At 55.6% G+C, this 54,445-nt stretch overlaps 2 protein-coding genes, 1 long non-coding RNA gene and 2 other non-coding genes across 8 annotated transcripts; 2 read left to right on the top strand and 3 right to left on the bottom strand.

Moving 5' to 3' along the window:
• The first annotated feature begins 4,531 nt into the window (after positions 1–4,531).
• Positions 4,532–4,604, top strand: TRNAK-UUU (transfer RNA lysine (anticodon UUU)). The gene has a single exon. It is a non-coding gene; the product is annotated as a tRNA-Lys (tRNA).
• Positions 4,605–4,782: 178 nt separating this feature from the next.
• Positions 4,783–4,855, bottom strand: TRNAK-UUU (transfer RNA lysine (anticodon UUU)). Its single transcript has one exon. It is a non-coding gene; the product is annotated as a tRNA-Lys (tRNA).
• A 233-nt stretch (positions 4,856–5,088) lies between these two features.
• Positions 5,089–21,144, top strand: MDM4 (MDM4 regulator of p53). Of its 4 annotated transcripts, XM_061362788.1 has the most exons (12): positions 5,089–5,315; positions 6,464–6,528; positions 8,618–8,724; positions 11,179–11,253; positions 12,252–12,385; positions 12,844–12,893; positions 15,563–15,624; positions 16,373–16,469; positions 17,827–17,987; positions 18,469–18,603; positions 19,047–19,127; positions 20,251–21,144. In XM_061362788.1, exons 3-12 carry the CDS (start codon positions 8,650–8,652, stop codon positions 20,803–20,805), a joined length of 1,425 nt encoding a protein of 474 aa, XP_061218772.1. In that variant the 5' UTR covers positions 5,089–5,315; positions 6,464–6,528; positions 8,618–8,649; the 3' UTR covers positions 20,806–21,144. The 4 variants fall into 4 exon arrangements, with proteins under 4 accessions (XP_061218772.1, XP_061218771.1, XP_061218773.1 ...); XM_061362787.1 differs by lacking the exon at positions 6,464–6,528; XM_061362789.1 differs by lacking the exons at positions 5,089–5,315; positions 6,464–6,528 and adding an exon at positions 6,891–7,011.
• LOC133217377 (uncharacterized) lies at positions 8,211–10,895 on the bottom strand. Its single transcript, XR_009726866.1, has 3 exons — positions 10,105–10,895; positions 9,951–10,023; positions 8,211–8,330 (listed from the first exon to the last, which is right to left on the bottom strand). It is a non-coding gene; the product is annotated as an uncharacterized LOC133217377 (long non-coding RNA).
• A 7,679-nt stretch (positions 21,145–28,823) lies between the features above and the next one.
• Positions 28,824–50,887, bottom strand: LRRN2 (leucine rich repeat neuronal 2). Its single transcript, XM_061362791.1, has 2 exons — positions 50,608–50,887; positions 28,824–31,233 (listed from the first exon to the last, which is right to left on the bottom strand). The coding sequence occupies exon 2, from the start codon at positions 30,942–30,944 to the stop codon at positions 28,869–28,871; it is 2,076 nt and encodes a 691-aa protein (XP_061218775.1). The 5' UTR covers positions 30,945–31,233; positions 50,608–50,887; the 3' UTR covers positions 28,824–28,868.
• Between the last annotated feature and the right edge of the window lie 3,558 nt (positions 50,888–54,445).

Below are 54,445 nucleotides of genomic sequence, written 5' to 3' on the forward strand. Positions count from 1 at the left end.
AGGCAGCTGCGCTGGGAGCAGCTCTGAGGTGTCCAAAGCATCTGGGAAGCCATCAACCACCTGAGGGCGAGGAGCAGAGCGAGCCCTGGAGAGGCAGTCCCTGCTGGGGAGCTGGGGATGGAGGTTGTGCCTCTCAGGGACACAGTTCACACCCGTTTATAGTCCCGTGGAGGGAGGAGCAGCCCAGAGGAGGATAAAGCAGCAGCCTTCACCTCGGGGCTGCGGGTCCATCCACCCATCCCACTGCTGCCCTGCAGCAGGGCTGTGCTCCCAGCACAGCAGGCAGCAGCTTCCCTGCCTTGGGGACATTGAGCACTGCATCCCTGAGGCCATCCCCCGAGGGATGCTCCGAGGTCTGCGAGGCAGAACCAGCCCCACACAGGTGGTGACATGGGGGGGACAGGCTCCCAGGGCCCCCCATCAGTGCCGGCACCACAGCCCCAGCTCCTCCAACTCCAGAGGAAACTCTCTGGTCTCAATTTGCTTCCCTTCCAAATGGGATGGAAATGGAGCATTTTCAGAGCTCCCAAGCAGCGCCATGACCAAGGAAACCCCTTTGGGTGAGCCCCGACATTCACCCTGGTTTGGAACTGGAGCTCCCAAAGGGAACCTGCTCTCAGTACTATTGGAAACTGAAACTGAAACTCAGGGAGTTTCATCCCTGGAGCCACCCTTGGCACAACCCAAACCCAACAAAACCCAGCCTCCAGAGGGGTTCAGTGTGAGTGGATCCATTCCCTCCCAGACCTGATCCCAACAGACACTCCCAGGCAGCTCTGCCTATTTCCATCCACAAGCCAAGGAACTTGTGGGAGCTTCCAAAGGGGGTCTGGAGCTGGTTCCCCCGAGCAGGGTGATGGGAAGGACCTGGAGCTCATCCCTGCCCCCCAGGATCCAGCCCCACAGCGGGGTCCCTGCAGGCTGGGTGTGAAGGACACGGCTCCTTCCATGCACCCCACAACCTCCCGCTGCCGGGGCAGGTCTGCAATGAGGACACCCCCGATCCCTGCTGTGCAGCAAAACAACACCAGGGACGCACAACATCCTGCACGCACCAGACCTTGGGAACAGCCGGAGCCGCTCACTTCCAACCTGTTGCCTTATGGCAGGAATTCCTTCCTCTTCCAGCCGGTACGTCTCCTTGTTAACAGCCCAGCCAGGCCCAGCCCGGTCCAAGCTCTCCAGGGCAGGCAGGATGTGAAGCTGAACGATGCCAAAGGCTCTTCCATCATTTTAATACGTATTTCCCCCCTCGGGAGGAAATCCTGCCCTGGGAAGAGGGGTTGGGTTTGGGATGGGAACGTCCCCGGTGTGACTGGGGGCAGCCGAAGGAGGGAGCTCTGCAGAGGCACTGCCTGGAGCTGAGCCCACCATGGGGCTGATGGAGGGGACAATGGGGTGTCCCAGCCTGGTGTAGGGGAAGGAGAGGGGACATCAGAGCCCTCCTGGGCAGCAAGGTGCGACAGCCCCGTGCTCAGCTCCATAGGAGATGCTGCACTTCACCCAGCACCTGCAAACCGATGGGGGCACAGGGAAGAGCAAGGGGGGGACCCTTCCACTGCTGCATCCCCATCACCAAGACACCCGGTGCCTCCTCCTCCCTGGCTCGTGGAGCACAGACACAGCCAGACAGGGAATGAGCCAACCCCGGCTGCTCCCGCACCCAGCATCCGCCCCCAGGGCCATGGCTCTCGGTGCTCAGCCTCCCCAGGGGATGCCAGGGGCAGGTCTGCAGCTCCGGCACTCGGCTCCTATGCAAATCTCTGCTTCCCCCGGCACCGCGGCTGCCTGCACGGCAGTGCGGGTGTGTGTGCACCCACCGGCTGCAGCCCTGCCTGCACAGCCTGCAGCAGCCCGCTGCCCTCCCTGCCTGCATCCCTGCCTGCGCTGCCCTCCCTGCCTGCACAGCCTGCATCAGCACGCTGCCCTCCCTGCCTGCATCCCTGCCTGCACCCCTGCCTGCGCTGCCCTCCCTGCCTGCATCCCTGCCTGCGCTGCCCTCCCTGCCTGCATCCCTGCCTGCGCTGCCCTCCCTGCCTGCGCTGCCCTCCCTGCCTGCATCCCTGCCTGCATCCCAGCACCCCAGGTGAGCTGCAAGGGATGGATCCTGCTGCCTGATTCCAGTCATCCCGGTGCCACACGCTCCACAGGACTCTCCCTGCCCCAGCCGCTCCTACAGCCAAGCCTCAAGATGATGGAGCCGCTGGGGTGCACCCCTCTGCCCGCAGCACGCTGTTGGGGTGCAGGGGGGTGCTGGCTGGCCCCACACCGCACGACCCAGTCTGCAATAGGAACCAAGTCCTTATGCTGCTCAGTGCTGCTGTGCCTGCAGGGTGGGAGAGAGCTGCAGCCCAAGGACACAGCAGACACAGGCCAGACACACACCTGCGCGCACCCAGCGCATGGGGAAACCCCTCACCTGGGATGGGGCCATGCATGCTGCGAGCCCCAGCATCACCGCCCCGTTGTGCCCCACAGCCGGGGTGCTGGCATGCACTGCCTGCACGTGTGTCCTTAGCACGCACCATGCACACACACACAGCACCTACTCATACCTTAGCGTGTGAGGAGGGCTGGTGCCTGGCTGCAGGGCTGCTGGCCTGGAGAAGCAGCTCTTTTTGGCTGCTTTTGGCCCATGGCAGCAGCATGGATGCTCTCCCTGCTCTGGCTTCACTTGATATTGAGGATGGTGCTCTGGAGGTGAGGTGGGGCTGGGGCCTTTGCTGGTGCCGTTAACCCAGGGGCCGGGCACCCCATTTATTTCCATCACCCCCAGCTCCCTGCTGCCCATCCCTGCGCTCTGAGAGCAAAACACTGATTTTCCCTGATCCCAGCAGTGCTGGCTCCCGCGGCCCAGACCCTGCCTGGCCTTACACAACCGAGCAGCTGCGGGCAAGCCGCTCCATCCCCTTGCTCAGGGGTAGCAGCTCCCAGACCTCCGGAGCTCACTCCTGAACACACGCGTGAGCAAGTTCAGGATGCAGAGCACGGCCCCGCAGGGGCAGCCGGAGCATCCCGGGAGCGCCCCCCCTGGCTCCGGTGCCCTGTGCTTGTCCCTGTCCGTGTCCCCGTCCCCATCCCCATCCCGCTGGGGGGTCTCTAACGCGATGGGAGCCGACAGAACGCCCCGGGCCCCCCTCCCCGCTTTGCAGATGAGGAACTTTGATGGCTCCGTTCCATTGTTCTGCGCATAAATCACCCCACTTCCCTCCCCCCCCCCCCCCCCCCGGGCCGGGTCAGGAGCGCGGGGTCCGGCCCCGGGGGTGCCGCTCCCGGTTCCTCCCTATCCCCCCGCCCAGCGCCGCCCCAGTGCTGTGGGGGGCTCCGGAGCGCCGGGACTGTGCTGGAGCCTGGGGTGGCGCTGCCCAGCTGCCCCCGGGGGGGTGGTGTGAAATCACGGCTCTCGGTACCGGCCCGCTCCGGTGTCTCCATCGCGGTTACCATTGTGCAAAGGGGGAGCCGCGGTGGGAGCACGGGGGGGGCCCCTCCGGGCCGCTCCCCCCCCCCCCCCCCCCGCCCCGCCGCTGTGCGTGTGCCCCGGTCCCCGCAGCCCTACCTGCTCCGAGCGGGCGGCGGCGGCGGGGCCGGGCCGGGCTGGGGCCGCGCCGCGGCGGCGGCGCGAGGAGGAGGAGGAGGAGGAGGAGGAAGGAGGAGGAGGGAGCGCGGCGGACAATGGCGGGGCGCAGCGCGGCGCGGGGCCATCTCCCGGCGGGCCGCAGCATTGCACGGAGCGGGGTCCCCCCCGTGCGTGCCCGCGGGGCTCCGGCTCTCCCCACAGCGGAGCTCGCTGTGCCCCGCTGCGCTGCTGGGGCAGCCGGGAGACCCCCGGCTGCTGGGGACGTGCTCCCCCGGCGGCAGCCAGCCCCCGGGGCACGCGGTGGGCAGCGGTGGATGTGGTGTGCTCCTGCGGTTTGGGCTGAGCTGTGGCCGAGTGTAATTCCAGCCTCCCTGCTTCCCTGGAAATCCCTCACCAGGAGGTGGAGAGAGGTTGTGGTGGGATTCACGGTGCCATGCAGGGAGCTGGGACCTGGGGGGTCCCCTCGTGCAGGTGGGCACCTCCAGGCCCTGATGGAAGAACGACCCCAACCAGCACCACAACAGCTTGTGAAACCACGTGGGAACCATGGAGCTGAGCTGGGGGGCTGCAGAAATCACACCCCAGTGTCCACTGTCCAGGGCAGATTATTCCTTGTCCTCCTCAAACCTTGCCTAACCCCCTCCAGAACAGCCATCCCCACTGCACCCCGCTTTGCTCTGGGGGAAAAGGCAGATGGAGCCAGGGGTGTCAGTGAGGACTCCCATCAGCCCACCCCACACCTCCATCAGGGACCAAGAAGGGAAATATCCCTTGCTGGGTTATTGGCACCCCGAGCTGTGCCATCACCGTGGCATCGGTGACTTGGATGGAGAGTGTCCGAAGGAACGTGGGCTCCAGGAGGGTGCAGGCAGGAAAAGGCAGGCAGAAGGGTGAAGGCAGCCATGGAGCGCATGGGCAGCGGGATGTACAGGCAGAGGAGACGTCATCCTCAGAGCCCGGATAGCTCAGTCGGTAGAGCATCAGACTTTTAATCTGAGGGTCCAGGGTTCAAGTCCCTGTTCGGGCGATTGCTTTTCGTTAGGTTTTATTTTTTTCCCTTCCCTTTGCAATAATTTTCCCCTCCTCAAAACCCTTTTTCCCCGCGGCAGAGGCGGCTCCCCCCGCCCGTGGGTCCCGGGCAGCGCCGGAGGGGGGATAAAAATATAAACCCACAATAAAAAAACAGGAGGTGAAGAAAAGCATGCCGCCCGAACAGGGACTTGAACCCTGGACCCTCAGATTAAAAGTCTGATGCTCTACCGACTGAGCTATCCGGGCTCTGACAACGCTCCCTATGGCCCGCTGTTATCACTGCGCGCGGGGGCGGGGCTCGTACCCAGCCGAAGGAGGAGCGCGGGGATGCTCGTACCGGGCCAAGGGGGCTCGTACCGGCCCGGGCGGGGCGGCTCCGGCCGTAGTCCCACGGCTCCGGAGCCGGGTTGGCGGGGGGACGCGCACCGCTCGGTCCTCCACGGCGGGGATGGCGGGCGCGCTCCCGGCCCGGGCTCTCCGTCCTCTCTAGGGGTGACTTCCGTTGCGCTCTATGGCGCGGCGGCGCGGGCCCGGTGCCCCGCGGAAGCGCCGTCGCAGCCATGTTGGCTGTGAGGGGAAGCGGCGCCAGAGGCCGCGCTAAGATGGTGGAGAGGAGCCCCCGGGGGGTGTAGGGGCCCCGTCCCCCCCCCCGCCTCCCACCGGCCCCGGGCTGCGGCCGGCCTGGTGCCCATGGAGCAGCTGTAGGGTGAGGCCGCCTCGGGGGAACGGCGCTGGGGCGCGGGGAGGGCGCTGCGAGGTGAGAGGATGCGGGGCCGGAGCGCAGCGGGGCCCCCGCTGCTGGCGCCCGAGGGGCGGACGGGAGCTCCCGGGCCGGGATGCGCATTTCTGCGTCCAAACTGGCTTCATGGGCAGAAACCACCCCGAGAGATACCGGTGCTAACGGCAAGAGCCGGACCCGCCCTTGCACTGGAGAAACCGCATCTCGGCAGCAGCAGCCGGCGGCCCGGTTGTGCTGGGGGCTCGCTGTGATCGCGCGGCCACTGCCCATCAGAAACGGGCTCCTGAGCTTCGAGCGCTGCCCAGTTCTGCTCCTGCTGAACGCTTTGTGTTATCTGTTGAGCTTACGTTAAGGCTTACTGTTGTCTGACAGCTCTTGGCTTGCAGTTAGTTGGTGCTTACACAGTTGTTCCACTAAGAAAAGGAGACAAGTGGCTTTGCATTACTGCAAGGCCCCATGGAGCGGAACCGGGACCAGGCAGCACTTGCTGGGGGGGCATCATGCGGCTCTCAGAGGACGTGTATGGACTTGCTGGGAACCCAGGGATGGGAGCAGGTGAAACCTGTGGCCCTGGCAGCACTGTGACATCACTGCTGGAGTAAGGGGGGAGAAATGGGGTTTCTAGCACTGGCCGGGTGAGATGGGTGGGCAGGAGGACTTGTGAGCATGAAGAAGCCCAGGGACTGACACCGAGAGGAACCAACCTCATTAGCTCTGAGCTGCCTCGTGAGCTGGTTGGTTAAAGCCTCCCTCCTGCGTGGTGCAGTACATGGGACAGCAGCCTTGTCCTCAACAGACATTTTGCTTTATTTGAAAGCATGAAAAAGGATGAAGGACAAAACCATCGGACCTTAACCCAGAGTGAGCCACCAGAGGCCACAGATACAAGTAATGTCTAGTTTACACTCCCTGTGTTCACTGTGCATCACAACCTGTGGTCTAGTGGGGTTTTGATCTCTGAAGAGACAGCTCACACACCAGGCAGATGACTTGTCCATGTGGCGAGCATGACCATATAAAGTGCTTGGGTGGGAGAAACGGTTGGTTCATGACTCCTTGGTGATTCACAGCTTCCTCAGAGTCATTGCTCTGCTCCAGCATCCATTTTCTTATAGATGCAGCTCCGTGTGTAGAGGGGAAGAGCAGCAAATTCACCGGAGCTGTGTTCACTTGGCTGCAAGTGAGTTCGGGTGCTTCCAGGCTGAGGGGAGGTAATGACAGGAGGCAAGGCACGAGTTTCCTTTCTCTAATAAACCCAGTACTGAAACAGTTAAAGTGATCTTGAGTTGACTCCCTCAGGCAGGGGTAGCAGTCCCTTTCCCCCAAGGCAGGGCAGGGAAAGCCACTGCTTTCTCCCATTTGCCTGCTTTTCACACCAGCTCAAGCTCTTAGCAGCAGCTGATGAGTTCAGTGACTCCCCAGCAGTTAGAGGCAGGAGCAGTTTGAGCCTGGAGGAGCTGAGCCAGGCAAGGCAGAGCTTCTCCAGCACTGCAGGGGAGCAGCAGGCCCATCCTCGTGCTCCTCCTGCCAGCAGAGTTCAGCGTTGGTGAGTTGGGCTCTGGCTGGTGCAAAGTACAGCTCAGCTGGCACAGCACAGAGGGTCCTGTGGGCAGCTCGTGGTGCTGTGTGCTTGGCGTTATCAACTAGAAACCTTGGTTAAAAGGTAAGGCACTGGTAGCATGGGAGTAATTTTAGCTGCTATGTCACTTATTTTGGGTTATTACCTGGATCAATGTCATTTTTCAAACTTGAACATGCTTTAATTAAGCTTTCCTAAATATTTAGATCTGCTTGATCTTTGGGAGTGATTTTATTCCTGCTACTGCCATACTTCAGAGAAATGTAATGCTGTAAGAACTATCAGCAGCTTCTAACAAACTCATTGCAACTCGGTTTTAATTGCTGGGGCAGGTGAGCCATGAGGTTGGGTGGTTACCAGTGCTCAGTAGCTTGAGTCGGTGCCAGAGCTCAGGACTGTATCATTGCCTACTATGTACACTGCCTGTTCAGCCTGTTTAGTCTACATGGAGATACTTAGTTACATTCCTCAGGCAGAAGTCTGGTTATTTTGCAAGCATTCACTTTTTAATGTAGCTGCTCATCCTGGCTCCCGTTCCTTGTAGTTAATGCAAGAACAGACTCATTTACTGCAGCTGGGAAATTCTGTGAAAGAATTTAGATGCTGCATTGAAAGCTGTTACCTTCAGATTTGAACTCCTGCAGTGGTTGAAAGTCGGTACTGCTTCCCAAAAAAAGCTTTCCCAAAGTTGTATCTGTATAAGCAAATTCAGGAGCCGCTCTTCAGTTTATCACATGCTCCAGCCTTAAGCTCACCAAAGGGTTTCTTGATGTTGTCCTGCAGAAGAGCAACCAGGTTCGCACTGAAATGGAGATTTTCTTGTAACCGAGTTACTTTTTGCAGTGGCTGCTTAACTGACACCGTCCTTTAAGCATAAAGAAGTTTTCAAAGGTGGTGTGTGGGGTGGAGCAAACTGGATCGGGCTGTGAACATGAGTCATTACTGATCATTCTGCATGTGAAGCTGTGCTCCCTGGGTGGTGCTGAAACTGATAGGGCTTGACACATTCAAATAGCTGCAGGACTTCCCCTTTTGTTCCTTCCAGGAAATGATCCTTTCACCTGCTCAAACTGCTGGTTTAGAGCCTGCATCGGGGCATTTGGGATGGAGGCTGCTGCTGCAGCAGCTTTTGGCAGGTTTTCAGCCCTTGGCAAGGACAAGTGGGGAATGTGTTGATTGCTGCAGTCTGCACTGACCACTCCTTTGGGCAATCAGGGGGTTGCTGTCTGGTGATTTGAAATCTGAAGGTTTCCCTTGTGGCTGATTGTGACTCAGCTTCTACTCCCCCACCTCTTGACTGCAGGATTTCACCACATTAGGAGTTTGCCAAGAGCCTGGTGGAGACTGGCAGTTCCCTTCAGCTGGCAGGTCCCCAAGTTCCTCACCATGTTGTGCTGCTGCTCCTTCAGATGGGCAGAGCCAAACCATCGTCAGTGCCACAGGAAATGGGTCACAGTTATTTCCTCATGGCTGTCCAGCACTGGGCAGCTGGATGCAGCTTGGCTAAGGCAAAGCAGATCCAGTTTCAACAGAGCACGTTAGGGGCACAGAAACATTAGCGTTATATAGCAGCCATTTAAGAGATGCATGCTGGGCTAATTTTAAACTCATTTCCTGAAGCTTCTAAGAAGTGGAAGTGGTTGAACTCAAGAGCAGGTTACTGGTACATGAACGTTCCTCTCATTTATAGGTCTCTGCTCTAAATAGCTCATCCCTGCCACGATGACATCTCCAAGCTCTGCCCAGCATCCAGCAGCTGAGAATAACTGCAGAATAGCATTTGGACAAGCTAACCAGGTAATTTCCTCTCCCACTTACTCTCACTGCTTTCTCCTTGCTAAAGCAGCAATTCCTTCCATCACATTCAACCTCTTTGGGTACATTTAAGTTAGAAGAACTTAGCTTAATGGAGTAGGGCTTTTATTCTGAGGAGCTGTGTTACTCTTGCTATCAGACCAATGATTTATGAACATTAAAGGGGAAGGAGCGGAAAACTGCACTTCAAATTGGCCAGAGGAGAAACTGTATAATGCATATTTTTGTGCTGGATCTGTACTTGAAGTATCCTACATGCAGCGTCCCCCTTAATGCTGGGTTCTGTGTGACAGTTGTAGCGGGGCTGTGTAACCTTGCTTGCTGACCTTTTGTCTAGTCAGTAATGCCTGCTTTGTAGTACTCCTCTTATTGACTATTCCTGGAACTTCCCTGGAACAAAAGGTAGTTGTATCCCTGAGCCAAGGTCACCATGATAGGTGTGTCTCAATACCACGTTGACAGCCAGTCAGAAAAGAGAAACATGCAAATAACAGGAAAAATGTCATCTAAAATGCTTCTCCAGGACAGGCATCCAACCTTCCAGAGCCAATTCATTGTACAAACCATCTCCACAACATGAAGGGATGTGGCAGGAGTGGAAATAAGCTGATGGGAAGCAGAGAGCCTCCCATTTGAAGCTTAATTTAGAAGCTTTGAAACATAGCCAAGTCAGATATGCTTATTTAGGCAATTCACTCTGCATACAAAAAGTAAATAGGCTCTGATATTAGTAGCAAAATATTGATTGCCACCACTCAGTGTCCCAGGCAGTGTGGATTAAACACTTCCATTTTGGCTTTACTGTGGTAGCTAAGGGCTCATTTTAAAATGAGCAAGCTAACTAGGTTGCTTCTTTAATCAGAAAGAGATGTACAAGAAGTTACTTCAAATCCATTTGAGAGTGGTCATTAGAGAAATGAATGAGTGCAAACACATAATTTCCTCTTATTAAAATCATGTGCTGAAACAAGCACTTGAGCTGTGCTGAGCTTTTTCCTAGAGAAGAGCTGCTCTTGAGAAAGAGACTTGGGGCTGGACATGAGCTGTTCTGTTTGAGCTTGAAAATGCATTTAGTAAGTACAATAAGGAGAAAACAGGCAAAGCAGACATATTCACATTTCAGAAAACAGAAACATTTTGCAAACACCATCTGAGAGCCAAGCGATAAACTACATTGACACCAAGCAACCAACCCCCACTCTCCTTACCTTGTGCAGGAGCATGGGGCTGCAGCTCAGGCTGTCTCTCAAGGACATGGAGGACCACAAGCAGGCTCTGCTCCTGGGGGAAGGAAGTTGGGCTTACCATTGCGTTTATATAGGCAGAAAAAGAGGAGTGGGTGTGAGACACAAGTGAATCCACCTAACACTGATGGGTGAGGGCTTCACAGCTGGTACAGATGACATGCCTTGAGAGGGTAAACCTGCTCAAAGTGCAGAGGAAACAGCAATGAACATGGTGTGCTGAGGACTGGGCTTTCTGTCCTGAGACAGATTGGTATGTCTTCCTGCACTAGCATCTGATAGACAAGGAGAACAAAAGAGGTTCAGCGTGGGAAGCATCCCTTAGTGTATAACATTGTATGCAGCTGTGTAGTGTTCAAAGAACAGTGGGCACACAGAGCACAGGATCGTGTGGTGGCACTCTCCTAGGAATTGTTAGAATTCTTGTGGAATAAATGAAGTAGCAGGATGGGGGGGAGTGAGAAGCTATTTAAAACTTGGTGCTGTTTTATATAGCATCATTTGCTCCTCGGAGCTGCTTGGGGGTGTGGGTGAAAGCTAAAGGGCTTGTGGAACAGTTGCATCGTTCTCAGGGTGCTTTCTGTTTTATGGAATGAAAGATTCTGCTTTATGACTGAGCTGCACAGAAAATGCAGGTTCTCATTCTTGGTGTTCATTAACCACACCTTCTGCTTGATTCACTCTTATTATTATGTGCCTGTTCATGGAGCCTAATAAATACATAGGTCTGTACCGAGCAGATCTCATTTATTCACTGCATTAATTGAGGAAATTCAGGCACACTGCTCTGGAAGTGGCAGTGTGAATGCACCATCCTTGCTCCTGAGTAGATGACTCACTACATTTGGTTAGTCACTGCTCAGGACTCCATACATACCAAGGATCTGAATTTCCAGTCTTCCCTCCCAGGATGAACGACATCAAAGTTAATGGGACAATGTGAGTGATTAAAGCCTTTAGAGCTGGCTGTCTATGCAGATTCCTTGTGAAAACGAATCCCAGCCTTCAGCAGGTTAGCCTGAGGCAAGCAGTGCTTCCCACGACCTCCACCTCATCCCTGGCTTGTCAGCTCTGTGCTTGCTGTGTCTTGGTCACTTGAGTTTGCTGGCTGTGACACCAGGCACACGTGTCAGGGGGCTTCGTCTCACTGCTTTGGGTCATTCAAACCAAGTTCTGTGGTTTATTCTTTCAGGTGCGGCCCAGACTGCCACTTCTGAAGATTCTGCAGGCTGCAGGCGCCCAGGGAGAAACCTTCACACTGAAGGAGGTGGGCTCAGCTTCGAGGCACTGGCAGTGTGCCCTTCCTTGGTTGTTTGGCGATGGCTCTTTGTGGGGAAGGGGTGGGACTGGCTGCTTTCAGTACTCTGAAGCCCTGTCTGCAAAACCAGGGATCCCTTACCCATAGGGCTGATCATAAATGGCTTTGAGAGCCCCTGGAGGAACTGGAATAGAAGAAAATGATTTATCCTGGAAAAACTGTCTTTAGAGAAAGCAGGGATGGGATAGCCACATCCCTGAGGGAGCGCAGGAGATGCTGTTCAATTGTCTTGCCCTCTGCTCAGTGCATGAAAGCCTCAGGAACTGGATTCCTGTTGACATTTTTCTTCCAACTTTCCTTTGAAATGGCCTGTCAGCTAAACCTCAGAGAATTCATTTCTTTTCAGCTTAAAATGCAATATGTGTACAAGATTAAAACCATGACACTGTGATTTACAAGAGTATCCTGTCTGCAAAGAATTAAATGCACAGGGGTTTCATTATAAATGTGTCAGATATTCCTGCAGAGCCCCATGGCTTAGTTTAAATACTTAAAGGCATTGAAATAACTTACTTAGTTCCTAAAAAACTTTGCAAAACCAAATTGAATGGTTTAAATGGGGAGAGTTGAGTAATAAATGCAGGTTACTTGTATAAATTCATGTTTTAACTTGGTTAAGTCTGATCTATTGTAGCTGGCAGCGTCCCCTGGCTCTCAGAGGATGTTCCCTCTCCATCCTTCTTTGTGATACCAATGCACTGATTGATTTTTCTTTCTTGTCAAGTGTTAATAGTTACAAACCTTACAGCAATACAGTAAAGCATAGCTCCCCCTTGGTTGGGAGACACCAACAACTTGCAGATGTGCGTAAAAAGCAGGTACAGTTTGACTCACACTCTCTATAGGGTAGCAGGATACAAGTATCAGAAACTAAAGCAAATGTACAGGGTCTTTTGTAGTTTGGTTTCAGCTGCAGATAGGGCTAAAAGTACGTTATGTGTCCACAGGTTATGCATTACCTAGGACAGTATATCATGGTGAGGCAGCTATATGACAAAAGGCAGCAACACATGGTCTACTGTGGAGGAGATCAGCTGGGAGAACTGCTGGGACTGGAGAGCTTCTCTGTGAAAGATCCAAGGTAGGAAAAAGTCACCTTTGTAATGTTGTATTACAGAGGTTGTGGTGATAGGAAACTCTTGTCACTGTTGCTGTTCATCATTGGATAAACCTTGTGAGTACCAAGTACCCTGCTCAGTGGCTTATTGATAATGCTCTTGACAAGTTTGAGTTGAGCTCCTTTGTTATCAAGAGCCTGTTCTGAATGGTGCAGGCAGTGAGCTGCTGAAGGTGACATCTTTTCCCCCTTTTATTTCTGCATCCTCTCAGGCCCTTGTTCTCACACATGAGTAAAAATCTGTATCCTTCGGTTAAGTTCTGAGCTAGACTTCTCTGTAGCAAGCTTTTAGGAGTGGCAAAAAAGCCCCTCTGCAGTTTCCAGTGTGTCTGGATAATAAAAGAGAGTTTCAGTCCCTGGTTGAAAAGTGGAATGCTGTTTGGGATTGTGGATGTACTCAACCGTCACCTTCTTTTCCACAGCCCAGTCTATGAGATGCTGAAACGGAACCTGACTTCTGCTGCAGTGGCAGGTAGGTTTGTCACAGTATGGGCGAGTATATTCAATGTAGTGTTGATGTAACTTGGGTAAGTAATGATATTCAGAAAAGAGAAATGTTTCTGAAGTTGAAACAAACTGCTGCTGAAGGCTTTGAGTATACAATCTCGTTGAGTCTGTCTTTTCTGTGTGTGCACCATCAGTAGCTGTGATACGACATCAGTTAACTGTTTGAGTAACGTGGCTGCCTGTGACTTCTTTCTCTCACCTCATTTTATAGTTGAATACTCTTGAGACAATATCAGAGTGCTGGAAACCCAGCCTGATTCTGCAAGCCAAAGAGGGCTGGACTTTAGTCAAACACTTGAGCCTTTAAAGGTGACTTTTATTTTCCCAGCTCATACGAGAACCCAAAACTATCTACATCAAAAACCCTTTAGTCATAAATTAAGGTTTATTCTTAATTTAATCTCAGCTGATGACTTCCTTGCAGCCAGAGCCCTTTGTATGGGTGGTAATCTTCACTGGCTAAAAAAACTTCTGATGAAACTACAAGCGTGCAGATCATGGGGGAGTTGTGGAGTTTTGTGCCTTACTTCCTGAGGTCTCTCAGCAGATAGTATGGGCTTGGTTCTTCATAAGGGCTTAGTCTGTATTTGCATATGTATACAAAAGCTTGTGCAAATTTAGAGACTGAGAAAACACAGCCCTGAAGTGCTCAGTCCTCTGCTTTGAGCCATGCATTGATACCTCTGAGGGCCCTCTCTCTGCTTATGTAGGAGAATCTTCCTAAATGGACTCTGTCTAAACACGTTACCTGCAGGATAACTGTGTGAGTGCTGTTTCCTTCACTGGTGATGCCCTGGCCTCTTTCCTACAGGCAGTGTATGTGGATCCCAGTGAAAACCTCTCCTCTGCTGCCCTGTCCCCTTCTACTTGGTGTGTGCCTGTGGCTGGGTGCGTGTGGCTGCGTGTGCAAGTGTGCTCCAGTCCTGGTGTAACTGCCTTGAAACCCGAAAAAGGAAGCACTGTTCCTTTAGGGGCAATGATCCCTGAGTTATACCACTGTGTCTGCTTGTGTGTGTGTATGTGTATGTGTGTGTGTGTGACTAAAACGAAACACTCTTGGCAGACCTTTGACAAATACATAGGTAAGATGATTCTAGGTGTTGTTTTACCTTTGTTGCAACATAGGAATAACTGGAAGTGCCATAGAGCTTGAAGAGGTCTCCATGTTCCATAATGGCTGCTTGTATTCATTAGTCAAATTAGAGCTTATGAGCACAGCATTTTGCAGGTTATCTCACCCACTTCTTTTAAGTACACTTGTAGAAAGCAAGGGACTGCAGAACATGTTGATAATAAAGAGGAAGCTCTGACAGAATGCTCTTTATCAGATGGTGTCCTTACTTGGCAAGCTTCTACTTAAGTGACTCACCTGAGGTATACTCAGGAATATCTCATACTAAGGACATTTTGTATAGTATGTGTTGGCTTGGAGAAAGGAAGCCTTCCAGTAAGTGGAGTGTTTTTCCACACAGTGTTTAAGGCTAGTTTGCATTATTGCATTATAGTTTGTCATGTTAGAAGGGTCAGTGTTCACCTCTTCTAATGCCCCTGCAGAGCCAAACCACTTATGGATGAGCCAGTTGGCTTCTGTTTTCCTTCAGGTATTAAATAATCGGTGACTGCAGCAGCTGTAGGGTGATGGAAGGGAAAACAGGGAAGCTGAACTAATGCATGGAGAGCAGAGCGTGTGAGATAGAGCCATGTCGTGTGGTTCTGTGTTCTGGTCCATTTTATGGATACTTTGAGATCCATTTTTCTGCCTATAGCAGCAGGTTTCAGTGTCAGTACTACGATTCATGACTGAATGGGACTGTGGCTGCCAGCCTGGCATTCAGCAGGGAATTTCTCTGCTGGATTAAAAGGGGATCAAGCAGGAGCTATGCTTCAGTCTTTTTTTCTCTAGCACATCATTCTGTTTAAAGGGTAGACTTCACAAGTGCAGCTCTTCTATTGTGTAGGAAGGTTTCTGGTAATGTGATTGTTCTTGCTCTTGAGGTTGGCCTTTTAATTAACTCTTGGGGCCAGCATAATCATCTGGATTAAACTGTGTTCCGGATGTGTACACAGTTACCCAGGGAAGAGCTTGCTGTAGTCTAGGAATTGTTCTTCATGCCCAGACTTTTTAGAAGTGTTTTTCAGTCTCATCCGGAGGTGCAGGAGGTGGTGTCCTCAGGTCTTTATAAAGATCTTTCTCTTCTCTGTTCACCACCTTCAGCATGGATCTGATCCAGCCTTCAGTGAGAGGTTCCCACACTCTGCTGTTGCTCTGGGTTTCTGCCTCTGTGCAGATCTTTTGCAGAAAGGCTTAGAGCTTGTGATGGCAGGACAGCCGGTAGGAAAAGGAGCAGTTTTTCACCTTGGGAAGAAGGAGGCTCTGTGAGTTTTCATCACGCATCATCTCTAAGGAGGCACACACTCTGGAATCCATAGGCTAATGCCTCTGTGTGTACCTAGCAAAGCTGGAGTAATGCCTCTCTAGGAGATGGCCAGCTCTCTCAAGGAAGAAAGAGCTCTCTGAAAGGCTTCCTTTGAGGTCTGCCAAGCCTGGCTCGTTGGTTGCTTGCTGAAGACCCTGTGTTGTGAGAATGGTTATTACCAGGGAAGGTTTTTTCTTTTGTTTTACCTGCCATCTAGATGCTGCACAGAGTCTCGCAAAGGAACAGAGCGTCGATAAGCCAAGCCAAGACCAGCTGAAGGTAAACCCACTGCCTGGTGGTTTCTTTTGTTGTACAGAGTGCCCCTTCTCTGTACCTGTGCATGGTGGACTGCCAGAACTTTGTGCTGCTTGGCTGCCAGGTCCTCACCTTCCTGAAAAGTTCTTGGGAGTCCACAGAGCAGGGACAGAGTGACCCTTCTCTGTTCTCTTCATAACAGAGTACCAGTCTCTGAGCGCGTTTCTCGGGGTGTAGCACTTCTAGTCTTCAGTTCCTCCAGCGTGCTCTGTATTTTCATGTCTTTCCCCCACTCTCCCACCCCTTCTCTGAGTAGGAATTGCCAAATAATTAAGCTTTCTAAAACGTGTGACCAAGTTTTGTGTTTAGGAGGATTGTTTTCAGAAGCTTTCAGGTAGAATCTGAAACCTAGGAAAAATCTTTGCACATTCAATATATCTGGGTATATTGTGGGATTCACTGGGTCTGATCTGGGAGGTGTCTGTTCACACTGGGGCCAGAGAATCAGAAAAGATCATGGTGTTACTGCATTAAGATGGCAGCTTTTGAACTTTTGCCATTCTTAAGGTTTTTCCTAGGTTGCAAGTGTATTGTTTGTGTTGATACAGATGCATTAGTCTTCTTAAAGGGTCAACAGTGTGTAGTTGTTCAGAAACCTTTCATAACTTCTTGGTCTTGCACTGCAGCTGGTGACTCGGAATGGAAGTGCTACATCCCCTTGTCCCTGTAAGCTCTGCTGGACTAACATGTCTTTTTTCCTTCCTTCATGCAGTTTAGCCAGCAAGAAGGTTCTGACCTTGGCATCATGGAAGGTGAAAGCAATCCTGCTGCTTTGTCTACCTCAGAGCAAAAATGTGAGCGTTACGAAGGTGAGTGCCAGCTCTTCTGCAATAACACAGTGTGTGCAGGCTCTTGTGCTGCTTCTCCAGCGGGACCCGTTGAGCTCTGCATCAGCAAAATGCTGGAAGAGGGTGCTGGGAGACTAATGAAAACCTGTTGTGGAATATAATCTTTAAAAATCAGAGGTTTATGCTAAAGACTGAGAGAACTGCAAGTGCTCGCCAGAGGGGTTTGATGATAGATGTGCATTGTAGCTGGGCTATTTGGTCTCATAAATAAACAAACACTTTGAATAAAATGGCAGGTTAAGCCCCAAAACCACATCTGTCACTAAACAGTGCCATGAAAAATCTCACAGACCTTGCTGAAGGGTGTTGTAAATGTTGGAATTATACTTGCATCCATTCATCTTCCCAAGGGACTCTGCTCTGATTACACAGAACACAGCCTGAGCAGGCTGCAGTCATTACCTGCAAACCAGTCAGGGAACTGAATAACAATGGAATGCTTTTTCTCCCCAGCTTAAGTGTAATACAGCTCCTTCATATTTAGACATTTCCTTTGTTTTAGTGTCTGGGGATTTCTTGCTGCTTCACTCATATGAATTGCTGGATGTTACGGAAGCAATTTTCCTGTTGTTCTACTTTTCTGTTCTCATGTCGTCCTCATATCAAGGAATCTAATTTGTAAAACCAAATCTTCTTTGCAAGAGTGGGTATTTCCAGATCAAATGAGAGTGGTAGATATTTTCCTGGCTGCAGGTACAAAAGAGGTAGGAACAGTCCTTCTCTGTGCCTTTGAAACTCTTGGTACTGAACAGAGATAGATTCAAGGTTATCTTGAATACAGACTGGTGAGTTTAGGATCACAGACTAAACTACATGGGCTAAAAAGGAGGCTGAAGCATGGGGTTATGGAGGATGGATTCTTGCCTTCCTGCTTCATTTGGGGCAAGTTTGAGAATTGAGGAGATCCCATCACTGGGAATTTGAACTAAATTCAGAACAGTTCTGTCTGCATCTTAACTCACTCAAGGTTCAGTGTTGACTTGGTTACAGCTCTGAAAGAAGTGGTAGTGGTTCTGTGTTGAGTCTTAAGGTAAAGCTGAGAGGACCTATACTGTTCTAGAGACACTGGGAGCACTGGGATGCTTCCATGCCTCTCACAGGCACTGGCTGTGCAGTGACTGTTGGGAGATGCATGAGTACAGATGTGTTGCAGATGTAACATCTCAGTGCGCTCACGCAAATCCCAGAGCTTGTAGAGTAACTGGTTGTAAGAAGGAGCAAGAAAGATTGCTAAAATGAGATGGGGCCCAATTTTGCTCTGCTGGTCTCTTAAATAATGTAGGTGTGGCATGACTTAGATTCTACTTGGCTCTTACAGACAAAGACTTAATAGAAAACCTCTCTAAAAGCAAGAAGCCTAAACTGGACCTAGTGTTTGAGGAATGGGATGTAGCTGGTCTTCCATGGTGGTTTTTAGGCAACCTCAGAAGCAATTACAAGTCCAGAAGTAATGGATCAACAGATATTCAGACTAACCAGGTGTGTAGCCATTTTAAATAGGTGTGCTGTGTTCTCTTCCTCTCCTCTTTTGGGTTCCAAGTAAATAAATGATTCTTGTTCTTTCTTTCCCCTTCCCCCTCCAGGATTTTCAGCCTCTCCCTTGTGTGTTCCTGTCCCAGCCTTTCATTATCAGGTGGATGGTTACCTTTAGTGCTCTGAAATAAACTAGGTGCTCTTGGGAGGCTGTGTTCAGCCCTTGGAGGTCCTTTTGCACTCTCAAGCACTGGTTGTGTGTCAGGAGTCGCCTGTCTTCTGGGTTGAAAGTTGTGCGCAGATGGTTGTAGTGTGGTGGCCAGCAGCTTATGGCTAGAAGGGGGAATCCTTTCCTTCCCAGGGGAGACTGAAGAAGCTGCCCAGGGCTGAGCAGGCTCTTAGTGAGGAAAAGGGGAGAGGTGTGATAGCTGTGGTGCTGGTACTGCTGCTGAGCTCAGAGTGGTCTCCCCTGTTTCTTTTCCAACAGGACATAGACACTGCCATTGTTTCGGATACTACTGATGACTTGTGGTTCCTTAATGAATGTCCATCGGATCAGAGCAGTGCAGCAGTCAAGGTGGAAGCAGTTGACTGCGAGGAAGTGAAAGAAGATGACCAAAAGGTACGTCTTCAAAGAGCCACAGTGCGTGGGTTCCACAGCCTGGGCTTGTTTAGTTGATCTCGTGGTACTGTGCCTGTTTTGGAGGAGGCAGACCTACAACCATGCAGAGCTGAAAGGGTGAGATTGGTTATGGGTGTTAAAAGGATTGAGTTTCTTCCATGGAAATTAGTAGGACCACTCAGGTGTGTACGTATGTGCATTTGTATGGTTCTTGTGTGCATCAGGGAGAGGTTTGAGTTGACTGCAGGCAAACATGGCTGTAAGTCAGCCTAGCAAGACTTAATAATGTTTTTGGAATAGATTCAGTATAGAAAACGGCTTTTGATTCACTTACAGAAATGACAATTATCATGGTGATGATGTATTCCTTTTAGTTTTGGTGTACAGTGCCACCATAAATAGAGAGGATTCCACCTCTTTAACAATGCTTCCACTCTTTCCAGGTGACTGAGGATATCTGTTTGCATGACTTTGAAGATTCTCAATGCTTAAGTGATGACACAGATACAGAAGCTGCTTCTGAGGTAGGCATCCTTTAGGTCAGCATTCCTTGCTTGGAGTGTGCTGCATCCTTGCTGTAGTGGTAAAAACCTCATCCTACAGCTGCTACTGGTTGTGGTAGGAAAAGCTGATTCTTGTGTGAGTTTCAAAGGCCAGCCCCCCCCAGATCAAGCCGAAAGCAGCTTCTTTATAAACTGCATTGAGGAATGTAGAGAAGTTGTCTTGACCTTTGGGATCAGAGCATCCACTTCTCATCTCACCCCATTTTGCTGAGATACTTTGTCCGTTGTCAGGAAGAGAGCCTGTGTACCTACTTCTGTAATGTCTTTGCCCTTGCAGTGCCTCTCTAAGGACAGACCACAGCTCTTTTCCCCCTTTAAATCAAGAAGGTGGGAAGAGAGAATAAGCAGTAATTACTGGATTGTCACCTCTTTCTACTACCCCATTCCTCACCTGAATTGCTTCATACTGAGGGACATAAAATCTGGATTCCTGCATATGTCCTGTTTTAATCCAAGTCTTTTCTTCCTGCCTTTTGAGGTTTTGTTGTAAGTCAGCAGTGGTGTGTCATGATGCTCTTTGCTGCTGATGGCACCCTAAGTTTTAAGCTTAATTTTCTAGTCTGTGCACCCTTGACAAGTAAAGATGTCCCTGGCATTGGACAGCTGAATCACAGCTCTGAACTTGGGCAGCTCTTGCCTTTGCTACGTGGGGTAGTCGAGTAAGCTGCTATTAGTGGTACAGATTGAGCAGATGCTAAGTGATTAGTGAGTCTGGGAAATGTATTCCTGACTGATTCCAGGAGCTCTACCCTTGAATTTAGAGTGAGATACTGAAAATTCAATAAACTGCACAGCTTGAGAACATTGTATTCTTCCAAAGTGCTGAAGGCCGGGAGGGAGGAAGGGCACATTTTAATGCTTAAGAGATCTGCATCTGTAAAATGCACAGGGGTGGCCAGATTCTCTTCAAGCTTTCGAGCTGGTGATAATCAAACCAGCAATCGCATGTTCACCACCTTATGCTTGGTATTAAATGTCCTTTTTTGATGAATCTTATTAGCTTCTTTTCCTACATAGAGGAAATGAGTTGTATGCAGGAATACTCTAACTTCTGCCGTTTTTGTCTGCCTCACTCATTCCTCAGGACTCTTGGCAATGCACCAAATGCAAGAAGTTTAACTCTCCAGGCAAACGGTACTGTTACCGCTGCTGGGCCTTGCGGAAAGACTGGTACTCAGATTGTCCCAAACTGGTTCATTCTCTTTCCCTGTCCAGCATTGATGCTATCCAAAACAACCAGGATGATGAAGGGATCGATGTCCCAGACTGCCGAAGGACTATTTCAGCTCCAGTTGGCCAACCCAAAGAGCTGTACGTGGTAGAAACCAAATCACATATAGATCCCCGCAGCTCTATTGAGTCTTTGGATTTGGCACAGGAATGTGAAAGCCAGGATTCTTTGTTGCATTTCACTGAGCATAAAAAGGAGGAGGAAATCCAGTCTTTAGAGAGTATCAAAAAATTGCTGAACCCTTGCTTCCTGTGCCATCACAGACCACGGGATGGGAATATTGTCCATGGAAGGACTGCTCATCTTGTGGCCTGTTTCAAGTGTGCAAAGATGCTGAAGAGAAAGAGATCACCTTGCCCAGTGTGCAGGAAAGACATCGAGATGGTGATCAGGATCTTTATGGGGTAGTTGTGCCAGTTCAGGCCTTCTCCCCCAAAAGACTGCACACAGGTTTCCTTGCACTCACACCAACCCTAACTTCAGAGCTCGGACAGGGAATACCAAAGAGAAGTAAGATTCAAATCTGACCAAGAGCATGGAAAAATCCTTTACATTCAGTGAAGCAGCATCCACATTTCAAATGTCCATTTAAATTAAAGCCCATGGGGAGCAGGGGGTGCCTGGCACATTGGCATCTCAACACCCCAGCTTTGAGGTCGTCTAAATGCTGTGATTTCAGCTCAGTGCTGTCACTGGGATGCTCTGTTCTGACAACTGGCTCTTGAAGAAAGCAAGTTTTGGAAAGAGTTAGAACTTTGGCTGTTGGAGTGGTGTTCTCCAGGGAGTCAAACCCTGCGCAATGCCTTTGAAGGGGGGAGTCTGCATCTGAGATACGTATATATAGATATATGCAGGGGTGGGAAAGAGGGTGGGAGGGTGGGAAAGAGGGTCCAAGCATCAGTTCTCCTCAGGGCAGTGAACAGTAAACAACCTGGCTTCTGATTCTTTTGTGTGGTTTAACGTAGGGTTGTTAGAGAAGGTGAAGGTCCTTCTGCTACCAGTCTTGAAATAAGCCCTCCCAGATTTTTAATCCATAGCTATCTCAGGTCCCAGATCAGATGGCAAAAGCATAGGCTGTTACATTTTGCTTTGATATTGGATCTTTTCATTGCTATTGATTCTTCTTTTTCCCATTTAAATCCAGGTCTATGTCACCTAGCATAGCTTTGCTGAAGCCTGTCCAGCATTAGCTCAGAATCTGTTCTGCCAGCTGGATTAACTGAGAGCTCTGTGCATGTTTGGGGATGTTCTCATAGCTCTGTGCTTACAGCACTGTTGCAGCTCCTGTCTGCCTCATCTTGTCAGATAAAAGATGCTCAATTCAGAGCATGATGTGGTTTTAAAGACAGGATATGAGCCTTTGAGGGGAAAAAAAAGGTGATTTCTGTAAAGCACTGACTGCAGCTGGTTAGTTTGTGGGCTGTGCTTGGTGTCAGTCTGAGATCACATCCTAGAGTGTGTGCTCAAATCTTTATGTTCTGCAGGGCTTTGGAGGGCCTATGTCATGCAGCAGTAGCAATAATGCCTTCACCACTCAGGTACACAGGCGTTTGCATTCAGTACAGTGCATAGAATAAACCCCGTTTCATCATCTCTAGAATTCCCTTTCTAGTCTAAGAAGCACACCTGAAGAAAGAAAAAGAGAAGGTGATGCTCATACCTTGGTGCTTCTCTAGGCTGTTCCCCTTGTCTCCACACTCCGTGCATGGGTCGAGGCCTGCAGGTCAGGGGTGCAGTGGGACACCCGGATCCTGTCCAGCAGAAGGTCCCGATGGTAAGGTTGTTTATCTGCAAAGATACCAGAGTAGGTGCTATATACAATTACTGCCTATCACTGCCAAAAGTCAGATCCACTTCATGTTTTGAATGGTGGTGTGATGATTTCTCTGTTGGCTGTACTTTAGACTTGTTGGCTGTTATTTACAGTTGTGTTTTAACTGTTGGAGGATACCTGGTGTTTAGGTGTGCTATCTGTAAGTCCATGGGAATCAGTCCACATGGAAAAGCTGATTTATTGCTCCCTTAACTAAAGGGCTCTTCAATTGCTGGTGATGCACTTTAGTCATGCTGAGATCAGCAGCGTGGAATCACCGAAGGGAGTTCCTGTCCTTGGGAGGCTCTCAGGCTCCGCAGGGCACAGGGTGGCACTTTGTGGCACTTGTGAATGCTGTGAATTCCCCCTCACCCCAGTGGCTTCCAAGAACTGAATGTTTGCTAAAAGCAGGTTTAGGGAGTTGTTCTGGTCTTGCTGCACTGAAAAGCAGGTGATTTGTGGTGACCAAAACCCAGAAAGTCCAGAGCGTTTAAGTTCCAATAATGGGGTGGAATGTCTCTACCAAGCCCCTTCCGGGGGCTGTGTGCACTTCCCATTACCAAGTTGTTTTCAGTGTGGCAGTTCAGGATAAAGAGCAAATTGCAAGATACGTTGGAGTATAAGAATCTCTGTGACTTCTTGTTCAGTAGAACCCCGGTGTTTACAGCCTGCATTTGTCAAGTTCTTAATTCTTTTTTAACTGAAGTACTAGTGGACATAAGATGATGTTACTGTTCATTTTCCTTCCTACAGAAGAATAAGCTATTGCAGTGCAAGCACACCATGTGTAGCTGTAACTGCCCAGGTTGTGGCTGGGGCTTGGAGGTTGGGGAGAGGTTTAGTGCAGGGAAAGGAGAGAAGAATGTTCTATTGCTTTAACTTAAGTCTAAATAAGTAGCAATATATCAAGAGCTGCTCTTCTGGCACTAGTTAGGAGGGGCAGACTTGAGGTGTGGGTGAAGTAGCTCAAAGCACGCAGTGACCACCCTGACCTTACAGCACAGACGGGACATGAGCCAGGCAGTGTTGTCACCTCTTTTCTCCAGAGGTGGCAGTTAATGTGGGGTCCTGATTTAGAAACTCTTTTTTTTCTGGAGGGCCTCAGGTAGATGAATTCAGGGCTCAGGGGGTGAACTTGGATCTCTGAATATTCCATTGGTGTCTCATGGTGGATGAGTTCTTCTCTAACAGTGGGTTTACTATGAAGTGCAATATGAGAGGAGAGCTCCTTGGTAACCTCCAGCAGTGGTTGCAGCACATCTAGGAGCAGTGTTGAGCAGAGCTGGCTGGCAGTGCCCAGACTAAAGGGGTTTATCTGTTTCACTGCTCTTTTTGTCTTCAGAGACATTGGTCGCTGTTCCTCAGGAGCCTGCTGAGGTCTCTTGGCACAAGTGTACTGTAGGTCAGGTTTCACTTACCCATCCCTCTGCTTTTCAGCCACTTTTGCCTCCAGTTATCCCCAGAACCAGCAAAATTCTTCCTTTGGTGGGTACTTAAGTTTGGTGTGGGAACTGCAGAGTACCACTGAGCACATTAAAGTGCTCTGCAGCATGAAACCACACGTGTAGGTAATGCTCTGTATTGGCAGCCAGAGGTACACACGTCGCATTTGCTCTTCTCAGTGACTGCTGAGACACAGCAGCCTTTGCTTCAGCTGCTCACAAAGCTCAGCATCCCTCTGCTGAGATGGATTGTGGAGCCAGCTTAGCCTAAAGAAAGCCGCTACAGGAGGTACAAAGATCCTTTGGAGCAGCCCCATGGAGTGCTTACTCTGAGCAGTGTTACCACGAGGACAGCTATGAACTTTCTGGCTGTGTTACATATCTATTATGGTGCATGACTGTGATGGAGACCATGGTGCAGCTCCCCAGGGGCTGTTCCGTCTTCCTGCATCCAGCATAGATTGTATCTGGTACTGAGCAGTCTTCTGAAGAGCAAGAACGAGACCCACACGTTATACAGGGGTAATAAACTGTGTTTGGAACAGCTCCAGAAGCACAGATGACCTTCAGACAGCAGCTTTTCTGCTCTGGAAGCCCTGCTTCAGTTACCTGTCTGCAGTGACTGGGCTTCTCCTTGCTCCTCTGAAGAGGTGGAATTCCAAGTCCATGGCAGTGTCTGGCCATCTGCTGCAGGCTGGTTGCACATCCCATCCACTTGCTCTCTGCACCTTATTAACAGGCAGCTTTGTGATCGCAGTCCTGCTTTCCTGTGCTCTTATACCCTGGGCACATGCACTTGCTGCCCACCCATGTGTGGGACACCCCATGCCTGCTGCACAGAGTGGCTGCTTCAGGAAGGTGCAGCCCCCTGACCTTCTGCATCTCCAGCTCTTAGAACACAGTTGCATCTGAGGAGCAGCCCAAAGGCAGGAGCACGTTGTACCTCTGGCTGAAAGACTTGCTGGCTGAAAGGGGGATTTCCTGCTGGAGCTCCCACATTGCTCCCAGGTCCTTGTGTAGGGCAGCAAACCACGCTGCACCCGCAGGCTGTGCCGCAGTCACGAGCAGGAGTGCTTGCTCCATTGAACAACCATCTCTGTGTTTGCACTATTGAAAGTAAGGCATGAATTGCAGAATGAGCTGGGTTTGTGTCCTGTGCATAATGAATTGAATTAAATTGAGAGCATTCTGTGATAATTTGGGTTCTTTTGTCTTTCATTTGTGCTGTTTCGGAGAAAACCATTGAGTCAAGGCCTGTTCGCAGTTAAGGATCCTGTGATCTTCCTGCGTGCCCAGTTCCAGGGAGGGAGGATTGACCTCCCATCCCTCCCAGGACGTCTCCCTACAGGAAGGTAGGAGATGGTGGAAGCCATCAGGAGCTTCGGCTTCATCTCCTGAGCCAGGCTGAGTACTTGCTGGATTGCTTCCCAGTTGGTTGCCAGGGCCCATCACCACCACAGGAGGGCCCCCACCAGCCGTGCAGGGCACAGAGCGGGGCGCTGGCAGCTCCGGGCTGCACAGACCCCACTTTCAGCTGGCACAAGTGAGGGACATGAGTCCCATGGGTTGTGTTTGGCTTCCCTTGGGTTCCTCCTGGCTCCCGGTGCCGGTGGAGCCCAGGAAACCAAATGAGCTCTGCCCGTCTGTTGTAACCCAGCCCCACACAGACCCAGCAGTGATGGATCCCTTGCCAAGGAGATGCTGCTTCACAATGCAGAGCACCTTGATGGCTTTGTAGGACAGCCACAGAGCTCCACCTGCGGTGCCAGGAGAGCCAGAGCCGGTTCCCTGCTCGCTGCCGTGTGGACACCTCTGGCAGATCCGGTTGTGGTCATTGCCCTGCCCTTGCTTGTTCCCTGCCTGTGGCGAGAGCAGCAGCTGGGCTCTGCCAGGCTCAAACCTGCGGCAGGGCAGCTCCTGGCTCTGCCCCAGGGATGCTCAAAGCTGCTGCTTGCCCTGTGGGGTGATGGTGCCCACCCCATCTTTAACCATGTTGATGGCTGCCCCCCCCCCATCTCCCCATATCGAGTCCCTGCCAAAACCTTGCATTCCCTGAGCCCTCATCCAGCCCCGGGGAAAGCCCCCAGATGGGGCCCTCCTCACCCCACAGCAGCCCCACGCTCACTGCCTGCTGCTGCTGCCACTGGGCTGGGATCTGCCTTGTAATTCCCTGTTAATACAGAAGGGAAGGCTCTGGGGAGGCCTTAGAGCAGCTCCAGGGCCTAAAGGGGCTCCAGGAAACCTGGAGAGGGGCTTGGGACAAGGGCCTGTAGGGACAGGCCAAGGGGAATGGCTTGAACCTGCCCCAGGGGAGACTGAGCTGAGCTCTTAGGCAGAAGCTCTTCCCTGTGAGGGTGCTGAGGCGCTGGCACAGGGTGCCCAGAGAAGCTGTGGCTGCCCCATCCCTGGCAGTGCTCAAGGCCAGGTTGGAGCAATCTGATTTGCTCTGGGAGCAGGAGGCTCCCACACCCTCCCTCACTGTGGGGTCAGACCCCAACGTGCCCCATGCACACTGGGTCCTGAATCAATGATTTAAGCCTGCCTGGGCAGGAGGAGCAGCCCCAGCAGCGAGCACCCACCTCAGCAGCACCCACGGTCCATTGGCATCACTGGTGGCTCCAAGTCCTTGCTCCTCCAGAGGCCCCGGTGCTGTGGGACAGACCCAGCCCACACCAGCATCCCCTGCAAATGGGGATCACTGCAGCAAGGTCAGTGCTTTTCTAGCCTCATGCTCCAAACAACCCCGTGCCACCACCCCTCCCACCCTGCTGCTCCCCATCAGCCTGAATTTAGCCCGTTACCCACCTGAACACAGCTGAATCGATTTCCTTGGTGAATGATGAGCTCCCATCACCCCTGTGCCCTCCCCTCTTCCGTCCCTTGGTGGCTTCTGGATGGAAAGGCTGAAGAAGCGCTTGCTCCTGACCTCAGGGTGTGCTTGGAAGGGGAAAAGGGCCTCATGAAGACCATAAATCACTGAGCAGCTCCGTGCCTCAGTTTCCCTACCTGTGGATCAGTGCTAAGGGTGGGAGGGGGTGCAGCACTGGGAAGGAGGCTGCTTGCCCTGGCCATTGACAGGTAGATCGGCCTAAAGGTTTCCAAAGCTGCTTCATCCGAAGGGCATCATCCACACGGATCACCCCACTGGCACTGCCGAGGGGTGGTTTCATTTCAGTCACCCCTGAGGAAGCGCTGGTGAGGAGAGGCCTGCTTTGATTCCTTCATGCATTAATCAATAGGTGCCCATGAAGCCTCTGGAGCAGGCAGGGGGGCACTGGGGAGTGGGCACCTCCAGCATGGGACCCTCGGCAGGGCCAAGGGCTCTGTGAAAGAAGGACACAGGGATGGAACCACTCCAAAAATCACTTTTATTGGGTGCTTAAAATAGAGCCTGGCACACAATGTTCTCGCTTGGCTTTGCTGGGAGAAGCTCAGTTGCATGAGATCCACGATGCTGCTCGCACTGAGGAGGAGGGAGAGGGGCAGAAGCAGGGGAATGAGGGATTTTCTGTCTCTCCTCAAATGAAGGCAATAAATACATCACCAAAGAAAAAAGAGAAGTTGAACCTGAGGAGCAGCTCAGGAGAGCGGTTCATGGGGGAGGAACCAGTGCCCCGAGGTGGGACCTGGTGGGACAGGCTGGAGGAGAAGCATTTCCCAAGCAAGCCTTTGACATCCTGGGTGGATGGGAGGGAGGGAGGGAGGGAGAGGACAGGAGGTGATGGAGCCACCCCTGCTCTTCACCTGAGCATCTCTGGGAGCTGCATCCCTGCGCGGTGCCCTGGGATGGAGCCTGCTGCTCCCTGTGGCCAGTGAAGCTGCTTCAGTGTTGGATCCCTTCTGCTGCTTAAACCCCATCACCTTGCTCTAACTGGAGTTGCCTTTTTACAGTGTCAAGGTCCTCTGGACCCTTCAAAGCCCCAGCAGCTGGGCACAACCAGCTCCACCCCAGGGAGTCCGCATCCACATGGAGACACCAACTCCTGGGGTGCCTTCACCCCGTCACCCCCAGGGCTGGCTGGGATGGGTCTTCCTGGTCTTTCCTATGGGAGGACCCTGGGCAGGGTGCTGGCCGAGCTCTGTGTGCACTGTGCCAACACCACGGGGCTGCACCAGGCTCTTGTGTGTGTTGGTGAAGGCACGTTGTGTTTGGGGCTGCAGCGAAACCCAGCCCAGAACCCTTCCTGCTAACAGGCAGGGGCGAGGGGCAGCCCCAAGCAACGGGATGCCTCGTTCACATGAACCAGGGAGAGGAGCATCGCAGCAGCATCAGATTTGGCTTCGCTGCATCCCTCGGTTTGGCACATCCCAGGGGCTACTGGTGCATCCTCCCCTTCACAAGCACAGGGGTGCAGAGGGTGCAGGGCTGTTCCACAGAGCCTCAGCATCTGCAAGGGGCTCCTGCCATGAAGCTCTCCAGCCCCTCACCAGAACACAAAGGATTTACTTCCTTTTTTTCCTTAAACAAGACCAGAAAAGCAAATTCCTCCCCCTCCCTTTTCTTCCCAGTTTTCCTCTCTTTTCATTCTTCAACATCAGCCACAGGTTCCCAAGCCAGCTTTGAGCTCACACCGGGATGCAGGATCCCACCTGCTCCAGCCAGCCCCATGGGGATGCCAACTCAGAGATGCCACCATCAGCATCTCTGTTATTTTACCCTCCTTTCCCTTCTGCTTGCCTCCAGCCAGCGACAGGGCAGGGAGGTGCCAGGGGAGGGGGTTGTGGCTGATTATCTCAATGCTCAGAAAACAACCCAAAAAAGGAACAAAGAGGAGATGTATCCCAAAGGAAAAGGCCTTTCTGTATTTCCAGACCAGGGAGTGCCCAGCGGAGGAGCTGACGCTGCTGCAGTGTCCGTGGTGCCAGGGGACATGGGACGGAAGGGGTGATCCTCTGATCACCTGTATGGCTCTTTGACCGCTCAGGGCATGGTCCCCCGGGGCCCCGCTGAGCCCTCCCGGCTGCTCCGGAGCCGTGCCCAGATCCAGACCCTGCACAGGGATCCGGATCCCACCAGGACCCCGAGGCGGCAGTGCCAGCCCTATGGGCAGCGCCGCTGCTCCCCCACCGACCCCCGGTCACATCCATGGAATCCCCGGGGGGTTTGTTCAGTTCAGGCGGTTTTGGTAAAAAATAGTTTCTCCCTCCCTGCCCAACACCCCCCCCCAGCCCCTTCCCAGCCCCCCCCCAGCCCCACAGCAGCCCCACAGCAGCCCTCAGCAGTCCGGGGGGGCTGCCTGCACCTCCACAGCCAGGAGCTGCCCCCCGCGCTGCCCCCGAGCCCAGGGCTGGCTGAAGGGGGGGTAGACCACACGCATGGCCATGGCCCCCTGCGGCGCTGCCCCGGTGCCATAGCGAGCCACGAGGCCGGCGGCGAGGAGCAGGAGGCAGAGGACCAGCACCATCAGGATGCTCCGCCTGCCCCCCAGGAGCAGGTAGCGTGGGGCAGCCTCCTTAGTCCTGGCGCTCACACAAGCCACCTTGGTCTGCAAGTCTACAAAGGCCACGTGGAGGCAAGCCCAGTACTCGGTGTCCTGGTGGAGCCGGGTGATGTTGTACGTGTGGGTGCCCATGGGGATCCGCGCCACGTTGGTCATGTCCAGGCTGGAGCTAAGCGAGAAGCTGGACCAGGTGAGGTTGGAGGAGACGGTGTTGAGATGCGGCTTCCAAGCAACCAGGACGTGGTAGGCCTGGACGTCCACCACCACCAACTCCAGGCTGTCCTCGCTGAGTGGGAAGGAGTGGTTCACCGTGATGCTGATGCTCTTGATGTCTGCCCCGACCAGGTTCTGAGCCACGCACGTGTAGAGCCCGGCCTCGCGAGCCGAGATCCCGCGGATCTCCAGCGTGCCCTCAGGATGCACCCGGTGCCGCCCCTCTTCCATGTAGGGCATCAGCTTCACCCCCGAAGGGGTGACCCAGTAGATCTCCGGGTCGGGCTCTGCCAGAGCTCGGCAATGCAGGGAGATGTTGTCACCGTCGGCCGCCTCCAGGCGCGAGGGGAAGCTCTTGGTGGAGATGAGCGGCAGGCACTGGTCCGTCATCTCCCGGAAGGGCACGTCCCGGATGTGCCTGCGCTTGAGGTCCAGGGGCTCCGCGCACAGCGTGGACTGGGGCTCGATGAAGCGGATGTGGTTTTCCGTGCTGTTGACCCAGCGGATGACACAGTCGCAGCGGATGGGGTTGCTGTGGATGCTGATCTCCTGCAGGTTGGGCAGGGACTCCACCGTCTGCTTATGCAAGGCACTTAGGGCGTTGTTGTTGAGCATGAGGGTTTCCAGCTGGGGAAGGTGGTGGAACGCGTTGGGGTGGATGAAGGACAGCTTGGGGTTGTTGGTCACATCCAGCTTGGTCAGCTCAGGGAGGTTGATCAAGGCAAACTGGTCTATGGACACCAGCTCCTCCATGTTGTTGAGCCCCAGCTCCTTGAGGTGCAGCATGTTCGTGAAGTCGCTTTGCTTGACCCTCTGCAATGGGTTTTTGTTCAGATCCAGGAACTTGAGGCCAGGAACTTGCTGCAGCGCCCGCTTGGGGACGTCCACCAGCTTGTTGTCATAGAAGGAGAGGCTCTCGAGGCTCCGCAGCCCCTCCAGCGCATAGTCCGAGATCTCCCTCAGGTTCATCCCGGCCAAAACCAGGCTCCGCAGGTTGGCCAAGGGCCTGAAGTTCATATCCAGGATCGCATCCACCCTGTTCCCTCCGATCATGAGGATCTCCAGGCTGGGCAGCGTCTGGAACCAGCGGCTGTCGACCGCCCGCAGCAGGTTGGAGTTGAGGTGGAGGCGCAGGAGGCTGCCGAGCCCGGCGAAGGCGCGGGGCGCGATGCTGCGGAGCTGGTTGTGGTTCAGGTAAAGCTCCTGCAGGTTGCCCAGCCCCGGGAAGCTGCCGTCGGGCAGCTGGGAGAGCCGGTTCTCCTCCAGGTGCAGGCTGAGCAGCTGGGGCATGCTCCGGAGGCCGAAGTCCCGCACGTCGGAGAAGCTGTTCTGCGAGAGGTCCAGCTCCGAGAGGTTCCGCAGGTAGCCCAGCTCGCCCTGCTCCAGCCTGGCGATGTTGTTGCTCTGCAGGAGCAGGGTCTGGGTGCCCTCGGGCAGGTCCTGGGGCACGGCGGGGATGAAGAGGTCATTGCAGTCCACGGTGGCAGCCTCGCGGTACACGGAGCGGGGGGTGTACCAGGGCCTGATCTGGCACACGCACTGCGGGGGGCATTTCACCTTCCAGGGCACGATGGGGATGGCGGCGGCGGCGGCGGCCACCACGCAGAGCAGGAGCGAGCTGCTTGGGAAGCGTCTCATGTTTGGCTGGCGGGACCAGCTCCCTGTGGGCAGGAGCGCTCACAGGGCAGCGCCGGAGCGGGGCATGGGGCAGCAGCAGCGTGGGAGCAGCATCCACGGGAGGGGATGCTCCATGCGAGCCCCTGGCAGGATCAGCCCCTGCTGCCGGGTGCCCGGCCTGGCCCACCCCACCCAGAGCACATCACAACCAGGGCTGGAGCCTTCACTCAGAGCTTCGCCTCCTCTTCCTCCCCAAATGGTTCATTTTTGCAGCCGGCTGCATCCGTTGGGCTCCTCCTCGAGGTCATTCCTGAAAGAGGCCCCACAACAAATCGTGTTAGAGGAGACCTCATGCGTGTGGCAAAGCCCCCCCAGCACCCAGCCCAGCCTCAACGCAGACCAACACCTCCACCCGATCCGTTTCATACCCATGGCATTGACCATGCCCTCCCATCCCCGAGGCTTTGAGTGCAACCAGCCCACAGATGCCCTGCCCAAGGCCACCAGCACGTGAGCAAGCACAGACCCTGCATGGTGGAGCCACAGCACCCAAGGCAACCACCCCAAACCCCCCAGGATAAAGCCCCCCAGATCCTTCTAAAGCACTGGCCCAAGGTGGGGGCAGTTTCCTGGGAGCAGGAAACTGATTGGGCTCACTCGAAGCTCCTGGGAAATGGAGAAGCCTCTTAACCCCCCCGTGTTTGGGGGTTAACCAAGCCCCAAAGCTTCTCCCAGCTTAAAAGACTCCCCCCAGCCGGAAGGAAAGCATCAGACCCAGCCGGGATGGGGAAGGAACGCTCCCCCCGGCAGCTCTGTTTCATCCCCTCTTGCTCTCCCTGCAAAGTGCTTCCAACCAAAGGTTCTTCAGCACCGCCTCATCCGCGCCTCGCGCCAGGATCGATCCCGCACATCCCCTGCTGCGAGGGCATCGGCTTCTAAAGCATCTCCTGGAGAAACAGCGTTAAAGCAGGGGAAGGCTCTATTGATTCCTGCGTCCTCCTGATGGACCCGCAGCTTTCTCTGTAAGTGACTGTGAGTGTCAGTCCCCCGGCCATACAGTGTTATGGGATCTTTCCTCCCCAGGACAGTAGCACAGAGGAACGTGGGGGTTTGTTTCCTCAGGGCTGTGAGGAAGAGCCCAGCCTTGTTCCCAGCCCGGTGGTGCAGGGTACAGGCAGGACAGACCTCAGGAGGGATGGAGCTGACCCCCCCAACCCTTGGTTTCTCCCCAGACAGCCTCAGAGCAAGGCAGGGAAGAGCGGGACTGAGATCTGGGGCTAATGCAGAGAGCCACGGGCTGGGGCAGTGAGGGTGAGCGGGGGCAGCTCCTCCCCAGCACAGAGCCGCTGCCGGGGGTAACGGGAGCCTTGGAGCAGCCAGGAGGAGGCAGGGGCAGAGCGGGAGGGCTGCTGGGGTGAGGTGGGCCCAGGACACCCTGTCTGGGCTCTGGAGAGCTCCCACGCCCCAGCGCCCCTCCAGCCCCCGGCTGCTTTTCCGGGCTCCTCCTTGCGTGGGCTCGCTGACAGCAGGAGATGGGTGAGGTTCTGCTCTCCTGCTGTTTTGTACCGAAAATACAGCTCCGGGGGGCGTTGGAACATTCCCAGGGGTGCCCCAGCACAGGGGGAGGTGGAAAATACCCCCTGATGCCTTTCCATCCCCTGAGCCCCACCCCAGGGATGTGACTTGGCTCTTCCCAGCATGTGCCCAATCCCTTCACCTCCCCAGGGCATTTCTGTGACTTCTACCCCCAAGCCTGGATTTCTCCCATCTCCTTTCCATGCAGCTCGCTGCCAAGTGAGATTGCAAAGGTGCTGGAGCCCCAGTGTGCCTCTGGTGAGGGTTTTACCTGGGGAAATGAGGCACAAAGTGGCCAGGGCCAGGTTCTGTGTGGCACCAGCCTGAATTTGCCGTGATACCATCTGTGGTGTCACTCGCTGATGGGGAATCTCTTTCCATCCCAGAGAGGTGTGCTCAGGGATGGAGAGGGGGAGACAGTGGAGAAATATGGAAGGTGAAGGAACAAGGGGGAATGAAAGTGCTACAAGGAGGTAAAGAAAGAGGAGCAGAGGTGAGAAGGAATGGGACAGAGCCCACCAGGAGATGGAGATGAGATGGGGAGCACGGGAGAGAGGGGGTGTGCAGCTGCAGGCAGTCAGCAGAAACCCAAGGAAAGGGTATATAAGGAAAAACACAACTCGAGAAGCACCGAGAATGAGAACTGATGGAAGGGAAGGAAGGGAAGAGTCTTTTATCCGCAGGACTGCTGAAGGGAGCCCGGAGATAAATCCCCCGGCGGAAGGAGCCCTGGGCTTGGAGCTCTCACCCGTGGCCTCTCTCCCTCCGTCACCGGCCCAGTAACCGCAGGCGGCCGGGGAGCGGCGGCTGCGGGGATGCTGAGGGAACCCCCCCCCTTGAGGCTGGTCCCGGATGGCGCAGCTCGGGTCTGCCCCAGCCCGCAGGAGGAGGAGGAAGAGCAGGATCCCGGGATGGGAGGATGAGGGTGACCTGGGCACGCTGCCAGTGCAGCCCCTCTGCACAACAAGGCCAAGCAGCACAGCCCCACCATGCCCCCATCTCACCTCTCAGCCCTGGCTGCTCTTAGATCAGGACCTTCTGTGATGGCACATAGCAAGGTTTGTCCCCAGGCTGAGGTCACATCTCCCCCATTTAAGCCTTTGTGTAAAAGCTTCACTTTTATAGATGATAAAAGCAGGAATTACATAGAGTTCTGTATCAATTACTTGTAAAAGTTAAAAATAGGGTGCGCTGCTGTTACCAGAAACACTCCTACATCATCTATCTGGAGGGAGATGCTGCATTAAATCCTGGTCCCCATCAATGCCAGTCCCTGGATCCCCATCACTGCCTCCTCACCACAGGGCAGGATCCAGCCAGCCTGATCTAGATCTCCGAGTACAGTTATGGTAGGGTAAAGCCATTCTCATCCCCATGAGGGATCATTCACTCACATACATCCTGGAACACCAGAGGGTTCAGTGCAGCTGAAGGCCTTAGTGGAGGCTTGGCTGAGCCCTGGGCTTTAATTTCCTCCTGCTGCTGATGGGCAGGGTAACCTGTGGGTCAGGGTTTCTGGGCTCATCGCCCTCTCAGATCCATGCTGGGACTGTGGCAAAACAGTTCAGGCTTGCTCTTCCCAAGCCCTCACACATCTGCAATGCAAGGCAATGGCAAAGCAGGTGCCTGTTGGATTTGGAAGCCAAACACCTCCCGCGCTTCACGCTGATGAAAGGGCCCTGGGATGTTTCCCAGTTGCTCCTATCTCTATGCAAGCACCTCCAAAGCACCCGGGTGGAAAAGCGTTTCCTCTGCTCGGAGCAAAGATCCCGACACCGGGAGCTCTGCCCCCGCGTCACACACCAGGAACCAGCCCAACATAAAGGAGAGACACCGAATCCCGCCCGTAACGTGGCAACGGCTCCCCCGGCACCCAGCAGCATCCCTCATCTGTATGCTCCAGCGCAGCCCCGCACCATGGCAACACCCTGCTCCGCACCCCGGGCGTGCTGCGGCCACACACAGCGCCAGGCAGCTTCATTCAGCGCCTGCAAGGGGAGAACTTTGTCTGTTTGAGGCCGTTCACTAGATCCGGATGCACTGCACGGGTCTGCTGCCTGCTTCCAACGAGGGAGGCTGCGCCCTTCCTGCAGCTTCCCCTCGGTTAAAGCAAACCAGCGTGGAGCATGGGGAACCCCTGCACGGAGACCCAGGGATGCTGCCTGTGGCCTCCTCCTGCAGCTCTGCTGGCAGGGACAGTGAGAGCATCATTTCTGCTTGTCGAGGAGGCAGCCAGGAGATAAAGAGCTGCTGGGAGCATGCAAAGCAACCTGCTGCCTGCACCTCGCTATCGAGCCCATCTGCCAGAGCTTCACGCAGGAGCTTCTTATCTGGATGCTGCTCTCCCTCCCTTCGGATGGGTTTTAATGAGGAAGGCTGGGAAATAAGCCTGTTGTTGCTCTTCTGCTGCTTCCAGGCTTTGGAAGTGTTGCAGTGGCTCTGCCTGCCTCCAAAATGCTCCCACAGGTTCCTATGGCTTCCCAGAGATGCTCCTGCCATCTTCCAGCACAGCCTCCAGCCTGGAATATGCAGGATTTGGCTTTGCTCACTCACAGACTGCCCTGCAGCTGCTTTTTGTCCCATACTCATTGCCTAGGAGTAAGCACAGTCCCATCCTGCTGGGACACCGGGTGCCCTGTGGTCAGGGATGCTCAGGAAGGAGCTGGGGTCCCTGCGGAGCAGCTTCTCCAGAACCAAGCTCCCACAGTGGAGTTGAGGCTTCCTGGAGGTTTATTCCTCATGGGGCTCATCCCCAGGCCCCTTCCCTGCTCCTCCTCTTCTTCCCTGCCCCTTCCCTTCCCTCCCTCCCTGGCAGCAGCAGTTGGTGCCACAGGCTCCCACTGAGGAGCAGTGCTGGGACTGTGGCTGCGCACAGTGGCAGGGACTGTGCTGGGGCGGGAGCCAGCTCCCCCTGTGACCCCCAGACCATGGCAGGAGAGCCTGCAGGCTCTGCTCCCATCACTGCCTTTGCTCCGCTGCTTTATCTATCCCCTGATCATCCCCCGCCTGCCGAGTGCCCTTCCCGACCGAGCCACTGCTCCCAGAGCTATCTCCAGGATCTCCTTCCTGAGTGGGAGCAGCTAATTTAGAGCTCTTCAGCTGTAAAAGCCATTGCTGAGCCTTCGAGAGCTTAGTGCAGGGCTTCAAACGGCGTTTGCCTCCTTAAGCACCCAGAGGCTTTAGAAAACGCTGTCTGTGATCAGTGAGGCCCCAGTCAGGCGGGTGGGGAGCTCCATGTGCCAGCCCCAGCACCCCCAGAGGGGTCCCCGCAAGGCAGGATGCCCCAAGCATCCCAAACCCATTCAACACCCTCATCTGCTGTGCTCCATTCCCACCTCCCAGCGCTGCAGCCACCACCAGCTCACAGGCACCACCTCCTAGGCCCTTCCTGGCCAGGCTCAGCTCCACGCAGCCCAGGTCGCAGGCACAGAACACATCTCCCTTGCGCAGAGCAGCGGGATCCGTGCTGGCACCAGCACACCGTGGCTGAGAGCCATTCCCAGCCCAGTAATGAGCTCTCCCGGTTCCTCCTCCCCACTGGCTGCAGAGCAGTGTTCAATAATTCAGGTGAGCTCTTGAAGTGTCTGGAAAACACCTCCAGGTCTTTCCTAATGAGCTCACCACGGAGCTGCCACCCAGGACCGGGCTGCTCCCTCCACCAGCACAGACCCTGAGCAAGCACAGGGAATGCTGCACCGAGGGGTCCCCACGTTCCCGACCCACACATGCAGCACTGTGAGCATCTCAAGGCAGGATGGAGGTGGCCAGAGCCGCATCCTGGCAGGTGCCAGCAGCAGGGACACGAAGCAGCAGTGCCAAAGCCGGGCAGATTCAAACGAGGTCAATGCCACAGAGAGCACAACCCGGTGCAAAGTCCCCTGTGGGAGAGGGGCTCTGCTGGTGCTCTCCAAGCCAAACCCTTTCAGCGCGGCCCATGCTAGGGGCGAGGGCACTGCTCTTGGTGGCAGGGGGAAAACCCAGCCCTGCAGAGCTGCTCCACACTCAGGGAACAGCTCCCATAGCTCAGAACTGCCCTGCAGGCAGGGGAATGCAGGGAATCCCCCCTGGAGGCAGGAGCCCCAGCCCTGCTCTAGCAGAAATCTCTGCCTGCTTCACCTGGTGGGACCGCAGGGATGGAGGCACCCATGGGTGACACCACAGGGATGGAGGCGCCCATGGGTGACACCGCAGGGATGGAGGCGCCCATGGGTGACACCGCAGGGATGGAGGCGCCCACGGGTGACACCGCAGGGATGGAGGCGCCCATGGGTGACACCGCAGGGATGGAGGCGCCCACGGGTGACACCGCAGGGATGGAGGCGCCCATGGGTGACACCATGGCTCGTCCCACTCATGGTTTCTGGTTGCAGGAGCACGTCCATGGGCTGAGCCCAGGCCCTTCGCTCGCTGCAAGCTGTAAACTGAGCAAGACCAACAGAAGCTCCTGCGGAGAGCCCTGACCTGGGGAGCGGAGCAGATGTGATTCCCAGATGGCCCTGCCAATTCCAGCCAATAACAAGGCTATTTCACACATCAGGCCCTTCCCATACACGTTAATGAGAGCAAACAAAGGCTCTGTGATGCAGATGAGGGGCTGCAGGGAAGCAGCTCTCAGGGTGGGCTTTGCCATCCTGCTCCTGGGGACCACGGCTGCTCCCCAAGAGCAAGAGGAGGCAGGGTGCCAAGGAGCCATGGTCTGCATGGGGCCAAGCACTGCATAAATACAAGGGAAGTAAGGGGGAGCCTAAAGCACCACCCCTGCTCCTGCCATATGGCCCAGGTGTGGAGGGAAGGCAATGGAGTAGCCCAGGATGCTGGCTGCCAGGATGCAGCACATCCCACTTGTGCACAAGTGCATGAGTGAGGAGCAAAGTCCGGTGGCCGTTCTCACCAGGCCAATGCTACTACAGAGAACCATGGTCCAGGATCGTGCAGTTGCTTCAACTCCAGTGACCCGAGGAGCTTTAAGTGATGGCAATGCCACACTAAACCCTGGCTTCCCACGTGGAACACGCAGAGATGGAAACCTCGCTGGAAGGGTTAAACCCCCTCCCTCCCCCTTTGCTAAAGGAGAGATTTCATGCCATGCTGTATAAATAAACTAATGTGATACTACAAAGGACTGCAGCTCAGTGTATTAGATACCGCAGCACTGTTGCAGGGCATCTGTCAGCACCAATCACAGTGACTGATGACTTAGCAAGAGCGGACCTGACATTTCCAAATGAGCTGTTTTGAGAGAGCTGTCATTCAAAGGGGAGCTAAACTGAAATAATAACGATAAACCCCAGATAGGAACAGGAAGAGGACTGGGAACATTTGCTGCCCCTGTCCCACCTACTGAAGGGTTCCCAGCTTGGCAGCAGGACAACGTGGCACAGTGAGGGCTGAGTCCATAGGATGGGAGGGAAAGCGGCCGTGGGCTCTCTCCAGAAGCAAAGCTTTGCTAAGGCACAGCCTAGATTCCCCTTCCAGACCCAAGCCAGAGCCTGGAGATGCAGCATCCCCCATGGCAGAGGGGGGCAGGAGCACACACGCAGCCGGTGGGTGAATCCTGGGGGGTGCTGCTGCAGTCAGGGTACCTGAGCTGCAGGGGCAGGCGGGGGGACAGGACACAGACAAGCTGCCATCGCCTTGTCTCGGAAGGAACTGACGGAACCCTGCTTTCCAAAGAGGCACAGAAGCTGCTCTCCGCATGACTGAGCTCCGAGTGGATCTTTATCCCTTTCCGGCGCAGGAGGAGGGAGAGGGGCTGTTCTCAGAGCAGCTTTCAGATGTGTCAGTACGGGTATAGAAGGGCTGTAAAAAGCCGGATAAGGCCGACACAGGCTGCAGGCGTGTGTGTGCCTGTGCACTGAGAGAGAAGGGAAAGGCAAGAACCATTTTCAAGCAGGAGCCCACAGCAGCACCACCATAGTAAGTGTTCCCCTGCACAGCACAGAGCACAATAAAGGACTTTACCTTTCCCGTGCCTCCTCTGCAGCCCCCTCCAGGGTGCTTGCACCAAGCAGGGTAGGGACGGGAGGGAAGAGCTCAAACAGACGCTGCTGAGGGGACAAAGATGGGGCCAGGCTCCTCTGAAGGTGCCGATTTACAGCCCGAAGGCTCCCCAGAATGAACCCACTGCAGGGAAGAGCTCTAAGAACAGCAGAGGGAAGTCCCAGCTCCCCCCGAGCTGCCGAGCCCTCCCCCTGCCTGCAAAACACCTGCAGCGATTAACCTGGGGCTTAACGAGCACAGCGCTCCCCCTCCCAGCCAAGCACCATCACTCAGCACCGCACAGGACCCGCCCAATTAAACAGGCTCTAACGGGCTCCTCCTGGCCCTAACGAGGCCCCATCACTACGTGATTGCTCCCAGGTGACAGCTCCAGGAGCTGCCGGTCCCCATCCGGTGACAGCGGGAGCAGCGCTGGTGACCCCGAGCTGCCTGTGCCGGGAGGGCACCGCTGCTTGGGGCAGCTGAGGGGGGATGCGGGGCTGCATCCCCCGAGCGGGAGGGAGGGGAGACCCCCCCCGTCCTGCATCCAGCTCCGGGGACAGCACCACAGGAGGGACGTGCCCTGCTCCTGCTCTCTGCTCCCTGCCTGCTGCTTTGGATGGGGTAAGGCAGCACAGCAGCCATGTCCCAGCGTGGGGCTCGAGGCCACTCAAACCCATGGGGTTTGGAGAAGTTCTAAACCCAGGTTTCCGTCCATCCAAGGGCCTCAGAAAGTCCGTTCCCCTTTAAAACAAAGCTATCAGAACTCCTGCTCCAGTCCGGGGGGTCACCGCCTGCCAACGCCCCGTTCCTTCTGCAGCTTTAGTTGCTGCTATTACAGAGCTGCAGCGCTTCACCCCAGAGGAGGCTCAGGCTCCCCAGCAGGGCGAAGGAGCCCTCTCCTTCTTGCTTCCGTTAGAGTTACCCTGCCCTTGGTGCCGGCAGGGGGGAGCTGTGCACACCATGGTGCAGCGCCTGCTCCCTCCCTGCCGCTTTGCCCTGCGCTCAGAAGCTGCAGAGCAGGAGGTGGCCGGGGCCGGGCTTCTCGGGGGTGGAGGATGCGATGTGTGAACAGATCCAGCGCCTGGGGCTGCTGTATCCCGGTGACAGCTCCTGCATCCGCTTCCTGTTGAGGCAGAGGGGAAGGGAGGCTCGGGAGTCGAGGGGTGGCGATGCAAAGCTCACCAAACCTGGACGGTTTTGCTCCTCTGGCATCAGGCAGCTTCCGACCTGATCTCCGCCAGAGCCCCGCTTGGTATTCAAGCAACCACCTTCTTCAATCTCAATGAAGTATTAAAGTGAAAGGCAATTCGGTGAGGCCGTGAATTCATTAGAGACCACAGCGAGGGGTAAAAGGTGCTGCGGGTGAGGATGCGCCGGGGAGGTGGGGATGGGGTGGGGGGAGCAGGGGGCAGGCAGACACAAGCAGCGGCGAGTTAAAGCCGGGAAGGGGGAACAAAAGCACGTTGGTTTAGATGAGGATTAAATGACAGCCTCTGCTTCAAAGGGCAAGCGCGAGAGGCAAGCGGGCTGTGACAAACCAGAATGCATGGACACGGGCAGCCAATTCCCTTAAATACAACTTTTATTGGCCACGAGATCTGAAACCAAGCAGCCCTCAATAGGGATTAATGGCTTTCCTTGGCCTCCCCCAGCACTCGGCAGCCCAGGGAGAGGGCCCTGCTGCAGGCGGGGATGCCCGAGGGCAGCGGGCTGGGGGAGGAAGAGCGAGACGGAATCACTTAGCCTTCATTAGGGCAAATTAAAATCAGAAGCGAGATGACAATTACAATTTGTGACCAGTTAATTGTTCTCTTCAGAACCTGACTGCGCGCACAGCGGGGGAATTCATGATTTCAAGTCCCAGGTGGGTTGGCTTTGGATCCTGCTGAGGAAGGGGAGTTCCAGTCAGGAATGCAGGCTGCACTGCTGGGCATCACCAGCCCAGGGGCTCCCCGACCCCCAGAGCCCCTCACTGGGCTCACCCTGTGTTACTCCCCGCTCTATGGCACAGCAGCGCTGGACCTGCTGCCTCCACAGCACCCATGGTGCTCACCCTGCACGGTGGCACAGGGGCCTTGCCTGCACCCCCTCCCTTCACATTGGGGCTGGTGAGTGCTGCAGCCGCCGCGGCTCCGGCATCCATCCGGCCCCGAGCGCGCTGCGTCAAGCCCAGCTCCCATCAATCAACCTCCCCCTTCAGAGCATCCTTCTTGGTTCTCACCCCCAGGGCGCTCGGGAAAGGGTGTCGTGAGCGCTCGGGTGTATTTATAGCTGCTAATGGGGCTGCCAGAGAGGGGGAAGGTGCCAGGTTTCAGCGGAAACGGAGACCTCCCGCTCCTGCCTTCGCTCCAGCTTCCCACCCGCTGGGCTCCTGGCAGGCTCCTGCGTGCCACGGTGCTCACGGTGTGGGCACCAGCTCTGCGGGGGGCTGCAGAGCCCAGGCTCGCACCGTGTCCTGGGGCTCTCCCGCGGGATCTCATCTGCTGTGATGTGTCCCCAGCGATCCCCTCTCCATCACTGCCCAGCAGAGGGGCCTTCCCCTTCCCCATCTCCCCATGTTGCTGCTTAGCTGCGAGGTTCATGAGCGCCTCTGTGGGAGCAGGGGACATCTCAGCCTGGTTCCCCACCACGGTACCACCATCCCAGCCCTGCTGCTGCCCCTGCTCCCCCCCGGCCCCTCTGCATCCCACAGAGCCAGCGATGCAGCTCTACAGCATCTCCCACCGGCTGCAGCTCCGGTCCCTGCAGATGGGTCCCCAGGAGCCGGAGGGGGTCCTTATCCCCGGGCTGGTTTGAGCCACAAGCAGCTCCCGTTGGCGCAGAGCACGGAGCGAGGCGGCTGCCAGGGGCTGGGATGTGGTAGCTCCTGTGGCTGTACACGCCTGTTGAGCTGCGACATGACAGCAATAGCAGCTCATAATCCCCGCAATTGTGTGTTTGTGCCTTGCAGCACTGTGTGTGCTGGAGACACAGGTGCACGCCAGGAAATGATGATCTATATTGCCATGACAAACCATTTCCCTCTGTCGTACGCTGCAGAGACAGGGAAAGACCCCGCAGATTGTTGCGGTGGGAGGGAATGCCGCCGCCGCCGCAGGGAAACGGCTCCTTGTTAACCATTTGGGACAGGGGCTGCAAAGGAATCACCTCCCATGTGCTCATCCCAGGATGCAGACAGCTCCGAAGCTCCGGACACTGAGTCCCCCTGCAAAGTCAATCCTGCAGAGGAGCTGCGGGTGAAGAGGGAGGCTCAGATCTCTTCCATTCATTTCTTCATCTCTCCAATCAAACAAACAAGGAGCATGCCTGGAGCTGCAGCAGGCTCTTGGAGCCTTCCTGTCTCAAGATGTTAAAGCCCAGAGGAACATGTCCATCTTTGTGTTTCTCCTGCCTGCTTGGACACTCCGGGGTTCTCATCCTCTCCAGCACAAAGGCTTGGGCCCCATCCCAGCCTGTGGGCATCTCGGGCCCTAAATCAGGCAGACCAATGGCCAGATGCTGCACCATCCCTGGTGACATTCCCTGGCAGACCCACTCGCAAACAGGGAGGATGGATACCCCCCAGCACAGCCATTAAGACTGGCTCTTTTGCAGAGCAGCCTCCAAAACCTCCCCCCTTCATTTACCCACACCAAGGCCAAGGGCAGCAGCCTCTGAGTGGGGATGCTCTGGGCAATGTCAAAGGATTTTGAGCTCTGGTACCCACGTGGTGCGGCACAGACAAGCCATAAAGTCAACCAGGGCTACAGGCAGAGGGGACAGAGACCACAAATGGCACATCAATGTGCTGCTGCTGAGCAAAATCCCTGACTCCCAGTGTGACAATGGGAGCGCTGGGGAAGGTGGCTCACGGCAGCCAGGGTGCTGGGTCTGGAGCACAGGGATGGCAGGAGCTGCTCCAGAATGTCTCCCTGGAATATGCTAGGAAGAAACATTTTGCCGTCCCAGTGTTCAGATGTTGGCCCCTTCAGAGGGATAAATCACAGCTCTTTACACTTCCTTCAGCAGGGGGGTGTGGGGAGGAACAGGTTATTAAACAAGGCTTTAGAAAGGGAATGAATTCCTGGGTGTAATTAAACTCTAATCCGTGGTGGGATCTCTCCTGTTATTGGGTGCCTGTTGTTGGAAACAGTATTTCTCCAGCTCAGCAATCCTGCTGCAGGCAGGGAACGCTGCACAGACAGCGCTGGGGAACCAGGGACCGGCACTGGGGGGCTCAGCTCCATCTTTCCTGTCCATTCATGGCTTAAAGTGCGAAGAGGGCCTGGGGCATCCTGCAGGGACACTCACTGGTGGCTGCGCTGGGCAAGGGCACAGGCAGGGCTTGGTGCCACCAAAGTGATGGGCAGGTGACGGCAGCAGCAGGGGATGGGCGCAGAACGAGGCCACATCACACAAGCAACGGGGGGAGCCCAGCCCTGCTCCCTTTGTCTCCAGCAGAAGAAAAACCCAGGATGAGGGGGGCACTGAGCACTGTGAAGTCAGGGTAATTCCTAAGCGCAGGGGGTCTCACCCTGTTATCCTGCTGACACGTTCAGGCCTCCTTAGGCCAGGTGGCTGTGATAACGGGCTGGGGTTATACAGCACCTCCTGAGGGCTTGAGGACCCCATGGAGTGACACAACAGAGCATCCCAATGGTGTCTGTGGATGCGGATGCCCTGGAGGGGCTGAGCCTGTCCTACAGAGGCCGGGATCCCATCCTGCTTCCCACTGCAGACCGCATCCCGAGGAGCTCTGCTCTGTCACCAGGGTGACTCCAGAGCTGCCCTAACATTCCACCAAACCCCTCTGGGCTGGCAGATGCCCAGGGACAGCTCAGTTCTCCCTTCCCTGTGCTGCATCCAGCAGCCGAGCTTGGTGCCTGCAGGACAGGGTGAAGAGGAGGGAAGCTCCAGCAGTAACAAAGCAAGGACAAGAGCAGATCCAGGCTGGTGACAGCCATCAGGCAAGGGGGACAGGCCGCAGCCCCTGTGCTGCAGCAGCTTGACACTGACCCCGAGAGCTCCCAGGACTTCCCATGCTCCCATGTGAGCTCCAGTGCACGCAGATCCCTGCTCAGGGTTAAACTGGAATTGCAAACCCAGTGTTAGACAGCCAGAAGGAGGACATGGGTGACAGTAAAGGGGTGGACGACGCTGGTCCTGGCCGTGCCAGTAGCTCTGTCCCCTGGGTCTCTGTTTACCCTCCATGCTTTTCTCCTGTGCAACTCACAGAGGAAAGCCCAGGGCCAAAGCCCAGGGCCAACAACCAGGACCTGGCCCTCGGGTGAAGGCAAAAAGGCCCCGTGCTGGGGTTCACCCAGGTCTTCACCAGGGGACATCTTCCCTGGGAAGCACCAGGGATGCTGCTCCTGAAGCCGGAGGCACCACAGTGACACCCCCAGCCCAGCCCAGCCCAGCCCAGGCTCTGGCCCTGCTTGGGATGTGCCTGCTCTTAGGGCTGAGGGGAGAGGAGTCAAGCTCCAGCAGTCAGAAAGGAACTGGAGATTGGTGCAAATGGCAATAAGTCATTAGGAATCATAAGAAAAATGTACGGTTGCCATAGCAACTGCCGGCACGGCTTTGGGGATGCTGCACCCCCTCCTCAGGCATGGAGCCGCTCAGTGGGGATGGAGGCAAAGCCCTGGGTGTGCCCAGAGAACCCCTGGCTGGGAAGGGCTTGGGAAGTTGGGATGGCTCCACGGCACTGCCCTTATGGGGCCTGGGGGTGCTGAGCCCCTCCCTGAGGAGCAGCAGGGCTTTGGCACCAGCAGAGACCACAGAGGTGGTTTACAATGGGATGGGGATGGTTTATTCCTCCCAAACCATGATGGTCCTTCCGGCACCGTGAGCCAGAGGGGCTGCACATCCCTCCCTGCACCCACCCCTGGGAAGGACCCAGCACCCAGCCCTCAAACCTCCAAGTTTCCTGCACTGGGGTCCCACTGCCCATAGGTGAAGCTCAGGGCCCTTGGTGGCTGCTAAAGGTCCCTGCCCAGAATGAAACATGGAATGGTTTGGGTTGGAAGGGACCTTAAAGCTCATCCAGTTCCAACTCCTGCCACGGGGAGGGACACGTTGCACTAGAGCAGCTTGCTCCAAGGGATGGAAGAACCCTTCATGGGTGAGGAATTGGGTTCATTCCTGGCAACCCCCACTTGGATTTATCTTAATTAAAACCATCTCAGTGGCTGCTGGGAGCCCGGGGGCAGAGGGAGGGAGAAGGGAATTACTGGTGGGGAGGGAATTACCCTGCAGGACCAAGCCTGTGATGAGCTGGGGCAAGCCAGACCCTGGCATTGCTGTGCTGGAGCCAGAGCTTTGAGCCAAGCAGTGACCCTCGAGTCTCTTTGCTCCCCTTTCCCGTGCTAATTCCAAAGCCCCCAGTTCCCAGGGCTGCCGTGCAACAGGGAAGCGTGGTCCCTGTCCTTGCCGCCTGTCACAGGATGAAGCGCGCTCCGAGCAGGGGCAGAGCAGGAGATGCTGCTCTCCACCAGCCGGAATCAGGGCCCCACGCGTGTCCCCCTCCCGCAGCTGCACGTGACTGGCGGAAATGTCACCCACTTGTCTTGGATTCACGCAGCCTCTCCCCCCGGAGCGTTCTTCCCGCTTCCTCCCAGAATTAGCTCTCTTCCGATGGGGATGATGGCTCATTGCCTCTTAGTCATCCCGGGCTGCTGCGGAGAGCAGCCAGCAGCAGCGTGGGGCAGTCCTGCAGCAGCGCGGGCCTGGGAGAGGCAATTCCTGGCTGCCCCGAGGGCAAGAGGGGGATGAGGGGCTGCCTGAGCCCCAGTGCAGTGGGGTGTGTGGGGGGCCTTCAGCAGCGAGTGGGGTGTGCCCGTGATGCATCCAGCTTCGGGAACAGCATCCTTGGTGCTTCCCTTTGCTAAATCATGCTTGGCGGATGGAAGGCCAGGGAGGGCCGGGGGGTCTGGGAAGGAATGGCTTTTAGGGAGCAGGAACCAGTGAAACACAGAACAGCAGCCCTGTGAGGAGCAAGAGGGGTTGTGTGAACCCCCCGATCGGCGGGGTCTGAGGTGCCACTTCCCTGTTGTGCTTCCAGCCATGCTGGTGGGATGCTGAGCTGCTCCTCAGTGAGACTCAGCACAGGGAGGACTCAGCCCGAGCCTCCTTTAGAAACCTCCTGGCTCCGCAGTTATTCCCAGGTGCTGCCCGAGGACAGCATCCGCACCAAGGACAGCGGGAAAAACCAGCTGGCATCAAGCATCTGCATCAGCCCACACCATGCACCGGGAGAGGCTGCCCCATGAGGCCAGAGCCCATCGCCCCTTCCCTGCACACCCACCACTGCCTTTGGCCTCACGCTGCTTTCCCTGCCCCATCCCTGCTCCTCACCCTTAGAAACAGAAACTAAAGCAAAGCACAACCTGGGGCTGCTGACCCAGGGAGGGCAACAGTGGCCAGGGAAGGGGGGGACAAGGGGGTCTGCAGCTTCCCAAGAGGGTTTAACCAGCACAGAGGAGGTCAACAGCATTCAAGAGCCGTGAAGCTGGAGCATCACTGAAACCCTTCTGCCTTATCCAGCAATAGCTTCATGGGAAGGGAAGAACAACGGCGCTTCCAGCACGGAGCAGGACTCGGGCACGGTGCTCCAAGCCAGCAGCATCACCACGGAGCCCACCCTGGACCTGCTCCTTGGTGCAGGGATGAGCCCTGCCGCAGGGTGGGGAGCAGAGCAGCCATGGGCTGCAGCTTGGTGCGGGCGAGCTGGGGCTGCACAGAGCCCTGCGCCAGCGCAGCGCCGGGACAACGTGCCCGGCCCCAGCACTGTGGCAGCACGTGGGAGGCTGGGAAGGTGACTCAGAAATAGGACTCGGCAGGATTTTCCATGGGAAGAAAAAGCTCCACTGGGAAATGCAGCTCCTGATGGACCGCGGGGATTTGCGCAGCCGGTCAAACGCTGCAGATCCTCTTTGGGACAACGAGTCCACAGTCCAAATGGGCTTTTCCAGTCAAGGGAGAGGATGGGATTATGTGCTGCCAAACAGTGGTTTGAACAACCAAACCGTTTGATTAAATGTGATAATCTTACTATGACAACCGACCAACCCCCAGTGGAAATGCTGGGTCCAGAACACACCAAATGGGTTCATTTTTATGTTACACACATAGGGAAAACCCCCAGTTTTTCCTTTTCAGGTGTTTTTTCCTCTTTGCATTTCCCCCTCTGTATTCCCAGACTTAATCTGTAGCCACAGGGTCCTGCTGGAACACAGGACAGAGCAGGGATGAGCTTCCCTGGGTTCTGGGGCAAAGATGCTTTCTTCCTTTCCATCCCCAAAGGAGGGAGCTGGAGCTGGCTGATCTCTGCCTTTGGGAAAGGCTGGGTCAAATGGGAGCCCCCTGTAGCTGGTTACAGATTCCTCGCTGATGAAGGCTTTTACAGTCCAAGCAAGCAGGAAGTGTCAGAGGACCCAGCAGCAAAACCAGAACCCAAAGCCAGGCTCACTTTGGCCAGCAGGAAGGACAAAGCTCCGACCTCACACACGGGTTTAATCTTGGAGTGATTTGTTTTATGGCTGGTTATAAATGCCACAAAATAGGGGTTTCTGATTGCGCCTGGGATAGGCTCTGAAAGCTGATGGGAGCCTGGATGGGGTCAGGAGCCACTGGAGCCGCTCTTTGCTGCTGCAGGGGGGAGCTGCCATTAATTCCAAGTAGAGCCAGTGAATAATTTATCACAAGTAATTTATTGACTAAGTTTGTCCCTTTTCCCTGCCTGGGTGAAAAGCACCCCCCGTGCACAGAGCCAGCACCAGACTTAGGCACCACTTAAGTCCCAATTAAAGCCCTTTGTGAATTGTCTGGGAACGGATCCCAGTTTTCCCGGTTTTTATTTGTTATTCGGTGTTAATGCGCCAAGCGGAGCCGACACAGAATTCCTGCTCGCAGCGTGTTTGCAAACAGCTCCTGGGGAGCACCCACCGCAAGGGCTCCGCTTCGAGGGGCAGGGGGGTTTCTTGTGCCCCCATCCCTCCCGTTTGTGGGACCTCATTTCCCCCAGCCAAGAGCCCCAGGTGCTCACCACCATAATGGGTAATGGCAGGGGGAAGGCAGCAGGTGCTGGGGCTCTCCCTCCTGCTCCGAGGTGCAAGCAGAGCTGTTTTCTCAGCCATTTATCGCCTTCCTAAAACCCACTCACTGGAACAGCCTCTTACAAAACCCACTACAAATATATTTATCACAAAATACTCTCTGCCGCCAACAGCCACTAAACCTGCACATACCCCTCACCACCCATGAGCTGGCTGATGTCCTGGAATAGTCGGGTATTTCAGCCGGTCCAGCACAGAGGGGTGCTGGAAGGGACACGTGTGGGGATGGACGGAGGGGGCCATGGGCAGAAGGGCAAAGAGGGGATGTCCTGGGTTCATAACTCAAGAGCATCAGCAACCAATGCCTGAGCTCAAAGGCAGAGCCCAGCGCGGGGCCGTACGGACAGAGCCCGGCTCCCATCTCAAGGAGAAGTTTTCAGCTCATCCAATCGTTATGTTTCTTCTGATGCTCTTCTCCCAGCAAGCAGCAGACAGCACTGAGCTCGGCAGCAGCTCCCAGTCCCTCTCTGGTGGCTCTCCCCAGCAAGGGATGGGCAGAGCCGCAGCTTTGGATGCAGAGCACAGGGGAGGGAAACAACAGTTCCATTTCCAGGAGGAAAACCAGAGCCAAGGGGTGCCCTCCACCCACGCAGAACAGAGGGAGAGCAGCCAGGGCCCAGTGCTGGGGGCCTCCCAGTTTGTCTTGGGTGGAGGGCAGTGAAAGAGCTCCTTAAGGTGTTTCCTGGCCAAAAGGACGTGAGAGAAAGAAGGGAGGGTGGTGGTGAGATGCTGTGTGCACAGAGGGGATCACGGGGGCTCTGGGCTGGCACCTCTGCTCTTTAGGAGATAAGCCATGTGCCAACAGGAATGCTATCCCATGGGCAGCTTTTAGGACAGATAGGACAGAAGGGAGGAGGCATTTAGTGACCAGCACCAGCACCAGCACCAGCCCTGAAGGTGGTTTAGGTGATTCATCATCTGCTGGGAATAAAACAAGTGAGAGAACCCTGTGCTCACATTCCCTGTGTTTGGTGCTGGTGGGGTGATGGAGTCCCCACCTTTCAGGTACCCCCCTGGAACGAGCCCTGGACCTTCCTCCATCCCTATGTTCTAGCCAGGGAATTCAGGATCACATCCCTAAATGGCAGCAATGAGCTCCAGCGAGGAGCAGGGCCGATCCCTCTGCTGCTCTTCAAAGCAGGAGCAACCACATCTGGTGCGAGCTGCTGGAGCTCCGCTGGGAACCGGAGCCTCCCCAGCACCGCCTTTGAAGCACTGAGCAGAGGGGCTGCCCCGGCTCCCTGCGGAGGCAATTACAGAGCTTCATGTGCAGCGCTGTGGGGAAAGAGGATTCCTGGGGTCCCAGCACCCCTCGCACTGTGGGATGGGTTTAGCTCCCGGTCCTGCCTAACCCACCACCCCCTTGCACTGCACCAGCGGGAGCTGGCAGGCTCTGCCATGGGTGTTGGCACAGCTCAGCCCTGGCAGCTGATGCTGAGCTCCCGGTTTTACACTGCAGAAGATGAGAAAGGTCCCACCCAAAGGAAGGGGTTTAAAATGGCTGAGGAGCAGGGATTCACCCCAGATGTGGGCTTCAGCCCTGCCCTGCACTGCCACAACCTGCCAGACCAGCCCCTAATGCCTATAGAGGGGGAAAGGAGAGCCAGCACCTAACAGAGAGGCTGGGCCAGCAGGACCAGGGCACAGGGAGCCAGGGTGGGAGCTGGGTGACAGCACCCCACATCCCAGACATGAACCAGGGACTGATGAGCACCCACAAGAGGTAAAGCCCCATGGCAGGGAGCAGTCAGCGCACATGGAGCCCCCCATGCAAGCATTCCCATCACCCGAGGGCTGCACCGCGCTCAGGTTCGAGAGACAGAAGCAAGATGTTTGTCTCTCAGCCTTGCTATGAGCTCTGCCCGCATCCGTGCTGCGGGAGCAGGGATGCCCATTCCCAAAGCAACGGCAAGGCTGGGTCCTGGCTCAGCACTGGCACAGCAACACGAGGTGGGCGAGACAGGCAGCGTCTGTGCATGTTTCTGACCTCCCAGCCTTGCTAGACCATGGCTTGAGGAACAAGATCCTCATGCCCAAAGCTGACAGCAGCATCTGCCTGCAACTCCCAGCAAAAGCCTCCTGGGAAACACTGCTCCAAGGGTCCCTTTCCCTTTTTCCTTTTCCCTCTGGGCTCTCACTGCCAGGCCGGGACAAGCCCTGGATGGCAAAGAGCATTGCAGAGAGCCCTCAGATCCCTTTTCCAGGCGCTGGAGTGAAGCAAGAGGATGTGAGGAGAGCCGGTGCCTGCCCAAACATCGGGGAGAGGTGAGGACAGCCACACACAGAGCCATAGGGTCCCCCAGCCCTGAGCACCCTTCCAGACTGGGTCAGCACAAGGGTGCACAGGGCCCCTGACCTGATCCCCATCGCTCCCAAGGGCACAGCCATGCACCCACAGCGGAGGGATGAGGGATTCCAGGGGTGCAGGTGGGTGCACGCATAGAGGAGGGGTCGGGAAGGGTTGGGGGTCCGGACCAGCACATTACAACGACACGGCTGCCCCCGGGGTTTGCTTTGCCATCACCCTTCGGAGGCGGGGGAAGACCGAAGGACCAGGCTGGTTTATTTAACGCAGCCTCTTCTCTGCGCTCAACTTTGCTCCTTCCACACTTCCCCGCAGGGGTTAAAGCACCCGGCGCTGCTCCCAGCCGCTTCCTTCTCAATCCCCCCTCCGGCATCGTCACGGTCACCCCACGTTCCCATCGGTGCCTCGGTGGGGATCGACTCGATCCCAGAAGAGTTTCCAGGACCGCGCACCCGTCCATGCCAAAGGAAACCCGCTCTCCCCGGCCGCCTCCCTCCCGGAGCGCGCAGGCTGCGGGGCTCATTTCCCCTTTGTACCCGCTTTCCCGTCTCTTGCATCTCACACGCACCATTTCTCACTCCCTTCCTCTGGGAGGAGAAGGAGAAAATGAACCCAAACAAAACCCCGACCCCGCAAACTGCCGAGCAGCGGCTCCGTGTCGCAGAGCCCCCCCCAAAGTCACCACCGCCCCCCAAACAGCGCTCACTGGGGCTGCAGCCCCACTTACCCTTGGGCTCTCCTCCCGTCCCCCGGCGCCGCTGGCATCGGCCTCAGCTGCCCGCACATCTGGGTCGCGCTGAGCCCCCCCCCGGCAGACAAAGGGCCGGGGTGCGCTGGACGTGCCCGAGGCGGGGGTGGTGGGGGGGGGTCCGTCCTTGTCCCTTTGTGGTGGGGAGCAAGGGACTGGAGGCCGCCCCTGCGGCTGCCCTCAGCTCCGGAGGCAGCGGAGAGAGACCTCTCCCTCCCCTCGCCCGGCTCCTTTGCAGCCGCTGCCTGCAAACGCTGCCCCCTCCTCTTCCTCCTCCCCTCCCCTCCCTTTCCCAGCCCTCCTCCTCCTCCTCCTCCTCGCTCGGCTCCTGTCGCCACAACGAGCCTCCCACCTGAATCCGCTCCTGCCGGCTGCGCCCTTAACCCCTGCGGCTCTGCCAGCACCCGAGGGGCGCCCCCGGCACCTCGGGGTGATGCTGCCGAGCTCCGGAGAGGAATAGCTCTGGCAAGGGCTGAGCTCGCAGCCCTCGGCGCCTGCAGCGCATCCTCGGGTTCTCCCCCCACAAGCTGCTCTTCCACGATGCTGCATGGTCTGGAGGGAAGTGGGAGGCTCAGCAGGGTGGGCTTGTGGGTCCCCACTGGCACTCAAAGGCCTCGATTTGACTTGGAAAGATCTGGCTGAGCATGGTCCCAGGGGTCTTTCGCACCTACCCCGTCCCCAGTGCACCCAAGCCGGCAGAACAGATACCCCATGGGTATTGCAGCACCTTGGGGTGGCCGGGTTCCTAGGTCAGACATGCTGCCCCTGGTTCACCTTCCCTGGAAAGGGGTGCTCAGAGGCTCTTAACCTTGACAAACACTGGGGAAAAGCTGCCTCCTGCTTTGCTGTGTCTCAGAGGGAGAGATCTGAAGGCCTGGCTGCCTGTGACTCACCTTGAGAGGTGAGGGATGGAGACCCCATCCACCTCGGCACCCAGTGTGGTGCAGGGAGAGGTGGCTCAGTCAGGCACGGCTGTGGGGCTCTGACCAAGCAGGATTTGGGGTGGGTCCAGCCCAGCTTCCCTTTGCTTTCCAGCACTTTCTCCCCAGAAATGCTTTTCCCAGCCCCCTCCAGCAGTGCCAGAGCTCTGTGGATGCCCCCACCACAGTGGCCATTGAATCCCCATTTCATGCTCAGGAGCAGAGCTGGGCTCTGGCTCGTTCCCAGAGCAGTTGCCTGTGGCGGTGGGCTGGAGAACAGACACAAACATGTGAGAGAGCCAGAGAGGCAGAAAGGAGAGATTGGAGTGACCTGATTTAATTGGCAGGACTTCAATCGCATAAAATCCCTGCCCATGAGCCCAAACCAAATGGGTGATGTTCTGGCGTATTGGCCCCCATTCAGCAAAGCGTTTATGCAGATACTGACTGGGAACACACGCCTAATGTTAGCCTCACTTTGCAGCATAAACTGAGTCAGAGAGGGGGCCCCGTTGGGAGATCCCCTCCTGGCTTTTCAAACAGCACAGGGTGAAAGGCAGAGCTGCACCCCCCGCAGTGCAGGAGGCACCTCGAGCCCTGCAGGCTGCTGCATCCAGCGCGGCTGCCCCCAGGGCACAGGTAATCACTGGGTACTGGATGGCGGCTCTGCCCCAGGGCTCAGTCTCCTGGCTCAGCCACAAGAGGAAGGATTCAGCTCAGGGAGGAGCAGGGAAAGCTTTGCCAGCCCCAGCCACGTGGCTGCAGGATGCTCCTGCCCTTGGCTGGGTCCCTCTGCAGAGCCCTGCGGCTCCTGGGCACTGTTCCAGGGCACCCATCAGCCCCAAGCATGGGCCCGGAGGAGATGGGGCAGCGGCAGCAGCTCCCTCCCCAGCTGCCAGAGCACCATCGATCGGAGCAGACGGTGCTGCAGAGACCTCGCTCCGGGCTGGAATAACAAGAGAACTCCATAGAAACAGCTGAACCCAGATGAACTGCTCAGGGCTTTCATCCAAGGCTTGGTGGAAGCTTGAACAACGCTGTTAAGCCCAGGTCATTTAATCACTTCTCATTCCAACTACAGGGGTTCAAAGGTGCTTGTTTGTTCTTAAGACTAATTGAGTTTTTCCTCTGCCACAGACTCCCTGTGGCCTCAGGCAGGTCCCTTACTCAGTGAATGCATAAAGGGGATACAGGGAACCCGGAGAGGGGCTTTGGCCAAGGGCCTGTAGGGACAGGCCAAGGGGAATGGCTTGAACCTGCCCGAGGGGAGGCTGAGATGGGATCTTAGGCAGAAGCTCTTCCCTGGGATTCTATGACCATGTGCAGGAGGGGGACACTAAAGCCACCTCACTCCTGGTGACATGGGACAGTGTCATGGTTTAAGCCACTTTCCCCCTTTGTTTTAGGTGCAGGATGAGAGGAATTGCTGTAAACACACCCACTGTGAGCAAGGGAAGAGACAAGGAGATAGAGACAGGCATCGCCCTGCTCCACACATGGGTACCATGCTATGGGGAGGGTGTCTAGCACCTTGCTCATAAACAGGCTCCTCCTGTGCACTAGGGCAGCCCCTGCAGATGATGAGTAATGCACATCACCTTCGAGATGCTGTCTTCGGGCAGATGAGCGCAGCCTGGTCCAGGTTCTGATTGCAGGGGATTTTAGCTGAGGGAGCACTCATTCATTGTCCCTGCTGCGTCAGCAGTTCTGGGGCCTCTTCTGCGCTTGAGGTCACCTGGAACATTATCCCCATGGTGTGAGGGGTTAAACAGTTCCCCGGCAGGAGCGGCTGCTTGCAGGCTCAGGTGATGTTTTACCTGCAGCACTTACACATGGAGCCTTGGGAGGAGCTTCACATCCCCCTTTTACCCTTCAAGACACAACATGAACTCCCTGAGGAGCAGCACTGAGGCAGTGCTATAGAGAAGCAGTAGATTTGGAGGGCACCATCACAGCTCATGGGGTTTCTCTTTCCTTCGAGCCCAGCCTCCTCACACACACCCAGGCACCAAAGCATCTCCCCTTTGTCCTCTCCAGCACCTATAACCCAGGGCCTGTTTCACCTCATTGGGCTGCTCCCATCCCACCGCTCCAGCTCTCACATCCTGCACCTGGAGCAACGAGCTGGGTTAAGGAGGGATGAGGTTTCCCATCATTGCATCTCCACAGCCCCCTGTGCCAGGGCAGGCAGGACCCTGCTCTGACCTGCCTGGGGACTCTTGGAGGGTTCCCCCAGTCCCTGGTGCTCTGTGGCAGGGCTGCTTCAGGCAGGATCCATTCCCAGCAGCAGTTTCCTCCCAGGCATCCGCTGAGCCAAGCCTGACTCTGGTACCTCCCAGTGGGAGCAGGAGCAGCTCCCGTCGGCATCATTCATAGATGGGAATTGGTTTTGGTGTCACGGTTCTTATTATTCTTTAATGATTTAAGGACATAACAGCAGCTCCCTCAGGCAGCGCGATGGAGTCATAAACCCCGGAGGTGTTGGGAAAAGCTGCTGCAGCCCCTTCTCTGGAGCCAAAGAGGAGACACCGCTTCCCCCCCCGCATCTCCCCTGTGCAGGATAAACCCAATCACATCCTAGCGGCAGGCAGTGAGTTATGGCTGGTGCAGGACAGAGCCATAACTCAGGCTGGCTCCGGCTGCTCCTGACTTACAGCATCCCTGCTGCTCCAGGCAGGGCAGCTGCACATTACCCCCGATGCCCAGGGCTCTGCTGGTCTCTGCTGCGGATCAATGAGCTTTCTCCTTCGGCAGCAATGCCAAGTAAAACCCAACCCACACAGCCCGAGCCCTGGAGCTTCCCTGTGAGGGTGCTGAGGCGCTGGCACAGGGTGCCCAGAGAAGCTGTGGCTGCCCCATCCCTGGCAGTGCTCAAGGCCAGGTTGGGCACAGGGGCT

This window comes from Neopsephotus bourkii, unplaced genomic scaffold (genome assembly GCF_033783945.1).
Source record: "Neopsephotus bourkii isolate Nb327-2 ecotype Australia unplaced genomic scaffold, CSIRO-AGI_Nbou_v1 NB_1139, whole genome shotgun sequence".
Classification (NCBI taxonomy): Eukaryota; Metazoa; Chordata; class Aves; order Psittaciformes; family Psittacidae; genus Neopsephotus; species Neopsephotus bourkii.

What these genes read in the sequence shown, in the direction of transcription:
- LRRN2 (XM_061362791.1), bottom strand. Translation starts at nt 30,944, where the DNA reads ATGAGACGCTTCCCAAGCAGCTCGCTCCTGCTCTGCGTGGTGGCCGCC.
- MDM4 (XM_061362788.1), top strand. Translation starts at nt 8,650, where the DNA reads ATGACATCTCCAAGCTCTGCCCAGCATCCAGCAGCTGAGAATAACTGC. An exon ending in CATTTGGACAAGCTAACCAG is followed by an intron (nt 8,725 to 11,178) that starts GTAATTTCCTCT and finishes TTATTCTTTCAG; the next exon opens with GTGCGGCCCAGACTGCCACT. An exon ending in AAAATGTGAGCGTTACGAAG is followed by an intron (nt 16,470 to 17,826) that starts GTGAGTGCCAGC and finishes TGGCTCTTACAG; the next exon opens with ACAAAGACTTAATAGAAAAC.